Genomic DNA, 72089 nt, shown 5'->3' with positions numbered 1-72089 from the left:
AGGGATTTGTTGGGTTTTTAGTTTTACAGGTTGTAAAGTGCCTTGAATGATTTGTATTGTGATTTGGCGCTATACAAATAAAATTTAATTGAATTGAATTGAATCAATCAGGTGCCTCCTTTCATCCATGTGACCTCGTTCCACGCCTACGTGGGGATGAGTGACAGATTTGATTGACAGGTGCCTACACACATACACATCAGATTGTGGTTGGAGCTTTTGTCGCGCTTTCCAGGGGGCGTGTACGTTCAACTAGTTGGCTGCTGATTGGTTTAGTGGTCGCCATGGGAACGCTCTCTAACACTGCTTTACTGTCCAAATGGGGTACTTCCGGCTCCACAAACGCAACATTGACACGTCCACAACGGCGAAACTAGCAATAGAATTGGCTTCTTTTTTTTTTTTAAACTTTACATTTTATTTTATTCAATACACAATATATAACAAAAAATATGGAGGAGCAATGATATTTAAAAAGAAAATACAAACATCACAAACAAACATTCATACATATATGAAAAAGATAAAATACAAATAAATAAATTATATTGCTCTTAGCCTTTTTGTTAATAGAAAAAGAAATCTATCTAGATCCTGATATCCTTCATGAAAACAAGGAAAGAGGGCTTGTTTCTGATAAATTTGGTATATGATTATTTAGCAAAAATTAAAACAAGGTTAATTACAATTAATTACAATCCTCTTTCTTAGAATGAATATAACCGAGAATCATATTCTCAAATCTTAGTGAAGTTTGTGGGGATACTTAGGAGGTGATGTCCATGACTTTGTCCTTTAACTTTTTCAGAAGTCATATGTATTCTCAACATGAAGGTCACTGAAGGAATAGTTTGTGTCAATGTCCAGTTTGAATCTTTTCATGTACTGCTTTGTCAGGTAGCATTTATGAATATGTTGATATGTTGCTTCTTTTATGTTATTAGTGACAAAATATGTTTGAGGTAGAGACCATACCCTTTTCCAGTCAATCATATATACATGCCTGTTCCAATACACATTGGCACTTAGTATTGATACAATTTCATTCAAGAAAAGGGAGTGAATTTTCTTACTGTTTGAAGAAGATAAGAAGCAAAGCGTAGCGACTGAACTGTCCATTATTTTATAAGATGGTACATCACCTAGACCTTGATTAATAATTCCCTTCATGATCACAATAAGTCGTATTACAAACAATTGCAAACTCCTTTGCTGTAACTGGAACTTATAGTTAAGCAAAAACTTGGTCCAGTTAAATAAAGACCCTCTATTCAAACCCTCAGACCCTCAAACAATTGACTTATAAAAATAACACAATTTTTCATCCAATTATCATAATAGGTTTCTTCTTATACAGTAGGCTATATCCCTAATATGCCATCCATACATCCACCCATTATCTATACCCACTTATTCCTTAACCAGAGTCACGGGGATCGGCTGGAGCCTATCCCAGCACTCTTTTGGGTGGAAGGCAGGGGTACACCCTGCACAGGTCACCAGTCCATCACAGGGCCACATATAGAAACACAAAGACAAGCAACCACACAAACAACCTCACACTCACTCGTATAGGCAATTTCAGAGTCACCAATCAACCTAACATGCATGTTTTTGGACTGTGGGAGGAAACCGGAGTACCTGGAGTAAACCCATGCAAGCATGGGGAGAACATGCAAACTCCAATGATTTTGTCAGGGTTATAGTTACAGAGCAGAAAAAGATCACCAACCTGATAAAATATGTGGTTAGGAATAAAGTTCCATGTTGATGTGGGATTTTTTTTAAGTGCTGCTATATCCATTTAACATTTAGTGTGTTAGTAGGAAGTTTAAGCCACCGTTTTCATACAAGTTCATTACAACAGATTTTCTAATATAATGTGTTTTATTCTTCCATTAAAAATTAAACAACATCTGGTCAACGTATCTACAAGTTGTCAACATATAAAGGGGAGGCAGTGTATATAAGAATGGAAAGTCCTTCAGTTTTACAAAGGAGAAACCTGCTCCTCAGCATCAGGTCTCTAAGCAGGCAGTCGTTCAGTTTCTTTCTAGTTTTCTCCATAGTTGAGGAGCATGGGGAGAACATGCAAACATGTTCATCTGCGTTTAGCATATTTTTTAGTAATGCCCAGATAGACAACTTCATCCTTGACAGGGATGTTATTTATTCATTACTTATTTACATCACAGTTCTTAATAATAAGATCACACTTACTAATGTTTAAATACAACCCAGTAACTCACACTGTATAGGTCCAACCCCTATACCTCGTCACGGTAATGCTATGCGTGACGTCACATTGTATTGGTCCACGCGCTATTGGTCGTCAATGGTAGCGCTATGGGTGACATCACACTGTATATTCCACCCCGTATATGCCGTCATGGTTATGCTATGGGTGACATCATATTGTATAGGTTCACGCCCTATACGCTGTCATGGTAATGATATGGGTAACGATACAACCAACCAATCAGCAGCACTTCTCTACTGTTACGTTATTTACAGTAGAAATGAACAGTGGTCATTTACCGCGGGAGAGAGTCACACACCACTACAACTGTATAAGTATTTGTATTTTTGCCATTCAGTTTTTCTGGAACTTTCAGACAAAAGTGGACTTCCATAAAATACCTCAAGCATAATAATATATGTCAGAAGTCATCCCTTAAAAAAAAAAAACAGATATGAAACACTTGTTTAGCACTGTTGTGTCTTGGACTTTTATTTTGGTTTCTGGTTTCCTGTGTTTGGCTTATGCGTTATTGGTAACTTTATTTCTCATTAGTTCATAGTTTTCACCTGTGTTTAATTAGTCAGAAGTCATCAGGAGCATTAGTTAGTTTAGGGATGCGACATTAATTTCGTATTAGAGTTTTGTATTTGTTTTTTGCCTGTCCAGTTTTTTTCCCGGACAGTGGATTCCTCGTTTGTTGTGCCTGAGTCCTGGAAGATCCAGGAGTAATAAACTCTACGTGTGTTCTGCATTTGGGTCCTACCTCTCCTCCTTTGTCACCGCACCCCACATATCATAACAGAATGCTCCGACCACAAATGGACCCAGCAGACAAAGCGAACGCGCTGGAGGAGAGGTTACAGTAATATAACCTGCTGGAGATAAATGCATGAATGAGTCTTTCCAAGTCTGGTGTCCTGAGTGCAGTCTCAGTGTTGTGATGGGGCCTAAAACTGGCCAGGTGCACCAGGTGAAGCTGATCTACTAATTGGTAGAGCAAACACAAACTCAGTGTAGAGCAGCAAGACCAGAAAGCAGCACTGAGAAACCAGTATATCATTAGCCTTTATTTTGTTTGCAGAAGTAAGCCCACTATAACTGAATGGACATGTAGCTGGTGAGCTTTTATACTTTTGCTTGTAACTAAATCATTTATATTTATATCTCAATATGATTGGTTTAGTTAATAGATTTATATTTTGACAGTGATTGTTTATATATTATCTTCTGATTAAAAAACTGTTTAAAATCATCAAACCATTTAAAATCATCTAGTTAAAAAAGAGTGTATTTACTGCATAAATGTTGAAATATCTGCTATGGTTATGTGCTATTCTATGGTAATATAAAAAACCAAGTATTTAAATTTTGTTTGCTTGTATCTACTTGTGCTTGCTGCTAAAGTGGTGCTTGTATTTGTGGTTAAAGGTTTTTCACCTGGCTGATTGACGTTGCATCGGACTCTCAAAAATAAAGAAAGGAAAAAGAGAGCAAAAGTGTGGTCAGTGAGTGAAATCTAGTTAAAATCTTATGGTGGGCTGTCTTTTTCAAGTGAGAGACCTCTGCAAACTTAGTACCTCAAAATCTGAGATATCACTTGACAATATACATCTTCTATGATATTGTAGTTAAGGTAGTCCACAAAGTCAAGGGTTGACTCCGGTTTCTTTTCTATCAGTCTATGATGAGGGTGAAGTGCTACCAATTAGTGCCAAAATGTCACGGCATTTCTTGAAATGGTGCAGCAGGATAGTGCTAATGCCACAAATTGAGCCTGGTGTCTCTCACTTTGAACTGGAGGTTGTTATGTAAAGGCTAAAGCTGGTTGGTTCTTGTCATATGACCTGAGATGCACTTGTTGCAATCTTTAAAGTAGAGATTTCTTCATCTTACATTGCTTACTGAATTTGAAATTGAATTTTAAAATCAGGCCTGGCTGGTTGGTGTCCTCCAAACTGAATTTGAAGGACAGATGATAACAGATAACATAACATTTTTTGTTCTTATTGTCTTTTATTTGCTGTAGTAAAACAATGCCCACTAGGTTATTATATAAATGATCACTTTATACTTAAACTGAGCGGTGTTTGCTTGACACTGTACTACTGTACAAAGTCTGTCAGTGATTTATAAAAAAAACACCACTTCTGACTGATTCATTTATTTTATTGAGAAAAGAAAAATATACCAACAATTCAAACACAACTTTCAGGTGTGCTCAGAAAATGTTATCTGGTGTTCAGACTAAAACTAGCCCTGTGTTAACAATAGCCCCATATTAAAACAGCTCTGTATTATAACAGTGCATGGGGATATGGTTTTTCACACAGGGTCTAGATTAAATTCAGCCTCAGTAGGATTATGCAGATAAAGAAGACAGGTAGCTTTTATTATATAATGAATCCAATCCTGTGCTAAAGGGATTTGTTTTGTTACTTAGCATAATCAAAACACTATTTACCTTGTAATATGAAAACATCTGAACACACCCCCTTTCCCCGACACAGAGATGAAATCACAAAATTTCTCATTTGCCTCTCAGTAGCATAGTAAATTATCCTAAATGATTCCCTTCATTGTGGTCATGACAGAATATAGCCATCTTTGAAATAATCAAAAATAGATTACAGATGGAACACTATTTTAACAATCACAGACAGGCTGCTTTCCTAGCATGCTGTAGTTCTTGTTTGGCTCCTTCTGATTAAAGTCAGATGTCACTCTCCACTGTGTCTTCATGGAATAAGGCCTGCAGAGCCTTCCTCCCAGAGATGTACCTGATGCTCTCTATCTCTCCCCCACAGGTGCAGGGCTTCTGGAAGTGGATCTCCAGATGGTCCTGCAGGTCCTCTTCATCCTCTATGTCCTTGATTTCATCCAGGAGGATAGTTCGCTTTGGATTGCCACAGAATGTCTAAGAGGAAGCAGAAACAGGACCATAGTCATGACGCTGTAGCCAGTTTGTTCCACCAGTTCATGCCGACATACTGTTGATCAGTATTTGATCAGTGTGTCTTTAATAGTAACAGCTCACAGGTTTTTATGCTATCCATTGAGATGATTTGTTTTAAGGTAAGAATTCAAAATCACGCAATATATATGACATGTATTCATTTTTATTTAACAGTAATGATCACATGATATTAACATTTTCTTTTCAAAATCGGATCTAATGCCAAAGGGTGATGGACACACAAGGAATTTGACTCTGGTACAGTGTTTCTCTTGAACAACAAAGTCCCAATATATATAGATAGATAAGTGAAAAAAAAATACAAGTAGAGAGAAATAAAATCAAGATCAAGTGTAGAAGAGTTTCCAGGTGATTGTTGTATATTTACAGATATTTGCAGTTTGGCAAGGGACACTGCTGAGATGCTGCTGATCCTGCTTAATTTCCTGTTCCAATTGCATTGTGTTTTGCGGTTTGTGCACACCTTGTTCATATATTATCTCAAGTCTAATTCACCTAGAATCTAGATTCTGTGTACAGAAACTACTTAAGTTTTAACCATAGAACCAGTTTTACATCTTTTTAATTGCCAATTTGTTCAGTGACAGTTCCACTTACTGGTTAGCTGCTAGTATGGTCTCTCTCTCTCTCTCTCTCCCTCTCTCTCCCTCTCCCTCTCTCTCCTTCTTTCTCTCCCTCTCTCTCCTTCTTTCTGCTTCTGTCACATATTTAATTACACCTCTGCCTCCTTTAACGATAATGATATTTCTAATAAATGTAAGGTTCTTGAGGCGAGGATCACTCAGTTGGAAGCATTACTCCACATCACTGAACAAAAGCCAGTTAGTCAAGTCCCATTAGCTGGTGAGGACCAACTTTGTGTAGTCCTCAGTGGGGAGTGTTGGTGCCATCAATTTCAAAACTACCTTCTATTTTTTTTCCATTTTCTCAGTTCAATGAGATTTGAAAATCATTGCATTTTGTTTTTGTGTAAATTTTACAGTGTCACAATATTTTTGGAATTGGGGTTGTAGAACAGAGCTGAAATCAATGAGGGATAAAGAAAAATGTGAAACAGAGGCACATGAATCTGGGCAACAACATGAAGTCCCTGGGAGATCCTGACACTATATTGTTAAAAAAGGCCCAAATACAGTAACTTCTGTTTTTGCTAAATTAAGAAGTAGAAAGTTATTGTCCTTTATTCCCTTAACACATCCTTGAAGTTTAGCTAAGTGATTTGTTTCATTAGGTTTCACAAGTAGTTAAAGCTGTGCGTCTTCTACATAGCAAAGGTAATTAATGCAGTGCTTCCAAATAACATTGCCTAAAGGAAGCCTGTATAAGGTGAAAAGAACGGGTCCGAGCACAGAACCTAACTTTTGTGTGCATGGAAGCTTCATCAGTAAGAGGAGTAGTCTTCATTTTTATTACGTTTTTATGAATAACTCATTAACTTCTGATTTTTATAGTTTATATGGTTGGGGAGCAGTCACAGTATCTATGGGGTTTGGAGCTGATGGCTCGGAGGGCTATGCTGGCAGGAGACTTGTGTCCTGGTAGGGTCACCCATGCCAGACAATTTGAAGGGTGGAGGTCGGAAAAAGAGTGAGAGTGATTTAAAACCAAAAGACAATTGGCTGTGTTCAGTACATTTCTTGTTTGTGTGTGCTTTGTCCCACTTAATATTGCTAGCATAAGTCCTGGATTAGACCTGATTTTGCCCTGGTTTCATTTCAATTTAATGTTTAGACGTCAGACAGTTTTTCTAATGTGAAGTGTTTAATATTCAATACTTGTAAGTACTAACTTTGTTTAGACTTGCTGCAGTAATGTTTAATAAAAAGATTGTTTGATTTCATTGACACTGTGCCACCTCTGTCTTTAAATCCTAGTGACTTCCGATGAAAAGTGATGTAAAATAACACTGGTGCTTTTGTTTATTCACTATGTTAGATTTTGTATAGCGGCACATCCTGGTGGTAGTTTGCTATTTAATTATTTGCACATTTTCATTGCTACTTTTAGACTTGACTTAGACCTACTTCTCTCCCTGAGGGGTCAGGGGAGAGATCCTGCCTCAAGTGGAGGAGTTTAATGTAGCAGGAGAAATATGTTCACATTTCAAGACTTGTACCCTTTGGGAATTTATGGCTCTAAAGCTTTTAGTGACCTATTAAGTTAAACAACAGGTGGTACAGCCTTCTCCACCATATATGTCCAGACTCCATTTGACAAAGAGCAGATCACCGTCTCTTACAAACAGGACCTCTCTTAACAAACAGACTTCCCCTGCTCATACCTGCCCATAAATACCTTAAAACTACTCCCTTTCAGACAAGACCTGAAACCTATACAATGACTTATGAATTGTTCTTTATATCTTGTTATATTTCTGCTTTGATTGCTAAACATATAACATGTGTGACCAGACTTATACAGAGCATTGCTGTCAGACCAGCAAGGATGGAGCACATCCTGTACGGAGCACATCCTGTACCAACCACATAGTGTCAAACACAACGAAGGACTAACCAGATGGATTCCCCGCCCAGCGCAGCAAGACACAAAAAGACAGGGCACAGAGAGACACACCCAGAGTAGACAATTGTACAGACTTTCAGATTTGCAGATTTACAGAGATTTGCAGACTCCTCAAGACCCCCTCTCTCCAAGGAAAAAGACCCTCAGAAAGTGAGCACCTACAGAACAATGAGGTATAGACTGCTTTTACTGCCCATGCAGAGAAAAGACCCAAAGACCAGACCAGACGTGGTCTTCCGTGGCTGTCCTGTAGCAAACAGTTCACTTCCAGCTGACCAGCTCACATCAATCAAACACCATGGGACAACCCTGCAGCGGCCAGACAGAGAGCAAGGAAAGGCGATGAATGGACTCCAGGACTGCAGACAAGGAATTCAGGAGACACCTATGTCTCTCCTGGAAACCTGCCAGCAGACTGCAGTCGGACCAGCCCATACCAGAACAGACTGAGTATCAAAAAACCTGAGGTCAAGCAAGTAACAGTTGGTCTTCATAGTTAACTACTTAGAGCTTCCTCCAAAACTGTATTTATTAGTGTGAATGCTGAAGCAGTATTCACACTATTGTTATCGTGTTATTCTTCCATATGGTTTTCGGTCGCTACCTTCTTCAGCATACTTTCAGCTAGAAAAACCATTCAAATATCAAAATGTTCAGCTTCTTAAGGACATTCCTGCGTCTATTCAACTTTTTTTCAAATTTTTTGTCCCATTGAAATGAACGGAGAGAATGTTCAAATCCTCTTCAACTGTGTCTTCTTTCAGCTTTAACTGTGTCAGCATACTTTCAGCTAGAAACACCATTCAACCTTTAAACGGATCAGACGCCATTAATCTATTAGTCTTGTATTCAGCTTTTTGATATCTGTTATGGTTTTTGATTAATCGCAGTTTGAGTTTTATGGTTTTTTCAGCTCTTTTCTGAATTTTACATTGGTGTGTATGGGAGAGAGCTAGCAGAGAGAGAGCTCACGCACTCTAGCTTTTGCCCTTCAGCTTTTTTCAAATTTTTTTTGTCTGTTTTCTTCTCTTCTTGTTACCTTTCAGCTTAACAAACAATTTATATATCAAAGCAGTAGAGATTTTTGTCTTCTTTCAGGTAATGCTGTTCTCATTTTGATAGGACCTACGGTTTTTCCACCAGGTGGCCAAACCCACAGAGAGTGACTGCTCAATCTCTCATTCACTTCCATTATAAAGAGCTCTAGCATTTTTAGTGAAAAACACAAATGAAGGCTGTTTCGCCACCAATCCTTCATTTTTTGGAATATCTTCACAAAAAGTGGACAGGTCTCTTTGTTGAAGCCTCCTGGCACTGTTAGTGAAAGAATTATTTTGATAGGTCTTATAGTTTTTCTGTAATCCTCCATTTTGTGAGGTGAAGTTTTGTTAGCTTCTCTACTTTGCGTGTGTAAAGGGCTATGTCACTGTCACTCCCCCTCCCACTCTGGGCTTAGGTCACCATAGCAACAGCTCAAAACAAAACAATAGCAGAACGGCTGCCTAATGTCCACTGCTGTTACACATGGGAACCATTCTCAGTTATTTAGAGCAAGTGACTCTGTGGCTGTTTTAAATGTCAGCCATGATGTCGTCTCCCAGCAGGCCATGCTTGGACTTTCACAATAAAAAAGTCTATAGTCATTAATAGGAAGATATTACATTTTTGTAAAATATAAGGTACATCCAAAATAAGGTCCTGATTCTAATAAAAGGTCCCAAGAGTTTCCCGCAGGACTTTGTCCTTTCAAGATAAAAGCCCTAAAATAGCATTTTCTCAACAGAAAAGCCCTGAAACAGCAACTCAATATTAAAACGGTCATTGCCTATTGGCATACAGCTTCAGGCACCAAGTGAGGCCATTTTCAGTATCAGCCATGGTGTCTGCTACCAGGACATGGTGAGACTTTCACAATAAAAGTTTACAGTTATTTACAGGAAATTAATGCAGTGTTCCAAAGAATAACTGTTAGAGAAATTAAAATGTTACCCTCAATTTTGTTAATCTGCTTTACTTTAATGTAAGTCAAAAACACTGTTGAGTAGGGCCTGTTACCTTTGTCTCTTCCTAAGGTCAGTCTGTTCTGACCTTCACTTTCTGATAAGACACTTAGTATCGAAACCCAGATGTTTTGCAGTTTCATGGGAAACTGCCTCCTCTTTCTTCTTTTATCACATGACTGTTTGTATCATAGTATTAAAATGATATGCTGCCCAGCTAAGAGCCAGTGATCCTCATGTACCAAGGTGCTGTGTGACTGTTACTCCTTGCAAGTAAAACTTCTATATAATCTTACCGAAGTTCGTCCTCTGAGTCTACTTGTTAAAAGAATTTACCTAACAACTTGGGGGCTCGTCCGGGATCGCAATATCTCCTCTTCCTTCCAGGTTTGGACCTAAAAACCGTACACTGGGGAGTCTTAAGACTCCTGACTGAAAGCCCTCCGCCCCGGTCCCATAAGGGAACGGTTTGGAGCATTGAGAGGCTAGGATCTGCTGTGAGGGGAGAGGAGTGACGCGATTGAACTTTGAAAAGAGAGACCAGAGACAGACTCCTGTAAGGTAAGAGAATTTTAATTTCGTAAAACTGGGTAGAGTCTCAGTGGGTCTAATTCGAACAAAACTGTCACCTGAGTAGAGTCTCAGGGAGTCTGTGGGATTCAAACAAAACCGTCACCTGAGTAGAGTCTCAGGGAATTAGGGCCCAAACAAAACCGTGTGTAGGGAGTCCCTGGGGGTTTCTGGCTCTCTGGGAGCCCCGGGTGGTCCTGGGTCCTTCGGGTCACGCAAGCTGAGTAGAGTCTCAGTGAATTGCGGTCTCATATCAGGCTGAGGGGTTGGTGATTTACAAAACGGATCACTGACTAAAAATATCATTGACTTGACTTGAGTTCTGAAATTCAAACAAAACCGAAATTCTCGGGATGAACCCGTGGTCTGTGGGATACCCAAAGTAAACTAACCCCGCGGTCTGTGGGAGACCCGGAACAAAAAGGAACCCCGGTGCAGCGTCGATAGTGCTTTTGAGCACTCTAGAGTGAAACCAGCAGACTGGGTCTTTGTAAAAATGATCAAGAGGAAGTATTGGTTTTCTCTGTGCTGGGAAGGACCTTACCAAGTACTGCAGTCTATACCCATGGTTGTGAGAATTGTTGAAAGACCTTCCTGGATTCATTTAACACACTGTAAAGAGGTAAAAGTACTGTCTGAGTAATTCTGACCAGCAGGGACTCACTCTAAACTCCAACTAACCTGTGGTGAAGTCTGGCTACAAAGGGGGGTGGGACCAATAGGGACCACTCGTCTCAAACCAGTGAAGAAACCAACCACACCCAGGGGAATTAGGTGAGTCAGGAGTAGAGTGACCTGGGGAGAAGACTGCTCAGAAGTACATTTTGCCATGGAGGGTCCAATATATCGACCCTGGCACCCCTTTAGACTATTTTGTGGGGTGACACTGACAATAAGCATATTGACTGTCATATCGCTGACCACAGTTATATTGATTTTGTTTCTCTTTGAGAAGGGTTTGCAACAGCCGGAGAGCGCCACTAACTCCACTGAGATAAGACCTGGTATCTTTTCCTCCCTTGAGAAGGAATTGCTACAGCCAGGTAATGCCATGAACAACACCAAAACCAAACCTAGGACAAAGAGACCTAATGATGTGCCCATGTTTATCTTTGGGCCAATGAGACTCAAACTGCCCAGTTTGATTTTTGTAAAGTGGTTAATTGTGGTAATGTGTGACAGGAACAGCTAACATGGGCAGACAAGTATGTCACTAAAATATGTAGGTTACACTGATAAGACTTAATCCACACAATGATCCAACAGGCTTGAACTGCACACTGCAGCTGTTTGCTTCCACCTGCCCTCCAGCCAGTAAACAATGTCTTTGCATTATTTGATGCCACCTATTACTGCTCTTAATCCACCTTTCTTCACACCTTATAGTACTAATTATACCTGTTTTTGAGAAATTCTACTTCAGGGCGAAAGGTCGGTGATCTCCACTGGTGCAACTCTACCACCAATGTGACCACTCCTGGGGCAGGCTATGACCCTTCCTGGTTCACGGACCATGTTACTGCACGTGCTGACCTGTGGTGGTATTGTGGGGGAAACCAATTGAGACCAGTGCTCCCACCTGATTGTCAGGGAACCTGTGCTCTTATACAATTGGTGATGCCATTTTATGTGTTGCTACTGTCTGGTTCTTCCCTAGACAGCCCACACCGTGTGAAAAGAGACACTGCAGCAGCCGGCAGTATTGATAACAGAGTATATATTGATGCCATCGGAGTGCCCAGAGGAGTTCCCGACAAGTACAAAGCTAGGGTTTGAAGCTTTTCTGTTTTGGTGGTTAACCATTAACAAAAATGTTGATTGGATAAATTATTTGTATTATAACCAGCAGAGATTCATTAACTACACTAGAGATGCTATCAGAGGTTTAGCAGAGCAGTTAGGTAAAACTACTCTTATGACCTGGCAGAACCGGATGGCATTAGACATGTTACTGGCTAAGGAGGGAGGTGTTTGTAAAATGTTTGGATCTGCCTGTTGTACCTTTACTCCTAACAACACTTCCCCAGATGGATCTGTCACTCGAGCTTTACAAGGACTCCAAGCCTTATCTGAGGAGCTCGCTGACAATGCTGGTATTGACAACAACTTCACTTCTTGGATTGTGGGAATGTTTGGTAAATGGAGTGGTCTGATCCAGTCCATACTCATCTCAATGGCTGTGATGACTGCTATTTTGGTTACCTGTGGTTGCTGTTGCATTCCATGTATTAGAGGCCTTTGTCAACGCCTTATTGACACAGCAATTAACAAACAAATGTATCAGTCCATTTCACAAGATGACCAGGACCCTGAAACTCCTCCAGAGCCAATAAAGGAAGACATGACTGTGTCTTTTACCGACTATGATAAATTTGTCTTAACTTCTGAACTGTAAGGCACAAATGACTCCAGCACTGAAAATTCCTACAGGAAGTGCTGTTGTGATGACTGTTTGCCCATAAAGACAGAAAGTTATGACATTTATTTCTCACTTCTACAAGTTATATTTTAGCATGCTAATCATTTTAGATTTGTGATTGTGATCTTGTTTGTTTAATCATAGTTATGATTTATGATTTTACTGTTTTTCCTATAATAGTAACAATTCTGATCTTTCTGTGTTTTACCAGAATAATAATCATTAATGATCTGCTAAACATTTTCACATAGTAGTTATGCTGAGCATAAACAGGAGGGATGTGTTAGAGAAATTAAAATGTTACCCTCAATTTCGTTAATCTGCTTTACTTTAATGTAAGTCAAAAACACTGTTGAGTAGGGCCTGTTACCTCTTGTCTCTTCCTAAGGTCAGTCTGTTCTGACCTTCACTTTCTGATAAGACACTTAGTATCGAAACCCTGCTGTGTGACTGTTACTCCTTGCAAGTAAAACTTCTATATAATCTTACCGAAGTTCGTCCTCCGAGTCTATTTGTTAAAAGAATTTACCTAACAATAACAAATAATCAAAATTAAAGTTAAGAGATCTTAAGTCATGGTTACATGAGTCTTCTGCAGCAGGCTGCCTTTTAAAATAAAACCATTTTTATTTCATGGTTCCAAAATAGAAGCTAAGAAATGTTACTATTTGCTCTTTTGCAGCACATTTTTCCCTTCAGCCTTTTTATCACTGCACATCTGTTTATTCTTTATTCATACTACTTTATATTGCTTCATATCTTCCCTTTTTCAGTCTCTCCTTCCATCTTCTTTCTCTAAGAAAACCGTCCTTCAAATATTCGTGATTTGCTTACACAGCCTTTACCTTTATTTTTCAGCAATTAGTTTTTAAACTATATGTTGTTTCTGTCTATAGTCTTTCTAAAGTTCACTTTTTTGCTGTTTCATTCTTCCCTTTTTTTCTTTAACTCATATTTAAATCCTTTAGTTATTCCTTCGTTCACTACACTGTCTTCTTTCATGTTAGTTTAACACTTCTTTCTTTAGCAATTTCTACATCATATGATCCTCTTTCCAGCCTTTTCAGCAATGTTGAATAGTTTTTTAGTTAAGTTAAGCTTCCAACTCCAGTTATACATTTCAGCTTCCAGGATTCTTCAGCAATGCATTTCAGCCATTTTCAGCATTGTTAGGCAGCTTCATTCAGCTTTCAGCATTCACACGCATCTTCCGCAGGAAATGCAATTTTTTAGTTAGACCTTAAGACTCAAACACAGAACATAACTTAATGTCAAGATTTCTTTTCCACCACTGCGAACAACCTACAGATATACTGTTTTATTCTTTAATTCATCTAGTTTCTCTGATCAGTTCTCCCTATGTTCCCACCTATGTAGCATGTATTTACTGTGAAGATAGTTCAATAAATCAATAAAAGGCACATGTGATTGGCATCATTGATGTTATTTCATACAGTAAATACGTCACTGAATCGGGGAACTCTCACTCAGATTGTAGAATGATATCCTGTGTTACTCATTAATTGACTGGTTGATCTGTCATTGAAGCATCTGGTGCCCAAATTATGAAGATGGTTTATGATATTCATAATTCATAAACCAGACATAATAAACCTTCATGTTCAATACATGTATATATTTATATTAGCTACATTAAGTATCTTGGGATCGTATTCACAAGTGAGGGAATGATGGAACGTGAGATTGACAGACAGATTGGTGCATCGGCAGCAGTAATGCAGTTGATGTACTGGTGTGTTGTGGTAAAGAAGGAGGTGAGCTGAAAGGTTAAGCTCTCGATTTACCGGTCAATCTATGTTCCTACTCTCACCTATGGTCATGAGCTTTGGGTCATGACTGACGAACAAGATCTTGGATGCAAGTGACTATAAAATGAGCTTCCTTCGCAGGGTGGCCGAGCCTGTTTTAAACTTTTAGTCCCCGTTTGGTCCATTAATGGATTTACACTAAGGAAAGTTTCCTCTGTTTCCCATTCACTGATTCTGTCCAATAGAGCATTTCGCTCTCAGAGTGCAGGTCTACTTGTGGTTTCCAGAATGGGAGGCAGAGCCTTTAGCTATCAAGCTCCTCTCCTGTGGAACCAGCTCCCAGTCTGGGTTCAGGAAGCAGACACTCTGTACTTTTAAGGCTAGACTTAAAACCTTTCTTTTTGACAAAGCGTATAGTTGGGGCTGGCTTCAGGTAACCCTGAACCATCCCTTAGTTATGCTGCTATAGGCCTAGACTACCTGAGGCTCTCCATCAGTGCACTGAGCTCCATTAAAGGGAGTTTTTCCTCTGAACAGTGCTTGCTTATAAGGGATTTGTGCCTTGAGATGACTGTATTGTGATTCTGTGCTATACAAATAAATTGAATTGAATTCCCAGGAAGTTAAGAAACACATCAAATATCTTCTAGTGAGGACACACGTTACACCCAGTTTGTGGGTCAGAGGGGTCACAAGACTCGACCATTAGATCCTAACGATCCTCACCTGTGCTCATTTCTAGTTTACCTAATGAGCCTATTCAGGCCAGGTGTGAAACCAACTCAGGAGTGTGGGTCTCCCTCTCGCCCCAGTTACATAGTTCACCTAATGAGCCCATTTGGTCTAGAGGTGGAGTGAAACCAACCTAAAAGATAAATTGGAGTTCATATCAGCTTTCTCTTAAGACTGATGAAGCTACTTGGATGAGTAGTAGTAGTGTGCCTTAAGTAACAAGTTCAGTCTGGAATTAGCAAGAAATTGTGAAAAAAGAATGGTGCTTGGCCAATACAAGGATATGTTATGATTTAGGAGTAAGGTTGTTGTACATAGAATCTAGTTATTTTTTTAAGGAGAGTTAGACTAGAGCTAACCCGTAAAAAGCTATACAGAACTACACAGCACTATACTAACAGGAAGTGAATTTGCATACCCAAGAAGCACCTTACCTCTTACAACCAGTGTGTTTCCACTCGCAACCCATTATCCACTCACCCCAGCTGGTCGAAGCACATGGCGGCCCAAACTAAAACTGTTTATAGTGTTTTTTTCTCTTAAAGGGAGTTTTTCATCCCCACAGTCACCAAGGAATTTGTTGGGTTTAAGTAAAGTGCCTTAAGATAATTTTTATTGCAGTTTGAAGCACTACAGATAAAATTGAATTAATTGAACACTTTGTTGTGCTGCTCCTGTCAAACTGAGTTTGAATTTGACTGAATTGCGAAAAAAATCAATCAATCTGGTGAAATAGCTTTTTCATTGCAGCCGTAATGTTTGGATTTCAGATGAGTTCTAGTCTGATGTTTTTTTTTTGAAAAAACAAAGGGCAAGAGAGGCATCCAGACCTGGACAGAAGCCAGAGGATGCTGTACAAACTGAATATTACCTTTAATCAGTGTTAAGTGCTGTGTCTTACCTGAAACTTGCGCAGCTGGTATTTGTATATGAATCCAACTTGCACATTAACTTCAGAGTCCAGATTCACACAGTACCTCCCTTGTAGGGCCAGGCTCTCAGCAACTACATGCACACATGATTTAGTATTACTATATCATCAACACACTTATGATGAACAGAATTGGGTGTCATTTAAATCTGAAGCAATCAGCAGGTGGGATATTTTCATTTAATTTCAGTCAAACAAGCAAATGGATGTGATGAGCTTATTATAAAACTCTAGATGCATTGCACTGGAAATTGAAGATAAATATGTTTTGTGTGATGATTTTTAGTAATGTTAATATCTTACCTCTCTCCTTTTCTTAGTCTAATTTGTAGCCCTGTATTTATGTGCTTATGTTATATGTTTTGCTCCTTGTGTACCAATGAAAAATTGCCTTTTGGCTAAACCTGTCACATTTAAAGTCATTTTCATTAATGTGCATCAAAAAAATTAAATGTTTTTGAATGATCATTTCCTTAAGAGGCCTACAATTAAACAGCAACTAGTGAGCCATCCCTCACATGCAAACTGTGTCTAGAGTTTCAGTCACAGGTTCTGTCTGTCTAGTGAGCTGCAGGTAAAATCAGGGGCTCATTACACACACTGTGGTACATTTATATTTCAGCATTGTCTTACTAAATGGGCCAAGACAGCTATACCTCCAGGATGGAGAAAAGAGATGTGCCCTGTCCCAGTGTTCTTATCATAGTCCACTCTCTCCACCTCTCCACCTCCTCTGCTGGGCCTGGAGAAACTCATATCCAGTCGGTCTTGCATTCTCTCCTCAGGCATGGAAGGGGGTACATTAGAAACCTTGAGCTCCTTTCTGGACACATCAAGGTGGACCTGCATTGATGATAGCACACACTGATTACAAGGAGACAGCACAAAATACTAAACAGTATAGAGTGGATATCAGAATCAGACTCTGTACATTGGACACACAAGGAATTTGACTCCAGCACACTGGCTCTTAATTTGCCTTTCACAATTTACAATATATACAGAAAAGTAAGAAGACCATTAGAAAGTAAAAAGAAATAGAAGTATAATAGAAATAGAGAAAATAGAGAAAAGCTTCTAAATAATTGTTGTATATTTACAATAGTTACAGTTTGCGTTTCAACACTTTCACACTAAATTTACAGTTATTGCATTGGGAGGAGGGTTGCTGTTCTTGTCTGGTTGTTTTGGCGTGCAGTGTAGCGCTGTCCAGAGGGGAGGAGTTCAAACCGTTTGTGACAGGATGTGAGGGGTCTGCATATGTTGGCAAAGATTATTCTTTTTATTATTATTATTCTTGTTAGTGACATTCAATGGTGGAATATACATGAGGTGGGAGGAGAGGAAGAGAGGGGAGGGGAAGGGAAGGGGGGGGGGTTAGGGTAGGGGAGCTCAGTGCACCGATGGTCCTCGGGCAGTCTAGGCCTATAGCAGCATAACTAAGGGATGGTTCAGGGTTGCCTGAGGCCAGCCCTAACTATATGCTTTGTCAAAGAGGAAGGTTTTAAGTCTAGCCTTAAAAGTACAGACAGTGTCTGCCTCCTGAACCCAGGCTGGGAGCTGGTTCCACAGGAGAGGAGCTTGATAACTAAAGGCTCTGCCTCCCAGTCTGCTTCTGGAAACTCTGGGAACCACAAGTAGACCTACACTCTGATAGCGAAGTGCTCTATTGGGATAATATGGTACTATGAGGTCTTTAAGGTATGAAGGAGCTTGATTATGAAGGGATTTGTATGTGAGAAGAAGGATTTTAAATTCTATTCTGTATTTTACAGGGAGCCAATGAAGAGAAGCCAATATAGGAGAAATATGATCTCTCTTGCTAGTTCCTGTCAGGACTCTGGCTGCAGCATTCTGGATTAATTGGAGGCGTTTTATGGAGATATTGGGACATCCAGATAGTAATGAGTTACAGTAATCTAGCCTTGAGGTAACAAATGCATGGACTAGTTTTTCTGCATCATTTTGAGACAGGATGTTCCTAATTTTGGAAATGTTGCGCAGGTGAAAGAATGCAGTTCTAGAGATTTGTTTTATGTGTGAGTTAAAGGACATGTCCTGGTCAAAAATAACTCCAAGGTTTTTTACAGTAGTGCTGGAGGCCAGGGCTATGCCATCTAGAGTAGCTATAATTTTAGAAAGTTATTTCTGAGATTTTTTGGCCCAAATATAATGACTTCTGTTTTCTCTGAGTTTAAAAGTAAAAAGTTACTGGTCATCCAGGCCTTTATGTCAGTTAGACAGGCTTGAAGTCTGGTTAACTGGTTTGTGTTAACAGGTTTAATAGATAGATATAACTGAGTGTCATCTGCATAGCAGTGGTAATTACTAGAGTGCTTCCTAATGACATAGCCTAGAGGAAGCATGTACAGGGTGAACAGAATCAGTCCTAGCACGGAGCCTTGTGGAACTCCATAACTAACTTTTGTTCGTGTGGAAGGTTCATCATGGACATGAACAAACTGGAATCTGTCCGATAAATAGGATTGGAATCACTTTAACGCTGTTCCTCTGATACCAATCACAGGATTTTAGAAATAAATGGCAGGTTGGATATTGGTCTATAATTAGCCAAGACTCCTGGATCAAGACTACGCTTTTTGAGTAAAGGTTTGATTACTGCAGTCAAGGCCTGTGGTACGTAGCCTGATACTAGAGATAAATTTACCAAGTCTAATAAAGATGAGTTCATTAATGGCAGGGTGTCTTTAAGCACCCTTTAAGCACCCAGTCTTTAAGTCTAGTCGGGATGGGGTCTAAGAGACACGTTGATGATTTCGATGAAGCAACTACTGATGTAAATTCAGAGAGATCTATGGGAGAGAAGCAGTCTAAACATAACTGAGGTCCTACAGATGATTCAAGAGCTACTGTAGTAGAAGATTCATTTATTGCAGGTATAGGAAGCAAGAAAAATTTCCTCTAAGTTTGTGGAACGCCACTTCCTTTCCAGCCTTCGCGATGCCTGCTTTAAGGTACGAATATGTCAATTATACCATGGGGCTAGTCTTCTGATTCACTAACTTCTTTTTCAGAGGGGCCACAGAATCAAGCGTTTCACGCAGTGAGGTTACAGCGCTGTCAACAATATGATCAATTTGGTAGGGAGTGGGATTGAGGCAGCTGCCCTCCACTATGTTTATACTTGGCATAGATTTAATAAAGATGGAATCATTTTCTTAAATTTATTAACAGCGTTGTCGGATAAACATCTGCTGTAGTGGAATTTTCTTCCAAACGCTGCATGATCCATCATTTTAAATTCAAAAGTTATTAAAGAATGATCTGACAAAACAGGATTTGGGGGAAAAACTATTAGATGTTCAAATTCGACGCCATAGGTCAGAACAAGATCAAGGGTGTGATTGAAACAGTGGGTGGGTTTATTAACAAAGTCAAAGTCAAAGTCAAAGAAGCTTTATTGTCACTTCAACCATATATAGCACACGCCGTACAAAGTGAAGCGAAACAACGTTCCTCCTAGACCAGAGAGCTACACAGAACGCAGACAAGTGCAGTGACACAGACAGACATAGAGCTATGACAGAAACTAAAATTAAACTAAGAAAAAACAATAAAACTATACTTAAGGTGCATTTTAAGAACTTAAACAACAGAAGTGCACAGGAAGACAGACAACATATAGGCCGACTTTGTGCAAAGAAAAGCAGTGAATGTGCCACAATCATGGTAAGTGGTAGACAATGTGCAAAGAACAATATGTGCGTCATTGCAGATATTAAATTGACAAGTGTAAACAGGGTTAATATAAATATAAATGTAAAGTGGCATGTGCGTGTGTGTGTGTGTCCAGTTCAGCTCAGTTCTCTGTTGAGATGCCTGATTGCTTGAGGGAAGAAACTGTTTAACAGTCTGGTTGTGTGGGTCCGAATGCTTCGGTACCTTTTTCCGGATGGCAGAAGGGTGAAGAGTGTGTGTGAGGGGTGCGTGGAATCACCCACAATGCTGTTAGCTTTGCGGATGCAGCGTGTGGAGTAAATGTCTGTGATAGAGGGAAGAGAGACTCCGATGATCTTCTCTGCTGTCCTCACTATACGCTGAAGGGTCTTGCGGTCCGAGATGGTGCAATTCCCAAACCAGGAAGTGATGCAGCTGCTCAGGATGCTCTCGATGGTCCCTCTGTAGAAGGTGGACAGGATGGACGGTGGAAGATGAGCCTTCCTCAGCCTTCGCAGGAAGTAGAGACGCTGCTGGGCTTTCCTGGTGATGGAGCTGGTGTTGAGTGACCAGGTGAGATCCTCCGCCAGATGAACACCAAGGAATTTAGTGCTCTTGACGATCTCCACGATGGACCCGTCGATGTTCAGTGGAGAATGGTCACTCCTTGTTCTTCTGAAATCAACAACCATCTCTTTGGTCTTGTCGACGTTCAGAGACAGGTTATTAATTTTGCACCAGGCTGCTAGTTGTTGCACATCGTCTCTATATGCTGACTCATTGTTCTTGCTGATGAGACCCACCACGGTCGTGTCATCGGCGAACTTGATGATATGATTAGAGCTGTGCTTTGTTACACAGTCATGAGTCAGCAAAGTGAACAGCAGTGGACTGAGCACACAGCCCTGGGGAGCTCCAGTGTTTAATGTGGTGGTGCTGGAGATGCTGTTCCCGATCCGGACTGACTGAAGTCTTCCAGTCAGGAAATCCAGGATCCAGTTGCAGAGGGAGGTGTTGATGCCTAGCAGACTCAGCTTCTTGATCAGGTGCTGAGGAATGATCGTGTTGAATGCTGAACTGAAGTCAATGAACAGCATTCGTAGGTAAGTGTCTTTATTGTCCAGGTGTGTGAGGGCCAGATGGAGGGTTGTGCTGATGGCATCGTCTGTGGAGCGATTTGGACGATACGCAAACTGCATGGGGTCAAGTGCAGGTGGCAGCAGGTTCTTGATGTGCCTCATGACGAGCCTCTCGAAGCACTTAATGATGATGGGTGTGAGTGCAACGGGACGGTAGTCATTGAGACAGGACACTGGAGACTTCGTTGGCACGGGGATGATGGTGGTTGACTTTAGGCACGTTGGGACGACGGCACTGCTCAGGGAGATATTGAAGATGCCTGTGAAGACATCCGCTAGCTGTTCTGCACACTCCCTGAGCACTCTGCCAGGAATGTTGTCTGGTCCAGCAGCTTTCTGTGGGTTGACTCTGCATAGAGTTTTCCTCACGTCAGCCGTGGTGAGACAGAGCACCTCGTCCTCTGAAGAAGGGATGGTCTCCCTCGCTGTCACGTTGTTACGTGCCTCAAACCGGGCGTAGAAGCTGTTCAGCACATCTGGAAGGGAGGCACCACTGTCACAGGCAGGTGGTGCTGGCCTGTAGTTGGTGATGGATTGGATGCCTTGCCACATGCGCCGAGTGTCGCCGCTGCACTGGAAGTGGCTGTGGATTCTCTGGGAGTGTGCGCGCTTTGCCTCTTTAATGGCTCGAGACAGTTTAGCCCTTGCTGTTCTTAGGGCATCCTTGTTTCCAGCTGTGAAGGCAGAGTCTCTGGATCTTAGCAGCGCACACACTTTTGCGGTCATCCACGGCTTCTGGTTGGAGCGTATGGTGATGGACTTGGAGACGGTCACGTCATCGATGCACTTCGCGATGTAGCCGGACACTGATGCCGTGTACTCCTCCAAGTCAATAGAGTCGCCGTTGGTTGCAGCCTCCCTAAACATGTCCCAGTCAGTGCATTCAAAACAGTCCTGAAGAGCAGAGATGGCTCCTGCTGGCCAGGTTTTAACCTGTTTCAGAACCAGTTTAGAGCGTCTGACGAGTGGTCTGTATGCTGGAATCAACATAACAGAGATGTGGTCTGAGTAGCCGAGGTGGGGGCGGGGCTCCGCACGATACGCGCCGGGAATGTTTGTGTAAACAACATCCAGCGTGTTCGCCCCTCTCGTAGCAAAGTCCACATGTTGATGGAATTTAGGGAGCACTGTTCTGAGATTTGCGTGATTGCGTGATTTGCGATGATGAACAGTCCGTTGGGGTGAGCATTCTGCAGCTCACTAATAGCTCCGTACAGGTCACCCAGAGCCTCCTTAGCATTAGCGCTGGGGGGAATGTACACTCCAACAATGAAAGTGGTAGTGAATTCCCGGGGTAAATAAAAAGGTCTGCATCTAACAGTCGCAAACTCCACTAGCGATGAACAGTAGCTAGAAACAAGCACAGAGTCCTTACACCATTCCGTGTTGATGTAAACACACACACCACCAACGCGGGTGTTTCCGCACAGAGCTACATTTCTGTCGGCACGAAACACGGTCAGCCCGGCTAGCTGAATGGCGGCGTCCGGAACTCTGTCGCTGAGCCACGTCTCCGTGAAAACAAAGGCCCAGCAGTTTCTGTACTCACGCCGTGTAGTTCGCTGGAGTTGGATGTAGTCCAGTTTATTGTCCAGGGAGCAGACATTAGACAGAAGTATGGAGGGGAGTGCCGGCCGGCTAGGGTTTGTTTTTAGCCTAGCACGAACACCCGCCCTATTTCCGCGCTTCCGCTTTCTCGCGCACCGCTTCCGTCGACTCTTCTCCCGGCCACCGGCATCTGGCGACGCCGAGGGGTTGGGACCTGGTCTGCGTAGCAGGCCAAGATCATGGAGCTCTTTTCGTAGGTCATCGTGCACATTGTCTGGTGCACGATTCCCATACTCTAGTAGTGTCTGGCGGTCGTACACATGAACACCGTTGTGTCTGGTGTCCATATGCCCTGAAAGTCGGGCTATTTCGGGACAATAGCACCATTTTCGGTCCGGAGGGGCCACAGGCCAAAGTGTCCTTTGGCAAGACCCCAAGTTGCCCACTGTTCCACTGGTGTATGAATGTGTGAGCGTTTGTGTGAGTGAGTGGGTGAATATTGTTTATCTGTTATTCATGCAAATAATGTAAAAGTGCTTTGAGTACACTTGAGTGTAAAAAAGCGCTATACAAGACCATTACATGACCGGGGAGCTCCTGTGCTAACTGACCAAGTGCTGAATGTGGTTTTCTCCAGCCAAGAAAGCTGGTTATCCACTAACAGGGGGAGGCTGGCACAGTGAGCTGGGCGAGTTTGGACCAGAGGCTTTCTGGGATGATGGAATTGAATGCTGAGCTGAAGTCCAGGGGGAGTAGCTGCTAGTGGTGTGCTAAAGGCAGGTTGGATGGGGGTGTCAAATGTCTGTTCTCTAATCTAAAATAAAACACATTCAGGTCATCTGCCAGTCGTCGTAGTAGTAGTTCTCCACAGCATGTTCCTGTAGTTGTTTCTGTTCTGTTGGCATCTCTACACTAATGTAGGTTGTTGGCTGAAAACTGGTTTGTAGCACCCTGTAGCTACCCAAATTTCTTTGTTTAGTGTGTTTTTGGCTTAGTGGTACAGGGCCCTGTTCCAAATGCTGGAGGTCACCTCCTTAGCATGATGAAGCTGACAGCACAATAGCACAACACCTTTTCTGACCTTGGTAAATTAGTGAAGTAGTTCCAACTTTATGCATACATATGCAAAATTAAGACTACATCATCCATTATCTATCTTAACCTACAAAGGTTAAACCTTCAACCCCTATGCCTCTCAATAGAGCTACATGTATGTATTAACTAAGAGTTGACTTATAATTATTACATTATGTATGCATTATGCATTATGTGCTACACAATTTGTTGGCAATGAGTTGGCTGGTATCAACCAGTCAACATGTAAGCCAGCAACAAGCAGCCATTCCTAGTCAGACTATCAACTAAAAAGCATCTCCTATGACTCGCATCTCACCTACAACTGTGCAAATGTGTATCATTGTGCAAAACCACACTCACTATAAAGCATGTACCTCAAATGTGACAGTAGGATCCATGGTTATTCTTTTTGGTTTCACATCCAAATAACTGTTCTCACAAGGCACAGAGCACTTGGCAATCTTCAGGATCTGAGAGGCCACTGAAAAACAAAACACATGTTAGACACTGATTGATTGACTCTAATAAAGCCATTAGTTTATTTTTAACTTATAAACCCTTGATCTTTTTGGAAGGTGATAGTCATGCTTAGTTGACCTGTGTATGTTTTTATTTTAATTCTCAGCATTCTCATTAGCATAAGAGCTGTTAGAAGGCCTGGTTTGTTTATAAAATTAAGCACAGCTTGCTGCTCGAGTTACTTGCATGTTGTGTATATTAATACAATATTACTTCTGAGGCAGTGGGCCAAAAGGCCACCAATATTCTTCTTTTCCTTTCGGCTGCTCCCTTCAGTGTAACGTCCGGCAACTTGACTTCCTGTATTCCGCTTTTATTTTGAAAGACCCACGTGTTGTAAGTTACCTCTTTCTTCCACTCTGCTGATGAGGTAACGAGACTCACTTGTTTGCTCTCCTTGGTTTACAGCTCTTATACCTCTCCTCAGCCATAGACAAGTTTCTGGATTGTCTGATTACACTGTGTATCCAGGTCAGAGAACCTATGCCGACTCTACTCATGAATGCCTCGCTGAATCAAGTAAGCCTTTTTGAAATTACTAGTTACTAAGAAGAGGAATGAGTTTTTGTTTGAGTGGACTCCCGCTCCCACATGGGAGTCGGATTTTCTAAAGAGACTTAAAGTTGGACTACGTAAAGAAAAGAAGAGACATTGATTAAACCACTGAATCTCGAGGAGTTCAGTTTTTGTGTATCTGAACCATTAGTCCTTTTCCCCTTCTATTGAGTTTTTATGTTGGAGGAGTTTTTGTTATCGTAATCTCTGGACTGTTTGAGTTTACCTGCCAGATCACCCATCCTCTCCCTCTTTGACCAACAGTAGTCCAATTTCCACTGGCACCCTGTAAGTCAACAGCACCAGTGGCAGTCGACCGATCCGGTATGAAAGTGATATTTGTGATTCGCATGTTTGATTTGGCTTAGATTTTATGTCGGATGCCCTTCCTGACACAACCCTCTGCATTTATCCGGACTTGGGACCAGCACATGAAGACACTGGATTGTGCCCCCCCCCTGCAGGCGGTCTTTTTCTCATTTAAGCTTGGGTCCTCTACCAGAGGCTTAGGAGCTTGAGGGTTCTGTGCCTGTTTCAGCCCTTGGTATTTCTGGTGGTCCTTTTCTCCAACGTTGCTTGGGATTGCTACATCTGCCACTACGGCTTGTACTTCTGTTTGTCCACCTCTATTATGTCCAGTTTTAGTCTGTATCTGAAAGTCCCACAGGATCTTAGCCTGGTTGTTCTCAGCCACCTTAGCCCCCTAAGGTGGCTTTGTTTCCTATTTTGATCTTGGGACTTCCAGCCAAATAATACTCGGCACAGATGTTTGTGTACTTGGTTGTGGTCTTCTATATACACCCAACCTCTAGCATCTTAAAACCCACTGTTATGTACTGGATTGTCTCAGGGGCATCTTTGCACAGCCCACATCTGGGGTCCTTCCTGGTATGGTAGACCTCAGCCTCTATTGATCTTGTACTTAGAGCTTGTTCCTGTGCTGCCATGATTATTGCCTCTGTGCTGTTTTTAAGTCCGTCTTTGTCCAACCACTGGTAGAGTTTTTCCATATTAGCCACTTCTGGGAGGCAGAGCCTTTAGCTATCAAGCTCCTCTCCTGTGGAACCAGCTTCCAGTCTGGGTTCAGGAGGCAGACACTCTCTGTACTTTTAAGGCTAGACTTAAAACCGTCCTTTTTGACAAAGCGTATAGTTGGGGCTGGCTTCAGGCAACGCTGAACCATCCCTTAGTTATGCTGCTATAGGCCTAGACTGCCCGAGGACCATCGCTGCACTGAGCCCCCCCCCCTCACATGTATATTCCACCATTAAATGTCACTAACGTTGTGCTTTCTCTCTCCCTCTCTCTGTACCTTCTGCAGGTGTCTCTGGTCCTGGAGTTGTATATTGCTGATGTGCTGTTACTGGCCCCACCAACCTGCAGTGTCTATTGTTTATTGTTGCTGTTCTTCTCTCTACTCTATCCACTCACCCCAACCGGTCGAGGCAGATGACCACCCAAACTGAGCCTGATTCTGCTGGAGGTTTTTGCTTCCGTTAAAGGGAGTTTTTCCTCTCCAATATCACCAAGTGTTTGCTCATAAGGGATTTGTTTTTTTTTGTTTTTTGTTTTTGTAAAGTGCCATGAGATATTATATCACCAAGGTATCTAAGGGTGTAGATGTTAATAGCCCGGACATTTTTCTTCCCATCAAATGATTTGTCAGGACTTGCCTTAATTTGTCTGTATTTGGCATTTGCTGCTCTCTTTGCGGCCTCTTCATTGTTACCATTTGCCTGTGGAATTCCAAGGTACTTGGGATTTACATCTTCTATGTGACCCTATCTGACTCTCCTGTTCTTGTTACCATCAAACTACACCTATGCAATCCGAGCATTGTCACTGTAGGTCCTAGTAGTATGGAGCAATGTGTCAATGGCTCGTTCACTCCTGGAATTCAGCCTGAATGAATGTCATCCATGTAGAGGAGTGGCTGATGGTTGCTCTGTTGCATAGTCAGTATGCGTAACCACTTTTAGTGATGATCTCACTGGGGGGATCAGGCCTATGAAAAACAGCAGCAGGGACAGTACATCTCCTTAGTAGATACCGCAATTGATGGTGAGTTGTACAATTTGGTTGAAGTTGGCCTCCAGGTTTGTTTTTCCCATTCCCAGAGTTCTTGATGAAGGCTGTTAAGAATCCGATTGACAGTAGGTGATTTGAAGGGGGATTCCATACCCCTTGTTAGTGAAATGACCAAAATGTATCCCCCTTGCTAAGTTACACACATATAGTCACATTTGCTGTTTTGTGTATATGTTAAAAATCACTCTGTATACTAAAACCAACACAAGATGGGAGGTCAGAGGCACACAGGAAGCTGGTAATATTGTTTCATTTTAACCCTCTGGGGTCTGAGGGGGTTTTTGGGGCCTGGACAAATTTTGACATGTCCTGACATTTGTGCTTTTTTCAGTGTTTTTTAATGTCTAAAGTCTGATAACACTGTAATCAGCACAAAATTGGCTACAATAATATGTGAGCAGCAAGTTTATACATGATTGTGTTTTTGAGAAAAAAGTGTTTATGCATGGTTAGTGAAAAACTACAATTTTTTACTCACTGAAATAAGACCATAAAACACAAACAGAACATTGGTTCACAAGACTTTGGAGACCTGCATGTTGTAGGCTAAAGTGTTTACTTCAGAGTGCTGTGAATGTAATCTTGTTCACACATTCACAGTAAACAATACACTGATTTAAATTTTCTAAGACACTTTTTGTCCAGAAAGGCCATATGCAAGAGGGTGTGTCTGAGGATGAATAGTCATGTGATTTGCCTGAGAACACAAAAGACACACTGAACGACCAGACAAAGACGCGCATAATGACGCTTTCAGTCAATGTAGATGGGACGGATTAGTGCAGCACAATACAAAACAATGAGGATCCAAACGATCCTCATTTGAGTTAAAATCAGTGTTTTTACTCTGAGGATAAGCTAAACTATTTGTCTCTGTGAGGAATGTAAGGAGCGCCGCTTCACGTGCGTAACGTGCCATCATCCAAACGCGCCGAAAAAGTGAGTAAATTCTATGATGAAGTTTGATATTTTGTGTCATTTCTCGGGGGCGTGCACATATTTACCTGGTTCACCTGAGATTATTTACATGTGAACAGTGGACAGTGTACAAGGCGGGACCGCATTACCTGTAATGAGGTGAGACGGGAAAAAACGGACTTCTCCTTACGTTCATACAGATTAAATAAAAAGTGATGATTTGTTTTTGACTTGAATTGTTTCACTCAAAAGAAAACATTTCAAGCTTTCTAGCCATATAATTCTTATTTTTATGAGCCAAGTATTCGCTGAGATTCTGGTTGTTTTATTTACGCGTCTGTGAAGAGAAATGGCAGAGACAGAAAAGTCCGAGAGCGCACCCTGTTGGCTTTCTTTATTTAAAAAAAGCACAACGTTTTGTTGTTATTATGATGGTATACCACTAAAACTAGACCCTTTACAGATTTGAATGATATACTTCTTTTATCTGTACGATCAGAATTGACGGAGTAATTTCAGTTTGTTTCGGCCTTATCAGAAAAAGATGCGTCAAAACGCGCCGGCGCGTGCGTCGACCCCAGAGGGTTAATGGTTCTTTGAATCTCGATCATGGAGTCATTTAGTTTATTTCATTCCTTTGAAATCAAATATATTTTCAATAAACAGATCCCCCAACACATCTACATATTCTAGCATTCCACGATCCAGGTGGGCGGCACTGAGTTGTAGCCTTGGTCTATAGTCAATCCAGGCAGTGCAGGTTAGTCTGTTGGGTCTTGCAGTCTCAAGTGAGTGCTTTGTCTACCAATAACTGGAACTGGTCTGATGTTCCTTCCAATTCCTGCCTGGACCCTGCTTATATATTGATCCATTTCCATACTCATATTGTCGTCTATGATGTCTGACAGTAGCTTCTACGTTGTAGAGGCAGGTTATTAGACCATAGTTGGATGGGACTGCTCTCCTCACGATTAGGGTTCTTCAACCTTTAGTTAACCATTTCAGGTGCGTCCCATCCAAAAGCAGCTAGTTGATTTGTGCAGCCATTTGTTTATGGAGTGAGGTTAGATTCTTTAACCAGCGGGTGTGAATCATGTCTGGACCGGTTGCTGTCCAGTTCCACATACTTGAGACTCTCTTTGATGTCTGCCATTGTGACGGGTACCGGATCCTGTTCAGGGAGGTTGCTGTGGTCTGTTCTTAGGTTTACCAGCCACTGAATTGCTGTTGAGTGACTCTTACTTCTCTCATATGTTTTCCCAGTGTTTTTCAGTCTTCAGCCTTGGTGGGTCTGTTTTCAGGTCATTACCCTGCCAGTAAGAGTACCCTTTGGATGGCTTAGTGTATAATAATACAATATTACTGCATGAATATACATATATATATATATATATATATATATATATATATATATATATATATATGTATATAGTGTGTGCATATGTGACACAGCCAGTCAGACTTCAAACAGAAGTGAAAAGCATATGAAGTCATACGAACCTTTCTCCTCTTCAAAGGTGATAAGTGCCTGCCCTCCCAGCAGAAGCACAGTGGCTCTCTGAGTGATTGTAAACACTCCTCTGATTGGCTGACTGTCGTCATCATCCTCCTCTTTGTCCTGAGCACTGAACTTCACCTCTGTGTCTGGAATCTGGCCATAGATCTGGACAGGTGAAGATATACAGCACAATAATGTTATTATTACTGCTTGATATATGTAAGTATTTTCATATGAAACAAATAGTATAAGAATACTGTATTGCTTTGTTACTCTAATCAATACAGTGACTGTCTGCTTCACTCACCTTGAATTTCTGCTTCAGTTTGTTGGACTCAGCCCTTTTTGCTTCCAGTTCAGCCTGACATCTACTCAGTTTGTCTAGTAAATCCTGTTTGCGTTTAGCAAGTACCGTGATTTCATCCTATGTGAAAGAAACCATTGAGAAGATGTAGATTTGAGTTCCTTGCAGTTCCATTTGGTTCTTCCCAGCAGACTGTATGTTTTAGATGGATGACAATTAACTTTACCTGCAAGGTACCCATATCCTGAGTGAATTTCTTCTGACAGTCCTCATGCTTTTTGGCCCAAACAAGCATCTCTTGCTTGGCCTTTTCCTTGGTTTCATCTTCTTCCGATTTTTCCGCTATCAGCCTGGATTTTACATCATCAGCTTTCTCTGTTTTAGTCTTAAAGACGAACAGGTCAGACAGAAAATAGCTGAACCTATGGGCATTTTGCAATAAGAGTTACTTAAATGAGAAAGTTATTCAAGTTTCTGATAATGACATTGGGTTACCACATTAATGGAGAAAGCATTTCTACACTTATCCTATTTTATCTAAAAAGAAAAACAGGAAACCCAGCAGGAGCTTTTCTGTGTGGAGTTTGCATGTTCTCCCTGTGCTTGCGTGGGTTTTTCTCCAGGTACTCCAGTTTCCTCCCACAGTCCAAAAACGTGTATGTCAGGTTGATTGGTGACTCTAAATTGCCCATAGGAGTGAGTGTGAGTGTGTGAGGTTGTTTGTCTCTATGTGGCCCTGTGATGGACTGGTGACCTGTCCAGGGTCTACCCCTGCCTTTCACAAAAAGAGAGCTGGGATAGGCTCCAGCAGATCCTGTGACCCTGGTTAGGAATAAGAGGGTATAGATAATGGATGGATGAACATGTTTTGCTTCTCAAATCATTTATCCTTGCTGTGCACTGTGCGCTGGACTCTATGTTGCACATCTTTTGTTTTGGTGTTCAGTATTTTGGTAGTCTGACCAGCCAGACTAACTGTTTTCCTATTCTATACATAGAATTAGACTGGAATCTCATGTGCTGCGATCGACCTCCAGGTGGTGGGCCAATGGATGCAGAATAAACCAATCACAGAAACGAAGGATATGACACAAACAAAGGGTATCAACCAGTATCAACAGACAAACCTAGCATTAATCCAACATGGTGTGCAGTAGAGTAGAGATGCTAGTGAATGACTTGTCATTTTTGTTGTCAAAGCAGATGTGGGAGCAGTAGCACACAGAGCAATGCAAGGCTTTACACTGTGGGAGGAGCCAGAGCACTCAGAAATACCCAGCAGACACAGCGAGAACATATAAACTGCAAAGATGCCTAGGGGTTGAACAGGATTCAAATCAAACACACTTTCTTATAATCTCATTGAAACACAATCCACTGTCTTATTATTATTTATATATATGTAAACAATTCTATGTTATCATTAACATAATACACAGTACCATTAAGAACAGAATAAAATGTATCCCCCACCTTTCATTTATTTTCCTTCTCTCTCTGTATGCAGTTAAACATACCCACACTTCACACCCTCATAGACACAAACCCAAAATGTTAAACCCCCCATGACAGCTCTTTCATAACATCTATTGTCTTGTCTTTCCATGTTCTGTCCTCTTTTGGTATTTTTGTGCTATTTGAGGTGGAAAAAATCAACCTTATTGCAAAGTGCATTATTGTTCCTGTATGAAAGAGCAAAAATACAAGCTCACTACACAGATTAGACTCTTAATTTATACAGTAGGCTGTATATACAGTAGAAATGCTAAAATTGTCAGGTTGTAGTCTTACTCCTAATAGAAGAATATCAGTTCCTGTTTTTGTATTATCTGCCTTGTGACTATAAACCGATTGCATATTCCACTTATCCATCCATTTTCTATACCCGCTTATTCCTTAATTAGGGTCACGGCGATCTGCTGGAGCGTATCCCAGATCTCTTTCGGGTGGAAGGCAGGGGTACACCCTGGACAGGTCACCAGTCATATTCCACTTATCTGTATTATTAACTTGTCCTGCTCATTGCTGTGATATTTTATTTTGAAAATCTGACGGAGGCAGTGTCGTCCTGCGTAGCTCATTTTCACATGAACTCTAACCTCGCTGTGCTTGGACATTAGAATCGAAACGGAGCGTTTGAAATGTAACTTGTCCTGTGATGACGATGATGATGATGATGATGATGATTAAAAGCTATTTTAAACTTGGCCTCTTACCTTCCATGACTGCAGTTCTTTCTTGGCTTCCTCGAAGCCACTGTCCTCCAGACCACTTTCCATCTGACAAAAACGACTCAAGTCACTATGGCTCTCTAAGTAATCAGAGCACACATGAAACCGTCAGCAGTCCTTACCGTGTCGTTCATCGGCTGGTTAGCGTAATCAGACATGACCTGAAAGAAAAACACCAAACATCCTATGTCAAATTAAACCCGATAAATGTACTGCAACAGGCTCCAAAACTGAACTAATTACCTGTTTTGTATTTTGTATTCAGTTTCCAAGCCAAGTTATGAAAAGAAACGAGCTGAGAAAACACCGCAACGACGCAGCCCGACTGTTGAAATCAAAAGCGAAAGTTAAATAACGATCAGTCCAGTTCTGTCTCATTGGTGCGCCGCCCTCTGGGCTATCGCTATGGGTCATATCCCCTCTTCGCGCCTGCGCACTGAAGAGAAATTAATTTACGCCCACCCGGGGTGGGCCCCCTCGCCCGAACCGAGTGTGTACACATCCGCAGCTCCCATATATAAGGCGGGGGTTCGGGCGAGCTCTTCCGTTTCTTTTCTTCAGCCTAATCACTGAGAACAATATCTTCGAACGACATGACTTCGGCAGACTGTGGCGTCACCAGAATTTGCGGCAAGTGTGGTACCGGCTACATCTTCGGGGACGACCTGCACCCCCGCTGCGTGAGCTGCATGGAACCGGAACACGCTGGCAGAGCCCTCACCCCAAGGGCGAACTGCGCGTTCTGCACGCGGCTGCCCCTCGAGGCACTCCGCCAGAGAACGGACTTTTTCAGTCTTGCCACAGAACAGTGCTGGTAGATCGAGGAGAGGCCTCCTCCTTCTGCTCTGCCCTCCGCTTCCATGGTTTCCCTCTTCTCTCTCCCCACCGAGGAAACTCCCGGCCGGGATGACGAGCTCGAACCCATCGTGGAATTAGCCTTGGACCCAGAGTCAGACGACTCTGCCTCCTTGCTATGCCACTTGCCGGACATCTCCCTGCTCCACCCCCTCCCCTCCGGGAAAAGGTCTGTCACGACGGCGGCTAACAGGTGTAAGCTCCCCGTCCCTCAGCTGGTTCAGCCACTTCAGTATGCCCACTTCGGCCAGTACAACCCGCTGCAGGTGCCACAGCGTGTACCTGTTTGGCCTCAATTACCTACCATCGCCGCTTACCTCTGTGCCCCCATTACTGTGGGAGCAGCCCGCATCGCCACGTGGCAGATGATGGCACACCGGAATATTTGGCTGCACGTCTCTCCTATCTCAGAGACGGTGAGGAAGGATTTGTTGGAGGGTCCCATTAGCCGCGACGGCTTATTTGGAGCTCCAATCCGCCACAGATGAGGCGGAGAGGTTTCGACGCTATGTGACGGCCCCCCCTTGCACCCCTTGGGCAGGGCGCGGGCGCCATGATTTTCGACCGAGGGCGAGACGCCCACCGGGTCCCGAGACCCGCTCCCGGTCACCCCCCTCAACCAGTGGTTGCTTCCCCATCGGACCAGGTACCTCCTGCTCCTCGGCGGCCTCCCAAGGCTCCCAGGCTAGCCTGCTCCTGGTCCACCCCGGCACCCGAACCCCCCCCCGCAAACAGCGAAGGTTCGTATGGTGCGTGGGGAATGTGTGTGGTGTTCTAAGTTCTGAGGAATGTATATGTCATGTTTACAGTTCTGAGGAAGAGGAAAATAAACATGTTTACAACCCCCTGAAGGGCAAATATTCCTCCGTAGCCCAGCTAAGCGCTGCCAGTCATAAGGCAGCTGTGACTGTTTCATGCACATTTCCCACACAGCCCATCACGCTGCTGAGTACGTGCCGGATAGCTGAGCGAGCATGCAAATCAGCACACTCCCTTCACACAGCTGTCTCGTTTGGGCCCTTTGTCGGCTAATCTTTGATTTGACCACAAGAGGGCGCCCATGGATAGCGAATCAGATATCCTCACTATTTCTATGTCCCATCGTCCCTTTTGGGCAGGGCTCCCCATGGCTTCCTGCCGGTCCACTTTCGGGTGCGTTGACGGCGCAGAGAGCTGTACAACGGCTGTCACAAAGAGCAGCAGAGGGGTTTCACATGACAGCTCGCCCTCTCTTGGATTTTTATCCAGAGTGGCGTAGGCGTTGCGAGAGGCCTGCATGCGAAGGCCAACCCTCCGCTGGGGGTAGACGCCGCTGGGGGTAGACGCCTTCGCTCATCGGCCATGGCCCTGTTATCTTCTCTATGCGTTTCCCCCGAGCTCCCTGATCCCTCAGCTGCTGGCTGCTGAGAGGAACTGCTTAGAGAGTTTGGGGTTTTCCACCATATGCCCCTTGTATACCACCATACAAGGGGCGCGCACCCAGTCCACTACAGCGTCGTATGGGGCTAAATGGACCGCGTTTGACAGATGGTGCATGGAGGATGCATGCCCTCTCTCCGCGATTCTGTCTTTTCTTCAGTTATTACTAGAGAGAAACTTGGCGTTTAGCACCATTAAAACATATGCTGTGGCTATTTCCTCATGCCATGAGGGATTCGGCGACAGCTCGGTGTTCAGTCACCCGCTCACAAAGCAATTTCTGAGGGGAGTGCGCAGGCAGCGCCCTCTCGCACTTCCCATGGCTCCGCAATGGGACCTCGCTGTGGTTTTACGCGCTCTCACGGACGCTCCATTCGAGCCGTTACATCAGGTCCCTCTCTGTTTTTTATCGGGAAAAATCTCTCTTCTGCTGGCGTTAGCCTCAACAAAGAGGGTCAGCAATCTGTTGGCTCTATCAGTATCCCCGGAGTGTCTTCAGATCATGGAGGATCGCAGTGCGGCAGTTCTGCGTCCTAACCCTGCATACATGCCTAAATGCATTACTAATTCTTTCAGATCTAGAGTGATCACACTGGAGGGATTCTTTCCCCCTCCACATGCATCCGCAGAAGAAGCTGCTTCACATCTTCTCTGTCCAGTGCACGCTCTGGCATGTTATGTAGAATGTATGGCGGAGTAACACGATTTGGAGTGCTTGTTTGTTCACTACTGCTTACGTGTCCCACCTGGTGGGTGGAAACTGAAAGAAAACGAACCGGTCTTGTCTTCAGCCAGCTCAAGGGACCAGTGGGGCCCACAGCCCAGAGGGCTGTGCCCAATTCACAGAATCTTGGGTTACGATACATAACCAATGTTGTCGGTTCCAGCACGCTGTATGGATGGTATGCTGGGTATGATAAAACCAAATAAGAAACCTTTGTTCCACATTGTCAGACTTTAACTCAAGTCAATTTTGTTGCAAATATAGAGTTTTGGGTAACACTTTACAATACACAAAAATGTAATCACGAAAGATTTGGGTATTTCCTAAATATATATATATATATATATATATATACATACATACACACATACCTAAAATGTAGGTAAATGATCTAAGATGCTGTTCTCTAACAAGACATCATGAGACCAAGACGACATGGCCCTGCATGAGCAACACAGGCCTGATTTCATCTTCATGGATGACAATGCCTAAGCTCATTGAGGTCGCATCATCAGGGAACGGCTGTTAGAGGCTGTGGTACCTCAAATGGAGTGACCTGCACTTTCTCCAGACCTGAATCCCATTGAAAACCTATGGGATCAGCTGGGTCATTGTGTTGAGGGTCGTATCCCTGCACCCCAGAAACTGTATGACCTTAGAGCAGCCCTTCAAGAAGACTGGAATGCCATGCCTCAGCAGACAAAAAGTCGACTTGAGAACAGCATGAGACGTCGTTGTCAAGCTGTAATCGATGTTCAAGGACACATGACGAGTTACTGAGACATTGACATTTTTTGTTGTAGTATACACTGTTGTTAGCTTTTGTTTCAATAAATTGTTAGAGATTAAGAAATTACCATTGCATGCTTCTACTTAAATGGCCTACTTTCATGACATAATATCACTGTAGCATGAGATTTTCATATTTTCAGACTTCACCCGAAAGCTGAATTTCCCTAACTTTTTGTGAATAGTGTATGTATAAACAAAAATTCACTGTCCCAACAGGTGGCCTTTTTCTTCTTCAAACTCAGGTCCTCTACCAGAGGCCTGGGAGCTTGAGGGTCCTGTGCAATAGCTTAGTTGTCACTCTTGTGGACAGAGTTGCCTTCAACTTCCACATCTTTTCTAGGTCTTCTTGGTATTTCTCAAGTTTCTCATGTTCCTTCTTTCGGATGTTTCTATCTCTTGGGATCCCTACCTGTATCACTATGGCCTTGTTCTCCCATTTGTCCACTACTGTTATGTCCAGTCTGTTAGCCATTACCACTTTGTCATTCTGATCTTAGCATGGTCTTTCTGAACCACCTTCCAAGGTGTTTCCCATTTTGATCTTGGGACTTCCAGCCCAATATTTCTGTACACTATGCCACCCCACTAGTTGTGGTGTACTATGTATTCATTGCCTGTTAGCATCTTAAATCCTGCTGTTAAATCATTAGTGCAATTTGTATTATTGCACTGTATTTACAAATAACAAGATGAAGAAATTACTTTTCAGATCTGCAGAAACTAACGTCATTTAGATTTTTAGCTCTCATATAAAAAAGAGGACAATGTTTAAACAAAGAACTTTATCACCAGATGTCAAAATATTCCAATGTTTAAAAATTCTAGAGTTAATTCTGGCTGAGAATGGTGAAAAAAAGTTTCTGTTATCTGATTTCTTTGTTGTTTTTGCTTAAGATTCTCTAGGTCAATCAATCATTTAGAAGGATAATAACCCCTTTCTCTATGTCTAAAAATGGATTGAATCAAAACTGTAATTGACATCCAAAGTAAGCCTAGGCCGTAAACTGTACAAATACAATTTTAACTCCTCTAATTTTTCTAAAATGTATAAGCGTTACAATGTGAATGCAAAATGTGTGGCCATTTTTAAATGAAACTTGTAATAAATCTGTTCCCCATTTCCGTGTGTGAATGAGCTGTGCGCATGCGCGTGTGATCAGCAGCCCGGGCTGAGCTCGGAGTTCAGACTTAGCTTCATGAGGTATTGTAGTACCTAGCTTAGCTGATAACAGCCACACTGACAGGAGCATCAGATAGTAAAGATGCTTTGGTTTGAGGGCTCAATTCCTGATGCTATCAACTCAGCTAAACAGCGCAGTTTCATCTTTGTCGTTGTTATTACAGGTAACGATGTGTTCATTAGCTTTGTATAGCTAGGTGTTATCGTAAGAATTGCAGTAGTTAGCTGTTAGCAATTAGCCAGCTAGCTAACAGCTGTCAGACAAGTGTTTCTGCGTCGTTCTGACAAATACCCAGGAACTGAAATATGATGATATGCTGGCTAGTGTTGTTGAAATTGAAGTCTTTCTAAGACTGCCTTTCATAGCCTGACTTTATCCACATTACTTTAACGCGTCAAAGAGCACAGGCTAACGCCAGGCCATTTAATTCAGTGATATCATAGGTTAAGTCAGGTTTTCGGGTTTGTCGGGAGGGTATCCCACTGCCAGAATGGCTTCAGTCCTTTCACATTTGAAATAGTCTCAATCAGCGAACAATAAATGTAACCTCTTAGAGCTGGGTCAGTACAGCGTTATAGGCCGCGTATTAGTGGCGCTGTTAACTGTTCTACCATGATGTGACATTGTGGTTTCATGTACAGACAGGGAGCTGCAATGACTCGTCATTGTATGTTTTCAGGGGAGGACGAGCAGTCAACGCAACTAATGTCCAGCTGGGAAGACCATAAAGTTTCACAGGCAGTAGACAACTGCTGTGTGGCCATCAAACTCGATGCCAAAAGGTACTGGTGAGTTTAGTGCTGAACCTAGTTGCAAGTAAAGTCACTCTAGAAACCTGAGCACTTACCACTGTCTCTATAAGAGTCAGGAAATAACAACAGTACAACCTCAGACTGTGAAAGTCTTCTGCAGACTTCATTAGAACATATACACAGGCTGAAAGCGCTGACTGTTTTCTTACATGTATAGATAGTTTCAGTTTGACATAGCATACTAGTGTAACCTTAATTACCTTTATGAAACTGATTGCTTACCACTACGTACATACTTAAACATTTAATCTGGGTGATCGAACACATCAGTGTCTTTACATGTAAATAGATAATCTTAAAAAAAGTATACATGCTCCTAGCATTAACTGAAAAATTAATGCATGATTCACTGAGGCTCTGTATATTCCTGTATATTTTTCTTTACAATATAAAACAGCACCTTTGTCGAGTACATTTTACACACCAGCTATTCTGAGCTCAGAACAAGTCTTTTTTTCCCAACAAAACAAGCAACATATTTCAACCACTTGATCGCACCAGCACCCTGTTTAGTGCAATCAATCTGACAGATGTTTAAATGTTACATTTAAGTTATATTTCAAAATCTGTCTGTCTGTATGATGTGTTAATGCTCCTGGAGTTTCAGCATTTAATGGTGCATCTTTTTATCCACAGTGAGACATGCGTGCAATTCTCCCAGATCTGTATCTTTTTTGTTGCACTAAATGCTGACCATTTCTTTTTGGGCTGAACTTGGGGTTTCTACAGAAAGTTAGTTAGGACGTTATTGGTCGCTGATTTATCTCAGATGAAAGCTGTTAGTTGCACTACATATTACATTACTATGTTTAAAGGGGCATTAGATTCTGCTGACCAAAGCTCACATTGTGAAACACTGAAAACCTACTATCTGATTTTAATTAGATTAGATGGCACTTTATTCATACCCTAGCAAGGAAATTCAGGTGGAAGACAAAATTACAATAATAATAGAGAAATAGAGCTTGGAAATTAAAACATAGCGTAATTATAAAATTAAAATATGTAAGGTGAGTTAGTAAGATGTCTGCGTCAGATGGTGACAGTCTGCAGCCAAACATGTATTAGAGGTCGACCAATATGGGTTTTACTATGGCCGATGCTAATAGCTATTTAAAAATCAAGACAGCCAGTGGCTGATTTATGATGCTGATTTTTTTTGGCCGATATATTGTTTCTATTTCTATTACTTGATATTTGTATTTTCTGTCTAAAAGTCAGGCGCGATTCTAGGATTTTTAGCATTATTCTAATTGAATATTTGGATGCTACGGACAGTATACTCAGGTAATGTCATTTTGATCTTACTTTCTCACCGTAACCTGCTTTTGTTCTTTGAAAAAAAAAAATTGTATCCATCTGTGGAAGGACAGATTAGTAATGGTTTGCCCAGTGCTTCAATTCACTGTCCATAAATGTACTGTAAATATAGATTTTTTTTTTTTTTTTGTAACTGCATAACGAATATGTGTAACTTATCATAAAAATCTTATGTGATTTCCTAGAGGTAAATAATTAGCCATGTGGTTATGTTGATGCATGCATATTACCCATGTGGACCAAAGCTACCTTTACATTTAATGTAAGCATAAAATTACCTTTTCTTTCATTTGTTAATGTAGAGATATAATTGCAATAGTTTATAATACTGCACATTATTACTACTTAAATTAATATAATAAAGTGCATCAGATAGTTCATTATCTGACTAGTGTGCAACTAGGTCAGTTAATAATAATAATGACCAGTTTAACCCAATGTTCACAGTCAGAACATTGGGTTACAACAGAGAGGGGGTTGTAGCCAAAAGTGTGGCCTGTCCCGTCGGTTACGGACGGACCAGACAGGCCACACCGCCGCGACACAGACCAGTGGTCCATGCCACTCAGACCACGGACGGACCAGACAGGCCACACCGCCGCGACACAGACCAGTGTACCAGGTTACATGTTAAACCTACATAATTATAAAACACATTTCTATAATACCTTGCAATTTCTTGGAATGGGGGTATCTACTTATGCCTACGAGCTAAAGAGCCACTCAACTCTGGATGGGACATTCTCTCTTATTGTAGATCACATACAACGCGACAGGATTTGAAAAATAAATTAAATAAATAGATTAAGATTAAAGAAAAACCCAGAAAGCTGTATTTTATTTTTGGACTGTTCGCTAAATCCTGCTTAGTGTGACATCGTGTTGTGATTTTAATACAATGACATGCATTTATATAGATGCCACAAACCACCAGGACCACACATACCATGGCACGGACCTCAAATCCTTGAGCGAGACCAGACACTTGGCAGGCACGGACCAGACAGGCCACACTGCTGTCACTCAGACCCCTAGAGATGGTCTCTGTAATGGTTCGTGCCACCGACAGGCCACACAGGCCACAGAACAGCGCCCCTAGAGGTGACTTCTGTAATGGCTCGTACCACCGACAGGACAGGCCACACTTTTGGCTACAACTCCTGCTGTTACAACAACACTGGGCTGCCTGTGGGCATGCCCTCCTAGTTATGTTTAATATCACCCAATGCAGGTTATGTTAAAAATATCAAAAAAAAAATCGGCCAACCGATTAATGGGTCAATCTCTAACATGAATGCACAACTAAACAACTACAAATTGAGTGACAGCTGTGGAGGCTGATGGCAGTGGCATACACTTATGCCATTATGATCTCACAATGGTGTTCTCTCCTTCCCAGCAAAACAAACAACTTGATTCTAAGGCTTGAATATATATAAGATAAGGATTATCAAATAGGTAACCCCTGTAACCCAGTACAGCAATGAAACATAGTACAGTAGAGTACAATAAAGAAATGGAGCAAATAGAAACATGTTTAAACTACTTGTGTAAACAGTCAGTGCTACAAACTGTCAGTTGATGGGGGCTTGTTCCTTAACCTTTGCGTCTGTGTGAAGATCCAGTTGTGTGCATACCCTCTAGCTTCTTTATCGGAGAAAATGGGATTCCTCTTGAAGTCATTGCTGGCTGTGTGTCTGCTGAAGAATTGATGAAAAGAATAAACAGAGTAAAGCAGGTATGGGCACAAAGGTTGCATTGTACACTTTTTTTTATTTTTATTTACATGTTATACATTATTAATATGAACCGGTTAGCATTAAGCTCAGAACATCACTGTGTCCAAGTACAAACTCACAGAGCTGCTAGCATGGCTATTGATTCCACACAGGTACCATGTGCATCACTCTTTACAGGTTTGCCTGTGTAGTTTGTTCTTACCCAGATGCTTTGCTGAGAGTTTTGTATTTTACAGCATAAATAGAGCAGCTCATTTACAGTACCATGTACCATATGCTTTTTAGCTAAACCGGTCAGCCATAACATTATGACCACCTGCCTAACACTGCACACAGGAGTCAATGCAGCAGTAGGTTGGCACTTGTCACTCTGCATCTCATTTTCTGTGAATCTGTTTGCTTTCATAGTCCTACTGTCAGGAGGAGAAACACACATTTGTCCACCATTCATTAACAAACATATCAAAAGGAATGACAACAGAGATCATGAGGACAAGTTAGAGATTAGTTCTTTAAACAAACTCAACATCCTCCCCACTCTAGTTGTGATATCACCACTATAGCCACTGAATGTTTCTCTTCATAGATCACGCATGCTGGTCATTGTAATATTTTTGTCTGTTTGAATATTTGTAAATTATAATATGGCCAGTAGTGTACAACTACATGGTAAATTTACCTGAGCAAAAATTATGGTGATATGCTTACCTTAATATTTTGTTGTCTTCAAACTTATAATCAGCCAGTCTGCCCATTTAAAGGGTGAAAAGTAGTCACTGTGCTGTTTGGTATCATGGTGTGTACCACACTGAACATGGACCACAGAAAGCTAAGGAGAGAGTTGTCTCATGAGATTAGAAAAAAACATAGACAAGCATGTTAAAGGTAAAGGCTATAAGACCATCTCCAAGCAGCTTGATGTTCCTGTGACAACAGTTGCACATATTATTAAGAACTTTAAGGTTATTTCAGTGACCATTGTGAGTTTTTCTTTCTTTAATGGACATCAACAATTTTGTCCACATGTGTAAATCAATTGTGAGTAAATACAGGCATGTGTATGCAGTCACAGTTGTTTTTTGAACACTAACCTAAACTATAATGCAGTTGTGACAAAGCTGGAAAATGGGTCAGCTAGACTCTCACATCACTTCCAACACTTTCATTGACTGTTACGATAAGCTCCATGCATAAAAAAACACCAGTGTCAGAACGCTATGTCTTTTTAAACTTTCTACCATTGTCATTTTTTTCAGTCTGCTCTATTGGCTACATAGGGTATTAATTTTGTGAGGGTATGCATGACCAGCTTCATGAAGGAAAATGTATGTGAAGGAATAAAGGAAATGTGGAGCAGTCGTAATGTTTTTGCCAGTGTGCATAGAAATGATCATCTAGCACTGAGCTACTGCTACTGAAGCTCCTAAATCTAACGTGTTGCTTCTGGTGATGACCTTTCTCACTGTTTTCTGACAGATGCACGCTCAGCAAGGTGTGGTAGTGCTCCCAGAGGCAAGTGCTCCTGTGGAGAGCAGCCCACATGACAGCACAGCTTCAGCAATACATGTTAGGTCAGCAGCTTTAGCCAGAGAATCTGAAACGGCATCAGGAACAGGTGAGTTAACCTGGATTACACAGCATCCACTGGGTAGATACATCTTAGACCCTCATACTCCTCTGGTGATAAAGGCCAGGTTCAGACCAGATGTTGCCCCTGTGCTGTTCAAAACCAGAGATGCAGTTCCCCAGATTGAGAGACTGGTCTTTTTCTCAGGTAATGTGTGATCCAAGAAACACCCATCCCTTTGAGCTTGTTTCTGATGGATGGATGGATGGTATTATATGCACTGAATAGTCAGAGAAAATAATCCTTACATAACTTCCAAATTGTTCTAGTTGAGAGAAGGCACAATGAAGCATGTAGAGGATAGCTTTATCACTTATATCAGTATCTTCTTTGTAAGGAAACAGCTGGGGATCTGTTGTGTGTTTGACCTTGAGTCTTAGTATACTCAAAAATTAAATGGAGAAACTTGATGAATTAACAAATTAAAACATATTAAAAACAGTGGAGATTGTGAAGTTAACTTAAATGGGTTTGAGTCCGAGGTCTAAACAGCAGTTTAGGAGGAAGCTAAGCTATCGGAGTCTACCAAGATCGATTAAGACCACAGCACAGCCACGTTACTTATCTCACCACCGGGATTGAGTTTACTGAGGCCTGGGGCCATTCCTCTGTGAGCTGGTTAGAGTTAGGGTTAGGGTAGGGGAGCTCAGTGCACCGATGGTCCTCTGGCAGTCTAGGCCTATAGCAGCATAACTAAGGGATGGTTCAGGGTTACCTGAAGCCAGCCCTAACTATATGCTTTGTCAAAAAGGAAGGTTTCAAGTCTAGCCTGAAAAGTACAGAGAGCGTCAGCCTCCTGATCTCAGACTCGGAGGTGGTTCCACAGAAGAGGAGCTTGATAGCTAAAGGCTCTGCCTCCCATTCTGCTTTTGGAAACTCTGGGAACCACAAGTAGACCTGCACTATGAGAGCGAAGTGGTCTATTGGGATAATATGGTACTATGAGGTCTTTAAGGTATGAAGGTGCTTGATCATGAAGGGATTTGAATGTGAGTAGAAGGATTTTAGATTCTATTCTATATTTAACAGGGAGCCAATGAAGAGAAGCTAATATAGGAGAAATATGATCTCTCTTGCTAGTTCCTGTCAGGACTCTGGCTGCAGCATTCTGGATTAACTGAAGGCTTTTTATGGAGATGCTGAGACATCCAGATAGTAATGAGTTACAGTAATCTAGCCTTGAGGTAACAAATGCATGGACTAGTTTTTCTGCATCATTTTGAGACAGGAAGCTCCTAATTTTGGCAGTGTTATGCAGGTGAAAGAAGGCAGTTCTAGAGATTTGTTTTGTGTGAGTTAAAGGATATGCCCTGGTCAAAAATAACTCCAAGGTTTTTCACAGTAGTGCTGGAGGCCAGGGTTATGCCATCTAAAGTAGCTATAAATTTAGAAAAGTTATTTCTGAGGTTTTTAGGCCCAAATACAATAACTTCTGTTTTCTCTGGATTTAAAAGTAGAAAGTTACTGGTCATCCAGGCCTTTATGTCAATTAGACAGGCTTAAAGTCTGGTTAACTGCTTTTTGTTAACAGGTTTAATAGATAGATACAGCTGAGTGTCATCTGCATAGCAGTGGTAATTAATAGAGTGCTTCCTAATAACACTGCCTAAAGTAAGGATGTACAGGGTGAACAGAATCGGTCCTGGCACAGAGCCTTGTGGAACTCCATAACTAACTTTTGTGCTCGTGGAAGGTTCATCTTGGACATGAACGAACTGGAATCTGTCCGATAAATAAGGGAAAGAGAAGATCGTTGGTGACTTGTAACATTGCTGTTTCTGTACTATAATGTGCTCTAAATCCTGATTAAAAATGTTCAAATAGTTAATTCCTGTGTAAGTGGTCTGATAGCTCCTTAGCAACAGCTTTTTCAAGAATTTTAAAAATAAATGGATGTAGGACAAGTAGGCCACATCCAGCTTTTGTGTCACTTGACAGTATTTTTCTTAAGCTAAAATGTGTATCTTTATCTAATGCTAACTTACCGGTCTTCTGGACAAATGTCTATTTTTCTGTTCATACAGCTCTTCTGCTCCCCAAAAACTGTACCGAGCCAGTAACCCAGTAACGTATTTTGTGCTACTTAAGTGCTGTACTTGTATTTTACTTCAACACCCCTACGTACCTACAATGTGTTTGTGTCAGGCATGTAGTGTTAAAGGCTGTTTTTAAATTTATTTTTAATTCTCTTTTTGAATGCATTGCTTTGTACTGGCAAGGTGTTAAGAAGAAAATTAACTCTGTGCTGTCCTTTTGTTTCTGTTTTTTGTAGCATCCCTCTTGAGCAGAGCAGATGATGGCAGCCTTTCAGCCACTGTGACTCTTACAGAGAATGCATCTTCAGATCATTGTGCTGAGTGTACACAGAGTGAAGAAAATCTGGATGCTAAGGTGGAAAGGTAACCTAAAATGTGATCTAAGAATTGTAGATCTGTATAACACATGAATTTAGATGTTGCTTAGAGTGTGGACTACAGCAAATACTACAGCTAAAGATCAACATTCTCTCACTTACAGCTTCACTTCATATTACCAAATTCACAAACAGACCTTATTGCAGTATATCACAAAGTAAATCTGCATGTTATGTGTAATCCCAACAACAGTGTAACATTAAGTTTGCAGAAGCAAGATTTGCCTGAAGACTGAACATTAAATCAAATAAGTCATAAATGAGTCGCTGATAAATGAATTGCTGACATAAATCTCATACTGACTTTACCTTAATCATATTGTACCTGATAATAAATTGTCAGAATCCCACCTAAACTGAGAGTAACTCCATTGACAACAACAAATCAAACTATAATCTGGAATCTTTTAATTGCTCAGCCAAAATTGAATTAGAGAAATTAATAAAATGGCTTGCAATGATGTATTAGAATACCTTCTGAAAGTAAATCTGATCTTGTATCAATTATATTCTGTCAGGTTAACTAAAAAACTGCAGGAGAGACAAGAACAAAGAAAGAAAGGAGAAGAAGAGGTAAGGAGTAATGTCTTTTTTTATTTAATAACTGTTTTCTCAGCAGTGTGAGCTGTAACATTGATGAGATTACATAATTATTGTCACTTCAGCTCTGATCTACCTTGTGTGTTACCTATGATTTAGAATGAAATCAGAAAGGAAATGGAGCGGCGGAAAATGGGGAAGGACATGCAGGACTTTAAGAGAAAACAGGAAGAGGAGAAAACAAAGCGAATCCTGGAGGAGAGGAACAGAGAGAAAGCGGAGGAGAAGGCTGCCAGAGAGCGGGTCAAACATCAGATTGCTATGGTAAACCATCACTTCTACACCCGAGTGTTAGTTGGTGGTAGGGGTCTAAATTTTAAGCAGTTTCCTTAATTGATAGTTTGCCATATTAACAATCAGTGATTATTTGTAGCCAGACAAAACTTCCAGGCTTCCAGACTAAGTGTACAATGTGGGTATGATTTGAGCATTATTTGCTGTTGCTTCTGTACTGTTGTGCTAACTTTATCACTCCAGGAAAACATTTACTGCCATTCACTGGTAAAATGCATCTATACTCAAAAAAGGGAATTTTGATTATAATCACTTTTGTGTTGATTATGTTGAATACCTTTTGAAACAGTATTACTTCTCCCACATGACAGCAGCAGAGCTAGAGCGGTGCTTTTTGCTCTTGGACCATCGGTTCCAGGTCTGTGTTAATTGACCCAGCTATTGTCATGAAGACAGAAATGGTTTTTCATTTTCCAGGCAGTAGAAGAAGGCCATGCGGTACAGGCCATACCATACGTACGATGTTAAATGTATCCACATACTTGGCCATAAATCTGATTCTGATTGGTAACCAGTTGTGAATCGTATAGGGTTAACCCATTACAGGTAATGCGACCCCGCCTTGTACACTGTTCACTGTTCACATGTAAATAATCTCAAGTGAACCAGGTAAATATGTGCACACCCCCCGAGAAATGACATAAAACGTCAAACTTCATCATAGAATTTACTCACTTTTTCTGCGCGTTTGGATGACAGTACGTCACGGACGTGAAGAAGTGCTTCTTATATTCCACACAGAGACAAATAGTTTAGTTTGTCCTCAGAGCAAAAACACTGATTTTAACTCAAATGACGAACGTTTGGCTCTTCATTGTTTTGTATTGTGCTGCACTAATCCCCTCTAAGCTACATTGAGTGAAAGGCTCATTATGCGTCTTTGTCTGGTCGTTGAATGCGTCTTTTGTCTTCTCAAGTAAATCACATGACTATTCAAAAAAGCGCAAATGTCAGGACATGTCAAAATTTGTCCAGGCCCCCAAAACCCCCTCAGACCCCGGAGGGTTAATATGCCTTAATATGGAAGTTTAATGTTAGTGTGGCCTGCAAGTTTGATATGTATGGCACTTTAAGGGGGTCGCACACCGAACAAGAAACGCAGCGTCGCGTCGCGTGGCGCCACGTCTTTAAAATTATTAGTGTACGCACACCGGCGGTGCCGTTCGGCGTCTGTCCGTGGCGCCCAGCTACGACTCAGGACGCTGTTCAAATTCCTGCTGCGCCACAGAGCGCCTTCTGCATGGTTTTATATTAAATAACATCATATTTCTCTCAAATCGTCTTTAATACATTATAGAAAGACACCACTGCTGCAAAACACTACTTGCATTGGTTTTCAAAAATGTAAGCACATAATAAAATGTATAATAAACGTAGTCCTTTTAATCTTATTATCTAAAATTCAGGATTATTTTCTTTATTTTCATCAGATCATTATTTTGCATATACATTGTGCATTATACATTGTGCATATTCTTCATTACCATAAAAATGTTAAATATAAAAAATAGATATTATAAACTGAAACCGAAACTAAAATAGAATAGTACATCTGTTTAATAAAAATACAAAAAAAAACTTTACAAGCTAACATTAGCTTTTACAATGTAGTTGCCTAGACAACAGATACAACAAAACAATAACAGACTTAACAGATCATATTTATTACTGATTGATTTATTTATTTTCTTATTAATTCTTAATTTGTTTATTTTTTATCTTATTTTGTGTTAAAAAATAAAAATAAACAGATTTAAGAAGATTGGAATTTTTTTAACACAGCTTTTCTTGTGGAAAACCTGATGCGGCCCAGCCTCACCCAGACTCTGCCTCTAGTGGCCCCCAGGTAAATTGAGTTTGAGACCCCTGTTTTAACGGAAGAAAAAACCTCCAGCAGAACCGGACTCAGTTTGGGCGGCCATCTACCTCAACCGGTTGGGGTGAGTGGATAGAGCAGAGAGAAAAGAACAGCAACAATAAACAACAAATAGACACTGCAGGTTGGTGTGACCAGTAACTGCACATCAGCGATATACACCTCCAGGACCAGGGACACCTGCAGAAGGTACAGAGAGAGAACAGAGAGAGAGGGAGAGAGCACAAACTAGGGGGGAGAGAGAGCACAAGGTTAGTGACATTCAATGGTGGAATATACATGAGGTGGGAGGAGAGGAAGAGACGGGAGGGGAAGGGAAAGGGGGGGGGGCTTAGGGTAGGGGAGCTCAGTGCACCAATGGTCCTCGGGCAGTCTAGGCCTATAGTAGCATAACTAAGGGATGGTTCAGGGTTGCCTGAAGCCAGCCCTAACTATATGCTTTGTCAAAGAGGAAGGTTTTAAGTCTAGCCTGAAAAGTACAGAGAGTGTCTGCCTCCTGAACCCAGGGTGGGAGCTGGTTCCACAGGAGAGGAGCTTGATAACTAAAGGCTCTGCCTCCCAGTCTGCTTTTGGAAACTCTGGGAACCACAAGTAGACCTGCACTCTGATAGCGAAGTGCTCTATTGGGATAATATGGTACTATGAGGTCTTTAAGGTATTCAATTCTATTCAATTTTATTTGTATAGCGCGAAATCACAATACAAATCATCTCAAGGCACTTTACAAAAACTAAACTAAAAACCCAACAATTCCCTTATGAGCAAGCACTTGGCGACAGTGGAGAGGAAAAACTCCCTTTAACGGAAGAAAAAACCTCCAGCAGAACCGGGCTCAGTTTGGGCGGCCATCTGCCTCGACCGGTTGGGGTGAGTGGATAGAGCAGAGAGAAAAGAACAGCAACAATAAACAACAAATAGATACTGCAGGTTGGTGGAACCAGTAACTGCACATCAGCGATATACAGCTCCGGGACCGGGGACAGCTGCAGAAGGTACAGAGAGAACAGAGAGAGAGGGAGAGAGCACAAAAACTAGGGGAGAGAGAGAGCACAAGGTTAGTAACATTCAATGGTGGAATATACATGAGGTGGGAGGAGAGAAGGGGGGGGGGGGGGGGGGGGGGTTAGGGTAGGGGAGCTCAGTGCACCGATGGTCCTCGGGCAGTCTAGGCCTATAGCAGCATAACTAAGGGAGGGTTCAGGGTTGCCTGAAGCCAGCCCTATCTATATGCTTTGTCAAAGAGGAAGGTTTTAAGTCTAGCCTTAAAAGTATAGAGAGTGTCTGCCTCCTGAACCCAGCTGGGAGCTGGTTCCATAGGAGAGGAGCTTGATAACTAAAGGCTCTGCCTCCCATTCTGCTTTTGGAAACTCTGGGAACCACAAGTAGACCTGCACTCTGAGAGCGAAGTGGTCTGTTGGGATAATATGGTACTATGAGGTCTTTAAGGTATGAAGGAGCTTGATTATGAAGGGATTTGTATGTGAGAAGAAGGATTTTAAATTATATTCTATATTTTACAGGGAGCCAGTGAAGAGAAGCCAATATAGGAGAAATATGATCTCTCTTGCTAGTTCCTGTCAGGAACCTCTGGCTGCGGCATTCTGGATTAACTGAAGGCTTTTTATGGAGATACTGGGACATCCAGATAGTAATGAGTTACAGTAATCTAGCCTTGAGGTAACAAATGCATGGACTAGTTTTTCTGCATCATTTTGAGACAGGATGTTCCTAATTTTGGAAATGTTGCGCAGGTGAAAGAATGCAGTTCTAGAGATTTGTTTTATGTGTGAGTTAAAGGACATGTCCTGGTCAAAAACAACTCCAAGGTTTTTCACAGTAGTGCTGGAGGCCAGGGTTATGCCATCTAGAGTAGCTATTATTTGAGAAAAGTTATTTCTGAGATTTTTTGGCCCAAATATAATGACTTCTGTTTTCTCTGAGTTTAAAAGTAAAAAGTTACTGGTCATCCAGGCCTTTATGTCAGTTAGACAGGCTTGAAGTCGGGTAACTGGTTTGTGTTAACAGGTTTAATAGATAGATATAACTGAGTGTCATCTGCATAGCAGTGGTAATTAATAGAGTGCTTCCTAATGACATATCCTAAAGGAAGCATGTACAGGGTGAACAGAATCGGTCTTAGCACGGAGCCTTGTGGAACTCCATAACTAACTTTTGTTCGTGTGGAAGGTTCATCATGGACATGAACAAACTGGAACCTGTTCGATAAATAGGATTGGAACCACTTTAACGCTGTTCCTCTGATACCAATCACATGCTCCAGTCTCTGTAATAAGATGTTGTGGTCAATGGTGTCGAATGCTGCACTAAGGTCTAGGAGGACAAGTATTGAAACAAGTCCATTATCTGAGGCTAAGAGAAGATCGTTGGTAACTTTCAACAGTGCTGTTTCTGTACTATGATGTGCTCTAAATCCTGATTGAAAATCTTCAAATAGTTCATTCCTGTGTAAGTGGTCTGATAGCTGCTTAGCAACAGCTTTTTCTAGGATTTTAGAAATAAATGGCAGGTTGGATATTGGTCTATAATTAGCCAAGACTCCTGGATCAAGACTAGGCTTTTTGAGTAAAGGTTTGATTACTGCAGTCTTAAAGGCCTGTGGTACGTAGCCTGATACTAGAGATAAATTTACCAAGTCCAATAAAGATGAGTTGATTAATGGCAGGGTGTCTTTAAGCAGTCTAGTCGGGATGGGGTCTAAGAGACACGTTGATGATTTCGATGAAGCAACTACTGATGTAAATTCAGAGAGATCTATGGGAGAGAAGCAGTCTAAACATAACTGAGGTCCTACAGATGATTCAAGAGCTACTGTAGTAGAAGATTCATTTATTGCAGTTATAGGAAGCATCTGCTGAATATGATCTCTAATAGTTGTGATTTTATTTGTAAAGAAACTCATAAATTCATCACTGCTGAGAGCTAAGGGAACACTGGGCTCAACAGAGCTTTTTTTGTCAGCCTGGCTACAGTGCTGAAAAGAAACCTGGGATTGTTCTTATTTTCCTCGATTAGTGATGAATAGTATGCAGTTCTGGCTTTACGGAGAGCTTTTTTATATGTTAGTAGACTGTTTTTCCAGGCTAGAAAAATTTCCTCTAAGTTTGTGGAACGCCACTTCCTTTCCAGCCTTCGTGATGCCTGCTTTAAGGTACGAATATGTAAATTATACCATGGGGCTAGTCTTCTCTGATTCACTAACTTCTTTTTCAGAGGGGCTACAGAATCAAGCGTTTCACGCAGTGAGGTTACAGCGCTGTCAACAACATGATCAATTTGGTAGGGAGTGGGATTGAAGCAACTGCCCTCCACTATGTTTATACTTGGCATAGATGTAAATAAAGATGGAATCATTTTCTTAAATTTATTAACAGCATTGTCGGATAAACATCTGCTGTAGTGGAATTTTCTTCCAAACGCTGCATGATCCATCATTTTAAATTCAAAAGTTATTAAAGAATGATCTGACAAAACAGGATTTGGGGGAAAAACTATTAGATGTTCAATTTCGATGCCATAGGTCAGAACAAGATCAAGGGTGTGATTGAAACAGTGGGTGGGTTTATTAACGTTTTGAATGAAACCAATTGAATCTAATATAGAATTAAATGCAATGCTGAGGCTGTTATTTTCAACATCTACATGAATGTTAAAATCTCCCACTATAATGACTTTATCTGATCTAAGCACTAAATCAGACAGGAAGTCAGGGAATTCAGTTAAAAACTCTGAGTAAGGGACAGGTGGACGGTACACAGTGACAAGTAGAACTGGTTTTTGTGTTTTCCATTTTGGATGCGAGAGACTAAGAGTGAGGCTCTCAAATGAGTTATAACTGTTCTGAGGATGAAAGTTTAATTATAAGTTTGAGTGGAAGATTGCAGCTACTCCTCCACCTCGACCTGTGCTTTAAGGAACATGATAATTTTTATGACTGAGGAGGGTTGATTCATTCAGACTGACATATTCATCCTTTAGTTCAAGAAAGTGTGAAACTAAAACTGGACATACAAAAATAGAGGAAAACAGTGATTAATAAACAATATAAACAGTCTGAAAAATATATTAATTAACTGTGCAGTCATACCAACATATTACGCAAAATGTTGCAAATTGTATCACAGTACTTACAGTGTCTCACAGAAGTGAGTACACCCCTCACATCTTTGTAAATAATTTGTCTTTTCATGTGACATTGAAGAAATGACACTTTGCTACAATGTAAAGTAGTGAGTGTACAGCTTGTATAAGTGTAAATTTGCTGTCCCCTCAAAATAACTCAACACACAGCCATTAACCCTCTGGAGTCTGAGGGGGTTTTTGGGGCCTGGACAAATTTTGACATGTCCTGACATTTGTGCTTTTTTCAGTGTTTTTTAATGTCTAAAGTCTGATAACACTGTAATCAGCACAAAATTGGCTACAATAATATGTGAGCAGCAAGTTTATACATGATTGTGTTTTTGAGAAAAAAGTGTTTATGCATGGTTAGTGAAAAACTACAATTTTTTACTCACTGAAATAAGACCATAAAACACAAACAGAACATTGGTTCACAAGACTTTGGAGACCTGCATGTTGTAGGCTAAAGTGTTTACTTCAGAGTGCTGTGAATGTAATCTTGTTCACACATTCACAGTAAACAATACACTGATTTAAATTTTCTAAGACACTTTTTGTCCAGAAAGGCCATATGCAAGAGGGTGTGTCTGAGGATGAATAGTCATGTGATTTGCCTGAGAACACAAAAGACACACTGAACGACCAGACAAAGACGCGCATAATGACGCTTTCAGTCAATGTAGATGGGACGGATTAGTGCAGCACAATACAAAACAATGAGGAGCCAAACGATCCTCATTTGAGTTAAAATCAGTGTTTTTACTCTGAGGACAAGCTAAACTATTTGTCTCTGTGTGGAATGTAAGGAGCGCCGCTTCACGTGCGTAACGCGCCATCATCCAAACGCGCCGAAAAAGTGAGTAAATTCTATGATGAAGTTTGACGTTTTATGTCATTTCTCGGGGGTGTGCACATATTTACCTGGTTCACCTGAGATTATTTACATGTGAACAGTGGACAGTGTACAAGGCGGGACCGCATTACCTGTAATGAGGTGAGATAGGAAAAAAACGGACTTCTCCTTATGTTCATACGGATTAAATAAAAAGTGATGATTTGTTTTTGACTTGAATTGTTTCACTCAAAAGAAAACATTTCAAGCTTTCTAGCCATATAATTCTTATTTTTATGAGGCAAGTATTCGCTGAGATTCTGGTTGTTTTATTTACGCGTCTGTGAAGAGAAATGGCAGAGACAGAAAAGTCCGAGAGCGCACCCTGTCGGCTTTCTTTATTTAAAAAAAGCACAACGTTTTGTTTTTATTATGATGGTATACCACTAAAACTAGACCCTTTACAGATTTGAATGATATACTACTTTTATCTGTACGATCAGAATTGATGGATTAATTTAAGTTTGTTTCGACCTTATCAGAAAAAGATGCGTCAAAACACGCCGGCGCGTTCGTCGACCCCAGAGGGTTAATGTCTAAACCGCTAGCAACAAAAGTGAGTACACCCCTAAGTGAAAATGTCCAAATTGGGCCCAATAAGCCATTTTCCCTCCCTGGTGTCATGTGACTCGTTAGTGTTACAAGGTCTCAGGTGTGAATGGGGAGCAGGTGTGTTAAATTTGGTGTTATTGCTCTCAGTCTCTCATACTGGTCAGTGGAAGTTAAACATGGCACCTCATGGCAAAGAATTCTCAGAGGATCTGAAAAAAAAAAAGAATTGTTGCTCTACATAAACATGGCCTAGGCTATAAGAAGATTGCCAAGACCCAGAAACTGGGCTGCAGCACGGTGGTCAAGACCATACAGTGGTTTAACAGGACAGGTTCCACTCAGAACAGGCCACGACCAAAGAAGTTGAGTGCACGTGCTCAGCGTCATATCCAGAGGTTGTCTTTGTGAAATAGACGTATGAGTGCTGCCAGCATTGCTGCAGAGGTTCAGGGGGTGGGGGGTCAGCCTTTCAGTGCTCAGACCATACGCTGCGCACTGCATCGTCGTCCCAGAAGGAAGCCTCTTCTACAGATGATGCACAAGAAAGCCCACAAACAGTATGCTGAAGACAAGCAGACTAAGGACATGGATTACTGGAACCGTGTCCTGTGGTCTGATGAGACCAAGATAATCTTATTTGGTTCAGATGGTGTCATGCGTGTCTGGCGGCAACCAGGTGAGGAGTACAAAGAAAAGTGTGTCGTGCCTACAGTCAAGCGTGGTGGGAGTGACATGGTCTGGGGCCGCATGAGTGCTGCCGGCACTGGGGACCTACAGTTCATTGAGGGAACCATGAATGCCAACATGTACTGTGACATACTGAAGCAGAGCATGATCCCCTCCCTTCGGCGACTGGGCCACAGGGCAGTATACCAGCATGATAACGACCCCAAACACACCTCCAAGATGACCACTGCCTTGCTAAAGAAGCTGAAGGTAAAGGTGATGGACTGGCCAAGCATGTCTCCAGACCTAAACCCTATTGAGCATCTGTGGGGCATCCTCAAACGGAAGGTGGAGGAGCGCAAGGTATCTAACGTCCACCAGCTATGTGATGTCATGGAGGAGTGGAAGAGGATTCCAGTGGCAACCTGTGAAGCTCTGGTGAACTCCATGCCCAAGACGGTTACGGCAGTGCTGGAAAATAATGGTGCTCACACAAAATATTGACACTTTGGGCCCAATTTGGACATTTTCACTTAGGGGTGTACTCACTTTTGTTGCCAGCGGTTTAGACATTAATGGCTATGTGTTGAGTTATTTTGATGGGACAGCAAATTTATACTGTTATACAAGCTGTACACTCATTACTTTACATTGTAGCAAAATGTCATTTCTTTAGTGTTGTCACATGAAAAGATATAAATTATTTACAAAAATGTGAGGGGTGTACTCACTTCTGTGAGATACTATAACTAATACCTAATACACATATATTATGAAAACATTTATTTACTTATATTGCCACTCATAGGGTTGAAAACAAACGGATGGATGAAGAAGTAGCATTAGCATTGAAAACACACCATGCTTTTGATGGAAAAAAGGGACTTCTTGTATGATCACATGCTGTAACTTACTGTTGGAAAAAACATTAATGGAAGAACTACGCCCCTAGTGGTTGAGGCTCAAAATAAATGAAGAGTTCCCATACAGTGTACATTAACCTTGTAATACTGCTTTTCTTCCACAGGAGATACACATCCCTTTCCTCTCAAGTTTTTTTCCTCTTTGTCTTGCAGGACCGAGCTGAGAGAGCAGCGCGCTATGCAAAAACCCAAGAGGACGAGAAGGCTGCCAAGGAGGCCTTGCTGCAGGCTAGACAGTCTGAGCAGAAGGCCAGGAAGGAGGCATTACTTAGGGAGAGGAGGTAAACAGACTGTATATGTTTCCTCTTCCAGCACTGCAGTAGAAAATGTAGTTGTTCTATATCTAAATTCTCCCTAGTTTCCAACCTGCAGTGTGCATATCAAGGCCGCCTCTGACTTTTCACTGTGAACATTTATTAAGTTTGGTGTGAAAGTTGTCAGGCAATCCAAACAGACTGAGACCCTTTGAAAAAGAAAATCTTGGCCTGCTTTCAGGCAAATCCTCATGGTTTATTTGGTGTGAAAACATAGAGACTAACCATACAAAAAGTATTCCCCCTTAGGATGTTTTACACTGTTATTGATTTTATAAATCAATATCGTCAATATAATTTAGCTTTTTTGACTTAAAAATTACAAAAATCCTCTTGTCAAAGTGAAAACGCTTTTTTACAAAGTAATGTCAATTAGGTTTTATGAAATTGTTCATGACATGTATTAGGTCTTGCACCTTCAGCTTGTTTTCACTATGTGCCCATTTAAGTGCTTGTGTTTTGTTTTCCTCAACTTGATTTTGGTGAGCTTTTAGCAGACTTTCTTCTGGTTATACGGATGTATAGCATGTGTATATTGCTACAAACATCTGGTGTCTAGTGTTGTAAAAACAAAGACACTGAGTAGGTTAACTGAACTCTGGGGGATATTCAGTGCCTTGGACATTTTTTGTATTCATCCCCTGACTTGTACTTTTCAATAACCTTTTCTCTGAGTTGCTTGGAGTATTCTTTTGTCTTCTTGGTGTAATGGTAACCAGGAGTGCTGATTAACGAGTGACTGGACCTTCCAGACACAGGTGCCTTTATATTACAATCACTTGAGACACATTCACTACACTCAGGTAATCCCCATTTCTCTATTTAGGAGACTAGTAGCACCAGGTGGCTGGACCTCTGTTGACTTAGGATAGTCATTTTAAAGGAGGTGAATATTTATGTAATCACTTATTTCACATAGCATATTATTATTTTATTATATTTCATTGACATTACTTTGTAAAACGTTTCACGTTTAAAACGTTAAAGAGTTTTTTTGTGATATTTTTATTTGCCAAAAAAGGGAACTTATATTCACCATTATTGCTTTATAAAATCAATAAAAGGGTAAAACATGCAAGGGGGTGAATACTTTTTATAGGCCTTTTAGATTGTGCAGGCATGATTTCAAAAGCTGAGCTACTAATTTATATGCTGATTGTCAGCTGTTCACAAAGCAATCTTATAAATAAATTTGCATGAGACGTAAACATGTATTTCAATCATAGTAAGAAAAGCAGTTCAGTAAGAAGAGATCAATTGAAAGTGTATGACAATATTGAATAAAGTAGCAGTAGAGAAAAGTATGCAGTTATTAGACTGGACAGTTGAGCAGCCACATCAAGATAAGAGATGGACCAGACAGGATCCTGGCAATAGCATATATCCAGAAGATGAAATTATCTGGATATCCTGGAGGTTAATGGGCTGACGAGTTGAGATGGTTGTGCAATAGCAAGTGTGAAATACAGAATGAATGTATGGATTTTTGACAGGATGGGAAAAAAACACATTATGGATAAAACAGAAGGACAGAAAATATCTTTGAGCCACTTAGAAAATGTAAGAGAATTGTGAGCTTGTGTCTTAGTCTGTACACTTTATCAGTTAATTGCATCCATTATACCAGTGTTAATTTTGTTGACGATGTATTTTCGTTATAATTTTCGTCAATAACGGGTTTTCACTGACGAAAACGAGACGTTAACTAAATAAAAATTAAGTGATGATGATGAAAACTAAATAAAAATATACTGACATTTTCGTTGACTAATAAAAACGAGACGGAAATGTGAGTGAGGGACGTTTTTAGAAAAGATCCAATCAGACTTAATTTTGTAAGACACATTTAAAAAGTAACTGATCCACCTAGTGATGCGGGATGTGCGAGAACACGACATCATCATAGCCTACATTGGGTTTCTGTCTGACTTAAACTATAATGAAATGGAAACAGCTGGGAGAAAACAAAGAGAAGATATATGGGTCAGTTTCATGTTTGATGCAATGGCATTACTGCTAAATACAGTTTTTCTTTTAAATATTTTGGAGTTGACCTTTTGCTTTAAAGAATGAAGAATGTCATATGCAAGTTATAAACAATGCATATCTAATTTTTGGTCTTTTATGGAAAGGCCATATTCCATATATTTAATGAGACTTGTTTTTATTTCATTTTAATTTAGAATATTTTGTATATTACAATAGTTTAACTAAATTACACTTAAATCAAACCCAATATATTTTAGTCGACTAAATCTACTGTAGATTTAGTCGATTAAAGTCTTATGCTATTTAGTTGACTAAAACTAAAACAAAGCAGATGACTAAAATATGACAAACTAAAATTGCATTTTAGTCAAAAGACTATGACTAAAACTAAATTAAAATCTGCTGTCAAAATTAACACTGCATTATACAGTGTATGAGATCATAAAGTACCCTATTAATTGCCTACAGAAGATTTTGAAAACATGCAGAATATACTTGGAAGAAGCTGAATTTTTTGGAGTTTTATGTGATGGTATGTAACTGAAAAACCTTTCATGTCCTCTATGCAGGTCTGTTGGTCTGATTGTGTTTTCATTGTTATGGAATAAAGGCTTAGTACAACTAACAAGTACAATACAGGATTGTTGCCAGTCCAGAATAGCACAAGATCGATTCGGAGGAAGAAAATGTGAAACAGAACCAATACACAGAAATATATTTCACAGCCCACTTCTACTTATGTAAAATGTGTTGAATTTTAACTGTCCATATGTAACTTTGTGTGTTTGATCTTGTGATTAGTACAATAGCAAGGATACACTTCCGCCTCCCAGATGGCTCCTCGTTTACTAACCAGTTCCCCTCACAAAGCAGACTGCAAGAGGCTTGGCACTTTGCTTTTCAGGTGTGTCACCAACGTATTTCTATAAAGCCATACTGTTCTTCTTGGTATGTTGATTTTTTTTTTTTTTTTCCCCTCTATTTTAAAATGCTATTTTAGATCACTTTTTTCCTATCCAAGGCAACGTATCTATTTGATATATGTAATATTTCATATACACATATATTTATTGATCAAATTATACATTACTATATTGACAATCCATATTTTTAACAAAGCCTTTAAAGTAAATCGGACAGTCTACACTTAAGGCATATCTCAATTGTTTCCTTTCAAATTTGTATGGAATCAAAATGATGAAAATTGCGTCACTGTCTAGACCTGACCGTGTAGACTGTTATTTTTATTTTATTTTTTTTCCCCTTAGCATTTTTGGTCACTCGATTTATTGCAGTCAGTCACTGCCTGAAGTCTGAAGCCTGATGTCTTCAGTTGGCTTATAGTCATTGATTTGGATAAAACAATATTGCGTGCATCCATACATCCAATCATTAGCTAAACTTCTTCTTAAGTAGTGGGTCTTTGGGGGGCTGCAGCCAATCCTAGTTGACTTTCAGCCAAAAGAGGGATCAGGCCACTAGAATATCACAGGACTGATACAGAAAAACAACCAACCAGTCACACTCATATTCACACCTATGGGCAATTTAGAGTCACCAATTAAATTAACTTGTGTGTCTTTGGAGTGTGGGAGGAAGCTGAAGTAATGAGGTAGCCCACACAGACATGCAAACTGCACATACAAAGCCAGCTGCTTAAACCCAAAACAGTAATGTAGTATGATCATATTTTTATGCTGTGATTCCATACAAGAATATTGCATTTTCAGTCTTCTTGAGAAGAAAAACAAACATGGTATAAATCACTAAACTGCACATCATCAAAATTGTTTAAGAATAACAAATTTCAGTTTCCTTTAGTGCAGATTAAACTAGTTCCATTGTACCCTTGATTTCTACTGTGGGTTTTTGGCATTGTAACTAAATAAACTAAATAAATAATAATAAATAAACTATCACTGCACTGTGATAATCACTGCAGTTTAAATTCTTTTATCTCTCATTTGTGTGTTGATATGGATTGTTCCGCACAGTTTGTTTCCTGGGTTTTTTCAGGTTTAGCAAGTGTTGCAGAAGTCAGACTTCCCAATGACAGTCACATCTTTTAGTACACTAAAGAGTAGCATGTGTAGCAGTGTAAATCCTATCAAGTATAGTCACTGTGAAATATTTTTTTGTTGGTCCTGTCTCAGGAAGTAGGAAACCGCTATGGTAACTTCTCCATGGCAACCATGTTTCCTCGACGGGAGTTCACCAACGAAGACCTGAAAAAGACTCTGCTGGAGCTAGAACTAGCTCCAAGTGCTTCCATTGTGCTTCTGCCAGTGAGTAATTCAATTCAATTCAAATTGTAGCGCAAAAACACAATATAGTCAACTCATCCCGGCCAGATGTGTGTGCGTGTGTGTGTGTTTTGTTGTCATACTAACCCTCTGTCGCTCACTCTACAGATTGTGATCCTTCCTCACCACTATAGGCTTGTCAATGGAGTGTCCAGGCTTGTCATAGCTTAGTCGCATGACTGGCTTGATCTGTCGTTGGGACTGGTAGTCACAGATGGGCTCTGCACTACTTTCAGACTGACTAGTAGAGGGGAGTTCCCCCCCTTCTAGACCTGTGTCCGACACAGGGTCGTCAGACAGTTGCAGCAAAACATGTGGTCTCTCTTCAATTTCATGCACACTAGAAGCACTGGGTGGCTTTTCTGGACAAGCATGGTTTAATCTGGTTTTTGAGATGGTCAGTTTCAGAAGACTTTTGTGTCTTTCTGCTGCATTGACTTGTCGCACACTGGCAGTGCATGTCGTGGTAATTTTCTGCTTTTACAGCAGTGTCATGAAGGAGAGGGTGAGTCTTTCTTTGATGTGTAGCTGCAATAGCATGATGTCCGATTCTATTGCTCCTCTCAGCAACTGTTCAGCCCGTGCACGGTCTCTTAAAATAGTGGAAAGACCACCCTTTTGAACTGTTTTGATTAAGCCTTTCTCCAACCTTCGCAAAAATTCTGAATTTTTTTCGTTTGGCTTTTGCTGCATGGATCTGAATGCAAAATATAGATCTTCCCCAGACTCTGAGGTGCCAAATACATTTTCAAGGGCAGCAAGGTAATCTTGAGGGGGGGCATAAGGATCATTGCAGCGTATAGCTTGTATTACTTCAAGTGCAGGCCCCTTCAAACCCTCAATGATTCTTTTTTTTTTTTCCTCTTTAATGGAGCAATCACATTCATCAAGCATGAACTGTGCCTGCTCCAGCCAGTTGTCTAGTGTCTCTTCGCTTGTAGGTGTAGGAGTCATGCCAGAGAAGACTTGTAACCAGCGGAAGGCATTGTTCTCTTGTGGAGGTCACCATTGTTCCAACAGAGCTCTGACAGCTCGAATAATGGATGAAGGGTCTTCGTGTTAAACATTTTTTTTTTTTCATGAGAGCAGTGACTGGATGTCAGCAAGTCTTTTTCCTTCACTCAAGTAGCCTTAATAGTTTTGTTGAAAAATCATCAGTTTTGTCTGTCGTTTCAGTGAATTGAGTCTGTGTCCATGGGACTTGCCTGTAGGGGGAGTATTTCATGGGGAGCTTGCCTTGGGTCAGCTTGGTTGCGGCACTCGCACAACATCATGTCACTGTCAAGTTGAGGGACAGACTTTTGGCCTCTGACATGAACTCTGCTGAAAGCTTTAACTGTCTAGACCACTTCTACATCAGAGACTTGCATCACTAGGTGCACCACTCACAATAACTGCATAAGCTGGATCCACTTCTGTTTCACTGCACCAGCTTTAGAGCTCTGAGAGGGGTAGTGGGCTGGATAGGCTGGCCATTATGGTAGGTAGTATGTCCAGTCCTGATAGCAACACAGTCACACAATAGATCCCAGCGGTGCCCTCTTTTATGTAACCACTGTTCAGTTTCACTGCTTCTAAACAGTGCCCAAGTTTGTCTACTTGCACTCTATAATAGAGCCAAAATAATAGAGACCTAGATGTGAACATAAAACAATATCTATGGGTGTATAGAGTGCGTGACTGGCAACTTGTTGTAAGACCAGGGACACCTACGTGTTGGGTCAATTTACAAAGTGCAACTCTACTCTGCTTTGGAATGACAAACAATTGGATAAATTGCAAAATGAACCAGAATTTAATAAACCAGACTGGTCAGTCAATTACAGTTATTATAATTACAGTTATTCACCCTGTAGTTAGAGATCCACACCATACGACATGGATACCTACAAGTATCAACATCACTTTGCGACTATTATATACCTAAACTAGTATATAAAACATGTAACATTAATTATGTCAAAACAAGTTAGTATTGTTGTCAATAAATCAAGTAATGTTAGCACAATTAGTTGGGCCTCAGTATGAAAAGAAAATTGGGGAAAAAAAACATACAAACCCCCAAAAAAAGAGCCGGCAAAATATCTTAGCAAAACTGTAAAGTCTCTCCCACTAAGAAAAAGGCAGCCATCTGCCTTGACCGGTTGGGGTGAGTGGATAGAGGAGAGAGGAAAGAACAGCAACAATAAACAACAAATAGACACTAAAGGTTGGTGGGGCCAGTAACTGCACATCAGCAATATACAGCTCCAGGACCAGGGAAACCTGCAGGAAGGTACAGAGAGAAAGGGAGAGCACAAACTAGGGGAGCCTATACTAAGTCAAGATGGTATCCTCCAATATGACTGCGTAGAAGCAGGTTACTCACCACACCGTGGTTTACCACTCTGTAAGGGTGAACGGTGAACTAGCAGCTCCTGCTCTGAACTCCTCACCATGAAACAGTTGGTGTGGCAGCATTTTCAGCACCTGAGGTCCATACAAGTCCACAATTCAGGAGGTCCGCGTAGTTTTAGCAAGTCAGCACAGCACAGTCCACAGACATCACACACAATGCCGCACAGGATCCAGTTGTCTTCGAGAACGCCCGCTGGCCAAAAGCACAATGCCTTGGCAAAACAGGAACTCCCCAGATACAGCTCCCTCCCCCAACCAATAACAGCCTATCAAATTACACAACTTGATGTTGCCCTTGACTGACCAGTGATAATATCGCACACAAGAACACTCTATCCAAGATGCATTTACAGTCATTGTAAATTACAATTTGGCCAGGATCATTGTGGTGCATTTCAGTGTCAAAGGAAATTACATGTATATTATTGTAAGGGGACTATTACGGCGTGTTAAACCCTCTAGCTCTTCACAAATAATTTAATGGCAATAACTGCTCAGGCATTTATTACACATGCCTCTTTTATATCAATGTTCTTCCTCACAGCAATCAGGCAGCCCTGCTAACAGAGTGGTCCAGTCCTCTGGTGGGGGTATCTGGGCCGTTTTGGGCACACTGCTTTACCCTTTGCTGGCTGTGTGGAGGTTTCTGAGCTCCTTCCTGTTTACACCTTCACCCCCTCCTGGAGCAGCATCCCACGGTGCCATCCTGCGTTCCAGATCTATCAACAGCTCACCACCAGCCATGGGCAAGACAGAGAGGTTAGGGGCAATCAGTACTCTACCTCAATGTTCACATTCTTCATCAATCAGTCCTTACAAGGATGTTTGGAAAGATTCACACGTATATAATCAAAATGAAAATCAGTTGTATCAAAGTAAGTCAGCTGTGAATATCACTTGATCTGTATGATTTTTGTTATATTAGGGTGGAAAGTTACATGTTTTCGGTACATGACTCAAGATATTACAAAATGCAATCTTGAACATCTTTAACATGAGTTCACAAGCTTTTTTTGTGTGGACATATTTTTTTTTACACGTCTGAGTTCCTGCACGAGCATCTTATGTGGCAGACCAGAGTGCAATAAACACATGAAAAGCTAAAGTGAGAGGATCATCCCTATCAATATGGTCTTCTGTTTAGGAAAACGTTGGCTCTTTAGTGAAACACAACAATGAAAAAAGAATAACATGGAAGCAGTCAGCCAACATTGTTCATCTGGTACGGTCCTAGCAACACAGAAAGCTTGCAAAATCATTATCAACAGCCCCAAGTGAAAATGAATATATCAATGTTCAAAAAAGAACAGTTGTAACATCAGTACAAACACTGTTTCCTTAGACATTTACAGTTTAGTGATTAGCGAATGTAATAACCAGAGGTGGCAAAAGTACTCAGATTCTATACTTATGTAAAAGTACAGATACTTGTGTGAAAAAAGACTGGTAAAAGAAGTACTGACTCAACTCCTTTACTCAAGTAAAAGTAAGAAAGTACAAGGTCTGAAATGTACTTAAGTAAAAAGTAAAAATGTTTTTTGCCATCAGTGATACTACGATACATCTTTTGATAACTCTGCAAAACTAAAAACACATTCACCATGAATCATTCTTGAACAGTTCTTTTAAATACGGCCATGGATGGGGAATGTCTTGTTTTTCCAACTCTGCTGCATCGTCGTCAGACTTGGCAACACTCCCTGGATCCCTTTCTTCCTCCATGTCACACTGCAAGTTTTCTCTCTATCATAACCTGTACACTCACTCTATTTCCCTCTCTAGTTAGTTACGTATTTTACGTCAAGTCATCTGTGGAGGTTGAAAGAGTAACAAGCCTGTTTTGGTAATGTAAGGAGTAGAAAGTACAGATATTTGTGTTTTAACTGTAGGGAGTAAAAGTAAAAAGTTTTCAGAAAAATAAATACAAGTTAAAATACAGATACCTGATGTACAGTAACAAAGTATTTGTACTTCGTTACTTCCCACCTCAATTCAATTTATTTGTATAGCGCCAAATCACAATACATGGTACGGGAGCTCAGTGCACCGATGGTCCTCGGGCAGTCTAGGCCTATATCAGCATAACTAAGGGATGGTTCAGCGTTGCCTGAAGCCAGCCCTAACTATATGCTTTGTCAAAGAGGAAGGTTTTAAGTCTAGCCTTAAAAGTACAGAGAGTGTCTGCCTCCTGAACCCAGGCTGGGAGCTGGTTCCATAGGAGAGGAGCTTGATAACTAAAGGCCATTCTGCTTTTGGAAACTCTGGGAACCACAAGTAGACCTGCACTATGAGAGCGAAGTGGTCTATTGGGATAATATGGTACTATGAGATCTTTGAGGTATGAAGGCGCTTGATCATGAAGGGATTTGTATGTGAGAAGAAGGATTTTAAATTCTATTCTATATTTTACAGGGAGCCAATGAAGAGAAGCCAATATAGGAGAAATATGATCTCTCTTGCTTTTTCCTGTCAGGACTCTGGCTGCGGCATTCTGGATTAATTGGAGGCTTTTTATTGAGATATTGGGACATCCAGATAGTAATGAGTTACAGTAATCTAGCCTTGAGGTAACAAATGCATGGACTAGTTTTTCTGCATCATTTTGAGACAGGATGTTCCTAATTTTGGAAATGTTGCGCAGGTGAAAGAATGCAGTTCTAGAGATTTGTTTTATGTGTGAGTTAAAGGACATGTCCTGGTCAAAAGTAACTCCAAGGTTTTTTAAAGGAGTGCTGGAGGCCAGGGTTATGCCATCTAGAGTAGCTATAATTTGAGAAAAGTTATTTCTGAGATTTTTTGGCCCAAATATAATGACTTCTGTTTTCTCTGAGTTTAAAAGTAAAAAGTTACTGGTCATCCAGGCCTTTATGTCAGTTAGACAGGCTTGAAGTCGGGTAACTGGTTTGTGTTAACAGGTTTAATAGATAGATATAACTGAGTGTCATCTGCATAGCAGTGGTAATTAATAGAGTGCTTCCTAATGACATATCCTAAAGGAAGCATGTACAGGGTGAACAGAATCGGTCCTAGCACGGAGCCTTGTGGAACTCCATAACTAACTTCTGTTCGTGTGGAAGGTTCATCATGGACATGAACAAACTGGAATCTGTCCGATAAATAGGATTGGAACCACTTTAACGCTGTTCCTCTGATACCAATCACATGCTCCAGTCTCTGTAATAAGATGTTGTGGTCAATGGTGTCGAATGCTGCACTAAGGTCTAGGAGGACAAGTATCGAAACAAGTCCATTATCTGAGGCTAAGAGAATTACCTCTTTTTATTACCTCTGGTAATAAAAAGCATAACTACACCATGTCAAGTCAAAGGTGTGTGATATATCTTGACACTTTTTTCACAATATGAGTTTGACAAGGAATTTAAGGGCAACTGTCCATATCTTTTTATGTTAACTTACAAATGTGTCTTACATTATTCACTTCTGCAGTTTTATGGCCACTGACATTGTCAAAATATTTTTTTCTTTTTGCTTATGTTGTGGCAAAACCCGTTGGATGAGCAATAAAGAGAGTTTTTCTGAATGTATTTCTTGCAAGAAAGGAGCAAACCAGAATAGAACACAATTGATCAGAGTCTCCCCCAATTGTTCCCCAGGTGCTCAGCTCCTATTAGGCTGAGGCCGCTACTTTTTTAGAGACATGCAAAGTAAATGCAAATAATCATTCACATAATCAGATGATTAAGTCTGTATTTCCCTATTGTTCTACAAAGTGATTCCCTAATAAGGCTATATTCTAAAACTCTATATTCTCATTCAACAGTTAACCCTCCATCCTGGGCGTGCTCTCTTATACTTGTCCCTTCCTCACACCTAGAGTCCTAATGAACCCATCTCCCAGATATTCCTCACTAACATCCTTGAGAACACTGTGTCTCTTAGTGTCAGACTATACTAGGTCAAGAACAACATAAACATCAGATATGATTATGAAAAACACATGAGCCTTGGTGAACTCTATGAATCAACCTGTAAATGAAAACCTGTGAAACCTGAAAAAACAAGAATACAGTAAGAAACAATAAAAATCATAATCGGTAAGAATAATCAATCATTGAAACTCATTTTTCCATTACATTTATTAAGGTCCATGTTCTGTCATCTATAATGCCATTAGTTTTCCTGATGGTTTAGTTTTTTTCTGGGGTATCAGTATTGGCGTCAAGATATTTAGGCAGGTGTTGGTATTGAAGTCATACATTTGGTATCGTGACAACACTATTATTTATGTCTCATTCAAAAAATGTTATGTTTAGATCATTTCATAATAAATAAATAAAGATATGTTTTAATTAGGGCAGTTTTTGTATTTGCAGTACATTTTGTCACATTGGTAGCTCATAGAACCGCCACATTTTAGGGCCAAAATAAATGCTTTTTGTTAGAAAAACTATTTTATTGGTATATATTTTATGTTTGTACTATATGTGTTTTAAGTGACTCACTCTCTGTGCCCTTTGCCTCTTTGTCCACTCAGTGGAAGTCTACCCAAGCATACTGTAGAGAAGCAACCCAAAGACTTCAAGAAAGAGGGTAAAATCTGCAGACTGAGGACCCAGGAGGATAGTGAGGATGACAACAACACCTGGAATGGGAACTCCACCCAGCAGATGTAGCAAAGTATATGAGATCACCCTTCCTTTTGTTCTCCTGCTGTAAAAGTACCAGTCAAAGCTTTGTGCTGCACTTAAGAGCTGATACTTTAGTGTTTTTTCTCTGTCTTACTGTGCGCCTATGCCCTACACCTTGCTTGCATGGTGAGATGAATATTCAACAGTACCTTTTCTGGGCTTGAGCTGAGTGTTTTTGTGTTGATTTAAACATTATTGTGTCTCCTAATCCAGGCCTAGATCCAGACTGCAGCAGGTTGATAGACTACAAAAACTACACCAGCATCCTCTCTTTGAGGCTTGGCTTATACCTGATAACTGCCAGATACTTAATAAACTTATATAAATAAAGTTTGTTATTATTTATCACTGTTATAAAATAGAATTGACTTGTCCCTGTGTGACACCAAATTTTCCAAAAAGAGCAAATGGCTGATCTGATGTTTAATCTGAGCCTGGCTTCACATTAGGGTATAGTGTCACAGCATTTTGGAAGTGTTTGAATGTTTAAGTGACTGGCTGGTTGCCAGTGATTGAACTGGATTCTTATCTAGCAGCAAATGAAGAGTTATAACTTTTTTTCTTTTATGTATAAAGTACAGTAGTTAACCAATGAGCCACTACACCTTGGCAATATGTTTCTACTAGTTAAAAGTGGACAACTATTGTAGTTCTTCTCATTCAACAGTGAAAATAAAGCATCCTGTTTTTGGTAAAACAAGGTGCTTTTTATGTTGTTTTTTTATTTTGAATTCCCATTCTTCACACATAGACTCACAGTTATTTGATAAGTTGTTCTCTTGAAATAAAGGCAACTTGATGACCACATGCTAGTGTCATGCCACCTCATCCAATACCATGAACTAAACTTGTTGGCATCCTAAAATTTTATACTTTTAATAAAAGTGTATGTTATTATTTTGTTCATAGTATTCCACCCATAATTTTTATTGTTTTTTTAACTTTACTAATTGAAATGTTTGCCATGCAGTTTAACCTGTAAAAAAATGTAAAATGTACTTTTTTCTGGAAATGACTGCAGAGTCTCATCTAAAAACCCACTGTAACTCATCATTTTTCTTTTGGTACCCATGTAGTGAAAGGTGTCCTTGATATCTGTAAATATCTGTAAACCTAACATGGGAAGGTTGCGGTCGTAATCCTCTGTTGCTAAGCAGCACTGCAGAGGTCTGGACTGGATGTACATCAGTTTACACAGAACTAAGTAATCCACTCTCACATTAAATCAACAACAATCAACTTAAGGTAGCTGGTAATTCAGCGGTATTGCAATTTATCCATACTGAGTTGACCACTTTGAGTTCAGTGTGAAGGAAAACATCCTAAAGAGAACAGTGACACACGTCCTCTAACTGGTAATCGTGTGTTTGAGGAACAGGGGTGATGTTTAACTCCAAAATCAATATCTGTTTAGGTATCATTACTGTGGCATTCTGAAAATCTGCAAATTATTGTAAAATGCCAATATTTTACACAATTTCAACAGAATTAACTTTAGATTGTTTGACTGATTGTATGTACTTAGGTCTATGTCAGTGTTTCCCAAGATTGTTGCATGTCGTATTCTGCTGATTACTTCTGTGGAGATCATAGAAGACTTTGTTGTATTTCTGTACAAATATCTTACAGGCCTACCTGGGTTTCAGATTAGAATAGAGATTGGCACAGCAAAAATGATTCCACTATAATAACAGCGAGCAAGAATATAAACATGACCATCTTGTCTGTGAGCATGGTTTTCAAAGTATTGAAGGTTAGTCTGTGTGAACACTGAACAATTCTATGAGCTATATATAATCGCACCATTTTAAATAAAATCAGTTGTATTGTCATTCACTATACAACTGATACAACTAAGATTGCTTAATATTATTTTTTGAATGGTAGTCTAAGGTAGTGTGCACAAAAGCATGGTCTTCTGAACAACTGTATAGTGATGAAATTTAGTGTAGGGTTACCCCCTGATGGAACGCATCACATACTGAAAAATTACCTCTTCAGAACCTCCATGTGCTCAGTTATTACAGTGTTTGTGTTTTACATCATAACTTCTTAACCATAAGTGCTAGAAGAATTTTTTTTTACTGTTTACTTTGGATGAATCTCTACAAGAACCGGTTCCCAGTAGTTTGATTCCTAGGAATCATTAATGTCCTTGCTTATCCCGCTTATCAGTTCTGCTGATGTCAATTCGCTTTTGCATGATGCCATCACATGCATGCTCCATATTGTGATTCAGAACAAGTCCAATATTGTGTTGAGGTTCTGAGGTTTGGTTGTGTTTTACTAGAAAAGACAACACCAGGGCCGCTTGCAACATGTGTGGAACTTCCATTACGACAAAAGGGGGAAATACCTCCAACATGCACAGACATTTGGCCACACCGCAAGCAATTAATTTGCAAGAATGTACCGTGTTTTGTACGCTGTTGATGATAAAGAATCGATAAGAGAATCAATAAGGAGTCAGTCGCTAAATTCTTATATTACCTATTTTTGTCTGACTAGATTTTTTGCATTTGCATTTTGAAAAGCAGCTGGATCCAGTGGAGGTTATAATTCCTAACGAGTAATTCCCTCTCAGCCACATTACTGACTGAAAGAACTCATTATGCAGCTTATTATGTGATCTTTGTCTTCTCAGGTAAATCACATGATTATTTATGATCAGACACACCTTCCTGCATGTCTTTTCTAAACAAAATGTCTTAGAAAACTTAAATCAGGGTATTGTTTTCTGTGAATGAGTAAACAAGATGATTTTCACATAATTTTGTCGCAAACACTCTAGACTGAGTTCTCAGTTCTCAAAAGTCTTGTGAACCAATGTTCTGTATGTGTTTCATGGTCTTATTTCAGTAACTTAAAAATTGTAGTTTTTCACTAACCATGCATAAACACAGTTTTCTCAAAAACACAATCATGTATAAACTTGCTGCTCACATATTATTGTAGCCCAGTTTCAAGCATGCCCAAGATGTGTTTTTCTCGGGTGCTGAAATAGCATTCACAGCGCTAGGTGAGGCGGTTCGCTTGGGGAGGTGGCTTGCTCGAGTAGGCGGTTCGCTCGTGGCGAGGGCCGTTCATCGGCGCTTGCGGCTCTATTTAGGCCCGAGCGCACTGACAGTGCAGGCAAGGGCCTATTGTAATCGCTCAGTGAGCCAGGAGTACAAAACTGCAAGGGGTCCCCCCAGGTATCATGGAGGACTTACCCACACCCCACCATGACGTGGGACTGCACGAGACCTTTCCGAAAATATATATATTATGATTGACAGGTGGCCGTGGGCCTGGAAATCGTTTGGAATATTCTTTTTCTTCTTATTAGGCCCGAGCAAGGACCAAAGGTCCAAGCGCAGGGACTATTGTTATCGCTCAACGTGCAAGGGACGACTTCGCAGGGGGGGGTTCAGGCATCATCTAGCGTCCACCTGCACCCCACCATGACGTTACTGGGCGTTAGACCTTTCCGAAAATGTATATATTATGATTGACAGGTGGCCATGGGCCTGGAAATTGTTATGATTTTTTTTTTTTTTTTGTTCGTTATTATTCTTCACGTTCCGCAACTCCTTCAAATTTGACCCCCTGAACGTGTCTGAAAACTCACCAAAATATACATGCCCCTCAGAATCGCGTGAAAATTTGATATTTTATGGGTTTCATAAACGACCTCAAAAGAATGGCTTTACAGCGCCCCCGACAAAGGTGAAAATACATTTCGCCTAGGGGAGGCCCACTGACATTTTTTTCATCGCACAGTCACCAAACCTGGCACATCTCTTCTTCATGTCAGGCCAAGCAAAAAAGCTTATCGTGTCGAGGTCATGTGACCAACAGGAAGTCCACCAGCTGGGAGTTTATCTTGAGGTCATTGAGTTTGTTGATTTTGCTCGCCTCGAATTTGAACGAACTCCTCCTTGGGCTTTTGACCGATTGAGCTCATTTTTGGCCAGCATCACCTAGACCCTTGGGGCTGCAAAAGTTATCCAAATTTCTTGAATAAGTATTACGGTTTTCTTTTGACGGGCGCGGCAAGTTGGTGTAGGTTTTTGCCACCTTCGAAGTGTCACAGATCGCGCATGCATGGTCGGATTGGAATCGGACAAATTGATGAATTGTAGACCCCGGGAGCCTGAATCCAGGTATTGAACAAAATCAAAAATTTGAATGGAGAGCCAAAATTTAGTTTATCAGAAATTTACCAAATTTTGCACACAAATCCTTTACGGCATTCTGATCAAAAAGGCCAATGAGAGCCATGTTCTATTTTCCATGCTGTTGCCTTGGTGATGACCTGAAACCACAATTCATTTCCTATGGGAAAATTTGCAAACATTTGAATGGAGAGAAAATTTAGTCTGACAGAAATGGACCAAATTTTGCACAAATACATCCCTTAGGCCGACTTGATCAAAAAAGCCAATGACACACATGCACTATTTTCCACGCTGTTGCCTTCGTGATGACCTGAAGCCACAATTCATTTCCTATGGGAGATTTAAACTTATACAGTGGGTACGGAAAGTATTCAGACCCCTTTAAATTTTTCACTCTTTGTGTCATTGCAGCCATTTGCCAAAATCAAAAAAGTTCATTTTATTTCTCATTAATGTACACTCAGCACCCCATCTTGACAGAAAAAACCAGAAATGTAGAAATTTTTGCAAATTTATTAAAAAAGAAAAACTGAAATATCACATGGTCATAAGTATTCAGACCCTTTGCACTGACACTCATATTTAACTCACATGCTGTCCATTTCTTCTGATCATCCTTGAGATGGTTCTGCTCCTTCATTGGAGTCCAGCTGTGTTTAATTAAACTGATTGGACTTGATTAGGAAAGGCACACACCTGTCTATATAAGACCTTACAGCTCACAGTGCATGTCAGAGCAAATGAGAATCATGAGGTCGAAGGAACTGCCCAAGGAGCTCAGAGACAGAATTGTGGCAAGGCACAGATCTGGCCAAGGTTACAAAAGAATTTCTGCAGCACTCAAGGTTCCTAAGAGCACAGTGGCCTCCATAATCCTCAAATGGAAAAAGTTTGGGACGACCAGAACTCTTCCTAGACCTGGCCGTCCAGCCAAACTGAGCCATCGTGGGAGAAGAGCCTGGGTGAGAGAGGTAAAGAAGAACTCAAAGATCACTGTGGCTGAGCTCCAGAGATGCAGTAGGGAGATGGGAGAAAGTTCCACAAAGTCAACTATCACTGCAGCCCTCCACCAGTCGGGGCTTTATGGCAGAGTGGCCTGACGGAAGCCTCTCCTCAGTGCAAGACACATGAAAGCCTGCATAGTGTTTGCCAAAAAACACATGAAGGACTCCCAGACTATGAGAAATAAGATTCTCTGGTCTGATGAGACCAAGATTGAACTTTTTGGCGTTAATTCTAACCGGCATGTGTGGAGAAAACCAGGCACTGCTCATCACCTGCCCAATACAATCCCTACAGTGAAACATGGTGGTGGGAGCATCATGTTGTGGGGGTGTTTTTCAGCTGCAGGGACAGGACGACTGGTTGCAATTGAAGGAATTCAATTCAATTCAATTCAATTTTATTTGTATAGCGCCAAATCACAATACAAATCATCTCAAGGCACTTTACAAAAACTAAAACTAAAAACCCAACAATTCCCTTATGAGCAAGCACTTGGCGACAGTGGAGAGGAAAAAACTCCCTTTAACGGAAGAAAAAAACCTCCAGCAGAACCGGGCTCAGTTTGGGCGGCCATCTGCCTCGACCGGTTGGGGTGAGTGGATAGAGCAGAGAGAAAGGAACAGCAACAATAAACAACAAATAGACACTGCAAGTTGGTGGGGCCAGTAGCTGCACATCAGCGATAAACAGCTCCAGGACCAGGGACACCTGCAGAAGGTACAGAGAGAGAGA

General features: G+C 41.0%; 2 protein-coding genes across 7 annotated transcripts; one reads left to right on the top strand and one right to left on the bottom strand.

The window, feature by feature from the left end:
* Nucleotides 1-4390: 4390 nt before the first annotated feature.
* On the bottom strand, nucleotides 4391-32077 carry nmi (N-myc (and STAT) interactor). Its single transcript, XM_026295141.1, has 10 exons — nucleotides 31959-32077; nucleotides 31838-31876; nucleotides 31701-31763; nucleotides 29711-29869; nucleotides 29488-29604; nucleotides 29183-29345; nucleotides 23977-24083; nucleotides 16817-17003; nucleotides 16131-16234; nucleotides 4391-5156 (listed from the first exon to the last, which is right to left on the bottom strand). The coding sequence occupies exons 2-10, from the start codon at nucleotides 31871-31873 to the stop codon at nucleotides 4953-4955; spliced, it is 1140 nt and encodes a 379-aa protein (XP_026150926.1). The 5' UTR covers nucleotides 31874-31876; nucleotides 31959-32077; the 3' UTR covers nucleotides 4391-4952.
* A 4577-nt stretch (nucleotides 32078-36654) lies between these two features.
* On the top strand, nucleotides 36655-67094 carry ubxn4 (UBX domain protein 4). Of its 6 annotated transcripts, XM_026295216.1 has the most exons (14): nucleotides 36655-36849; nucleotides 37366-37474; nucleotides 38135-38163; nucleotides 40438-40556; nucleotides 42034-42172; nucleotides 44457-44583; nucleotides 45116-45170; nucleotides 45297-45461; nucleotides 54694-54821; nucleotides 57645-57747; nucleotides 58997-59128; nucleotides 62088-62302; nucleotides 66039-66181; nucleotides 66406-67094. In XM_026295216.1, exons 1-13 carry the CDS (start codon nucleotides 36768-36770, stop codon nucleotides 66175-66177), a joined length of 1542 nt encoding a protein of 513 aa, XP_026151001.1. In that variant the 5' UTR covers nucleotides 36655-36767; the 3' UTR covers nucleotides 66178-66181; nucleotides 66406-67094. The 6 variants fall into 6 exon arrangements, 5 of the variants coding, with proteins under 5 accessions (XP_026151001.1, XP_026151002.1, XP_026151000.1 ...); XR_003294950.1 differs by lacking the exon at nucleotides 62088-62302; XM_026295217.1 differs by having other exon boundaries at nucleotides 37366-37468; nucleotides 66039-67094.
* The last annotated feature ends 4995 nt before the right edge of the window (nucleotides 67095-72089 follow it).

This window comes from Mastacembelus armatus, chromosome 21 (assembly GCF_900324485.2).
Source record: "Mastacembelus armatus chromosome 21, fMasArm1.2, whole genome shotgun sequence".
Classification (NCBI taxonomy): Eukaryota; Metazoa; Chordata; class Actinopteri; order Synbranchiformes; family Mastacembelidae; genus Mastacembelus; species Mastacembelus armatus.
Note: the sequence above shows the minus strand (reverse complement) of the source record. Positions and strands in the feature narration are given on the sequence as shown.

Bases quoted from the DNA above. Each gene is read 5' to 3' on its own strand.
- nmi (XM_026295141.1), bottom strand. From the start codon at position 31,873: ATGTCTGATTACGCTAACCAGCCGATGAACGACACG. The intron at 29,605-29,710 runs GTAAAGTTAATT...TCTTTCACATAG, and splicing joins AGGATATGGGTACCTTGCAG to GATGAAATCACGGTACTTGC. The intron at 24,084-29,182 runs GTTCGTATGACT...TTTGTTTTTCAG, and splicing joins CACCTTTGAAGAGGAGAAAG to TGGCCTCTCAGATCCTGAAG.
- ubxn4 (XM_026295216.1), top strand. From the start codon at position 36,768: ATGCTTTGGTTTGAGGGCTCAATTCCTGATGCTATCAACTCAGCTAAA. The intron at 40,557-42,033 runs GTATGGGCACAA...GTTTTCTGACAG, and splicing joins GAATAAACAGAGTAAAGCAG to ATGCACGCTCAGCAAGGTGT. The intron at 45,462-54,693 runs GTAAACCATCAC...TTTGTCTTGCAG, and splicing joins TCAAACATCAGATTGCTATG to GACCGAGCTGAGAGAGCAGC.